The 72,089-nt window shown below is 35.4% G+C and overlaps 1 protein-coding gene and 1 long non-coding RNA gene across 2 annotated transcripts; both read left to right on the top strand.

The window, feature by feature from the left end:
* The first annotated feature begins 30,866 nt into the window (after nucleotides 1-30,866).
* On the top strand, nucleotides 30,867-32,026 carry LOC121975005. The gene is made up of 3 exons (XR_006110187.1): nucleotides 30,867-31,321; nucleotides 31,429-31,671; nucleotides 31,962-32,026. It is a non-coding gene; the product is annotated as an uncharacterized LOC121975005 (long non-coding RNA).
* A 4,325-nt stretch (nucleotides 32,027-36,351) lies between these two features.
* Nucleotides 36,352-56,387, top strand: LOC121975004. Its single transcript, XM_042526345.1, has 3 exons — nucleotides 36,352-36,487; nucleotides 40,802-42,106; nucleotides 55,998-56,387. The coding sequence occupies exons 2-3, from the start codon at nucleotides 41,093-41,095 to the stop codon at nucleotides 56,001-56,003; spliced, it is 1,020 nt and encodes a 339-aa protein (XP_042382279.1). The 5' UTR covers nucleotides 36,352-36,487; nucleotides 40,802-41,092; the 3' UTR covers nucleotides 56,004-56,387.
* Nucleotides 56,388-72,089: the final 15,702 nt, after the last annotated feature.

Below are 72,089 nucleotides of genomic sequence, written 5' to 3'. Positions count from 1 at the left end.
GATAAGTTGGGAGATAGTACCATTTATATGGTGTGTTGTTGATTATAAAAGGAAACTGTGCCCTATTTATTTAGGTTGATGATGTCCCCTTCAGGAGCTCATAAGGATTATCATGTAAACCCTATAGGTGGACTTACTCTGACATGATAATAAAGTTGAGTGGTACTACTCTTGGAGTCAGATGTTAATTAAGTGAGTTTTCAGTAACTCATTTAATTAACGGGCATATATACGATATCTTAAACATAGGGAGATTAACGTACTTATGATAAATAGGAGCCCATATTGTAATATGGGATTGGTGCGGTAGTTCAATAATAACCCTTTAGTAGTATGAGTTGTTATTGATGAACTTGAGTTAAGTGTTCGGGTCGAACACAGGAAGCTCAAGTCCATCAGGAGGCCAAAACCAATTCCTCCTCTCGGTCTCTATTGTAGCCTCTGTATATAAAGTCTCGCATCCACCCTTCCATAACCAGGTTTAATTTAACTTGGTTTGGTTTAACTTAACTTGGTTTGGTTTAACTTAACTTGGTTTGATTTAACTTAACTTTGTTTCGTTTAACTTAACTTGGTTTGGTTTTGTTGGAATGTATACTAAAAGACTAGATTTTTGTATAAACATTTATTTAGAAATAAGAATCGTATTGGTCAAATATATACATTTATATGCTAAATGTAGTTGTTCAATTAATTTATATTGTATATAACATGGTGTGTGGAGTCACACATAGAAGATCATGTTATCAGTTCCTTATAAATTATAAACAGTAGCTCATGACTAAAATGGATAGGAACAAACCATTGGAATAGTCGTACTGTAATTTGATATTAGTTTATCTTGACTATAAAATTACACTAGTACACTCTGAGTGTATTGAGTAGGACCATTTGAGGTAGTTTCTTTTTATACTGACTATATAAAAGAATAATACCTCTATTATTATGGAAGTGTGTACTCTTAATCATGATATAATAACAAGCACATATACTTAATACTTATTTCTTTAATTTATCAAAGGATGAAATTTAGCTCGTTAAATCAATAGGCCCGATAAGTTGGGAAATGATATTATTTATATGGTGTGTTGTTGATTATAGAATGAAACTGTGTCCTAGTAATCTAAGTTGATGATATCCCCTTGAGGAGCTCATAAGGATTGTCATATAAACCCTGTAGGTGGACTTAGTTTGACATGACGATAAGGTTAAGTGGTACTACTCTTGGAGCTAGATATTAATTAAGTGAGTTGTTAATAATTCATTTAATTAGTGGGCATTCTATATCTTAAACACAGGGAGACTAACACACTCATGATAAGAAGGAGCCCATATAGTAATATGAGATTGGTACGGTAGTTCAATAATAACTCTTTAGTGGAATGAGATATTATTGATGAACTCGAGTTGGGTGTTCGGGGTGAACACGGGAAGCTTAAGTTCATCGGGAGACCAAAACCAATTCCTCCTCTCGGTCCCTGTCATAGCCTCTTAATTATAAAGTGTTATACCCACCCATACCCACGTTCTTACCCACCTTAAGGTGGTCGGCCAAGCTTAGCTTGGAGCCCAAGCTAGGGTCGATGGCCGGCCCTAGCTTGAACCCAAGCTTAGGTGGCCAGCCACAATAAAATTAAAAGGATTTTATTTTTTAAAATCTTTCCTTATGTGGAGCCATGGTTTTAAAAGAGAGTTTAAAATTTAAATCTTTCCTTTTATAGCTTTCTATAAAAGATTAAGAGAAAGGTTTGATATCTTTTCTTATTTGTAGTTAAAAGATTTTAATTTTTGATAAAACTTTCCTTTTTTGTAACCATCCTCATGGTTTTAAAAGAGAGTTTTAAAATTTAAATCTTTCCTTTTAAAGCTTTCTACAAAGATTAAGAGAAAGGTTTGATATCTTTCCTTATTTGTAGTTAAAAGGAATATTTTAATTTTTGATAAAACTTTCCTTTTTGTAACCATCCTTATGATTTTAAAAGAGAGTTTTAAAATTTAAATCTTTCCTTTTATAGCTTTCTATAAAAGATTAAGAGAAAGATTTGATATCTTTCCTTATTTGTAGTTAAAAGGAAGATTTTAATTTTAGAGAAAACTTTCCTTTTTGTAATCATCCACATATTTTAATAGAGAGATTTTAGTTTATAAAAGTTTCCTTTTATAACCAACCATGAAGGAAATTTTTAAAGAGAAATTTTTATCCCAAGAAATTTATCAGCGGCTGGCAACCAGTGTTAGCCGTTACAACCAGGGCGACGCGAGAGAAAGGGAAACTTTCGGCGCTGCTCAGCCAGAAATGGAGGAAGAGATGGGGAAACGAAAGCTTGGCCGACGCTAGAGAGTGAGGGAGGATCTAGGGCTCGGGGAGGAAGAAGGAGAAGAGGAAGAGATCGGTGAGGCTTAAATCGCGAGGGAGTGCGGCGATTTGCGGCACTGGTTAGGGCATGAATGAGGGGAGAAGGAAACGACGGAGAAAAATGAAAGAAAGAAAAATAAAAACAAAAAGGAAAAGAAATCAAAAATTTCCTCGCTTAAATGGGGTAACCTAAACAGGCTTTCCCGGGACCCATAATTGATCCCCGTAACCTATACCATACGGTCTCTGAAAAATTATAAAAAAATTTCTAAAAATTATAGAAAATTCCCTTATCATTATTTGCCAGTTTTGGTATTTTACATAGTATTTATTTCTTTAATTTATCAAAAGGTGAGATTTATTCATTAAATCAATAGGCCCGATAAGTTGGGAAATAATATTATTTATATGGCATGTTGTTGATTATAAAAGGAAATTGTGTCCTAGTTATCTAGGTTGATGATGTCCCCATGAGGAGCTCATAAGGATTATCATGTAAACCCTGCAGATGGACTTAGTCCGACATGACAATAAAGTTGAGTGGTACTAGTCTTGGAGCTAGATATTAATTAAGTGAGATGTTAGTAACTCATTTAATTAATGGACATTCGATATCTTAAACACAGGGAGATTAATGCACTCATTATAAGAAGGAGCCCATAATGTAATATGAGATTGGTGTGGTAGTTCAATAATAACTCTTTAGTGGTATGAGTTATTATTGATGAACTTGAGTTGGGTGTTCGGGTCAAACACAGGAAGCTCAAGCTCATCAGGAGGCTAAAACCAATTCCTCCTCTCGGTCCCTACTGTAGCCTCTATAAAGACTCGCATTCACCCATTTGATTTTCCTTCCTACCCAAGTGAGGTGTCGGCCACATCCTTGCTTGGTGCCTAAGCAAGGGGTCGGCCAAGCCTTGCTTGGTGCCCAAGATGTGGGACGGCCAAGCCATGCTTGGTGCCCAAGCATGGGGTCGGTCATAATAGAAGAGAAAAGGAATTTTTATTTAAAACAAAATTTTGTTAAAATCTTTCCTTTTATAGCTTTCTACAAAGGATTAAAAGAGAGATTTTAATTTTGTTAAAATCTTTCCTTTTTGTAGTTATCTATAATGGTTTAAAAGAAAAATTTTAATTTTGTTAAAAATTTTCCTTTTTTGTAACCAACCATTATAGGAATAAAAGGAAGATTTTGTTTAAAACAAAGTTTTGTTATAATATTTCCTTTTATAGTTATTTGCAATGGTTTAAAAGAGAGATTTTAATTTTGTTAAAATCTTTCCTTTTTTGTAACCATCCACAATAGCAAATAAAAGAAAATTTTTATTTAAAACTTTCCTTTTAAGCCGCTAGCAAAGATTATAAAAGAGGAGGAGGTGCTCCCTAAAAACATAACTTAAGCTCTCTCTCTTTTATTCTCTTATGTGGTCGGCCCTCTTCTATTGTTTTCTTTCTCTTGAGGCCAGCGACACCTTGCTTCAATCTTTGTGGCCGGCGGTGCTTGGAGGAGAAGAAGAAAAGGTTCGGGTGCTTTGTCTTGGTAGATCCTCTCCCACACGACGTCCGAGAGGAGGAGAGGAATACAGCAAAAGATCAAGAGGTCTTTGTCTACGAAGAAAGGTACAACTAGTTCTTTATTCCGTAGTGAAACTAGTTTAGTTTTTCTTTATATGGATCCTGAAATACCAACACAAGAGGCTATCAATTTTGTGCTTCAATTGAGTTCTCTGTAGTTAAACCTAGGGTTTACTGTAAGGAGTTTAAATATTCAATTTCTTTGAAAGGCTTTGTCTAGGAAGTGGTGCATGATCCCATAACCAAGAAGGTCGAGTGTCTCACCAACGACCTAGAAGCCAATCCTTGAAATAAATATTTAATCAACTTCTGTAATATGGTTTAACTTCTTAAGAACACATGAGTTGAACTTGGATTAATAATGTTAAGTCTTGTTTGCAATCTAAGTTTAACTTCTGAAGAACACATGAGTTGCTAGGAAAAATTATGTATGCGTACAAATTTTTGTACAGGGGAAACAAAATGGAATTCCAAGTAATACCCAACAGCTTCCTACCCAAGAAAGGGGTCGACCACATCCTTACTTGGTGTCCAAGCAAGGGGTCGGCAAAGCCTTGCTTGGTTCCCAAGCAAGGGGTCGGCCAAGCCTTGCTTGGTGCCCAAGCAAGGGGTTGGCCACAATAAAAGAAAAAAAAAAAGGAAAAAAAGGAGTTATGAAAGGGAAATTTTTTCTCTCAACAAAATTCTAAAAAATCTATTAATTTTTCTCCTTTTTTATCTGGCGCCAAGGGTTATAAAAGGAGAGGATGTTGTGCCACAAAAACATCAAGTGATAAGTTTTGTTTTTCTCCACAACCCTCTCCTTTTCTTTCCACTAGGGTCGGCGCCCAAATCCTCTCTCCCTTTCTTTCCTCTAGAGCTGGCGCCCCACATCCCTTTCTTCCTCCCTTTCTTACCTCTAGGGTTGGCACCCCATCTCCCTTTTGGTGGCCGGGGCTTGAAGGAGAAGAAAAAGAAGAGAAGAAGCACGAAGGTGGCCGGGGGTTTGGAGGAAAAGAAGAAGAAGGAGCCGCCCCTTTTTGCTTTGCATTCTTTGGTGGTAGGCGGCTTGGAAAGGAAGAAGAGATTCGAGTGTTTTGTCTTGGTAGATAGTCGCTCACACGACGTCCAAGAAGAGGAGAGGAATACGGTAGAAGATCAAGAGATCTTTAGCTACGAAGAAAGGTACAACTAGTTCTTTAATTCCGCTGCATATCTAGTTTTGTTTTCTTCGTGTCAATTTTGGATATCAATTTTGAAAATCAACGCAAGAGGCCAGCGATCTTATATTTCAATCAAGGTGTGCTTTGATCATTCAAGAACTTGCTTGATTGATCGAACACATCTTTGATCGAACATGTGGGTTGCTAGGAAAAGTTCTGTTCTTGTACATTGTGTTGGTTGCTACTCGGAATACCGTTCTAGTTCCCCTGTACAAAAATTTTGTACAAGCATAGAACTATCCTAGCTACCCATGTGCTCTACTGAAGTTAAATTTGGATTGCAAACAATGCTTAACATTATTAATCAAAATTGTCCTTCAGAAGTTAAACTTGGATTGGAAACGATACTTAACATTTTTACTCCAAGTTTAACCGATATGATCTTCCTAAGTTAAACTATATTACAGAAGTCAATCAAATATCTATTTCAAAGATCGGCTTCCAGGTTAAACATGGCGAGGCACTAGGCCTTCTTGGGTATGGGATCATCCACCACTTCCTAGACAAAGGATGAACTAGTTATGATGCGGAAACTAATAACTAGTTATACCTTTTGTAGCTTATAGACCTCTTGATCTTCTATTGTATTCCTCTCCTTCTCTTGGACATCGTGTGAGCGATGATCTTCCAAGATGAAATCCACCCAAGCTTCTTCCTTTGCTTCCAAGTTTCGACCACCAACTAACCTCCAAGGGATACTGTGTAACACCCGCCCTCCCTGCTACTAAAAGGGACGGGGCTACTTACTTACTTAACCATTCCAGGATACAAGCATATTTAAAATTTCTTTCTAATATCATAAAGCAGCGGAAATGTCATGAAGTTATACTGGAATGTAACATAAATACAAATGGTTCATGTCAACATAACAAAATATCATAGCATGTCTTATTTGTCTTAGCCGAGCCACTGCCACACACACCTCCTTGCCTCTCCTGGAGCTCCCTTAAGTTATCCATCCCTTGCCTTTATCTGTGGTACAAGGAAGTAAGCTATGAGCACACAGGCTCAGTAAGATCCTTTCCTACTCACAAAAACCGTATCTCAAAGCATAATCATATAAGCATATCATCAATGAAGACATAATCATCTAACAATATGTAATGTGAGCATAGTTCCTTATCATAACATATCATTATCAACCATGATTCTAACATATCATAAATAAAGAGATCATGTGAGGTGAATCATAAGAAACATAACATATCATCAGATCATATGAATCATAAAAGAAACATGTCATATGTGAATGGGTGCATTATGCAAAATGTTCTTTTTAAAACATATGTCATGTCGAGTGCAAGATGTCTTTAAACATATCTTTTAATACTTAAACATAATATCATCATCATGAGGGCCCGGCTTGTACCACCTACATACATAAATGCGCACAATCCCTAGGACAGGGTAGCTAGCCCCGAACCTACTAGGGATCTAGACCCGTTCATAGTCCGTCGGCCTAGGGGCGTACTAAGGAGCCCATCCCTTTTTACTAGACCCGTTCATAGTCCATCGGTCTAGGGGCGCTTATGGAGCTCACCCTTGGTACAAGCCATACAAAGTAAAGTACATGTCATGTATATCATATCATCATAACTGTCATATCATATCATCATAGATGTCATACTCTTGTCTTAACATGAAGAGTGCTCTTAATCCCAATCTTAAGGGAAGCAACTCTTTGCCATTTTCTTATCATATCATAAGGCATACATTCTTGGGCACATAGCCATCATATAAAATCATTATCATGCTTGGTTCATGAGCTTACATAAATGAACATGCCACATATTTGAAATCATACATGCTTGGGTGCATTGTCATCATAAGAATCATTTCATGCACAATTCTTAAACATACATAAATAGACATGTTACTTGTCTTTTCATAAAGCATGCATACTTAAGCATAAAACATATCATAAGAGTCATCATCATGCATAATTCATGAGCATCCTTAATTAAGTATATAAATCATCGTAGGCAACCATAATCATACATGGAAAACATTTACTAACATCTCCTAGTTCGTATTCTAGTATGTGAGACACCTAGCAAAGTCATAATTGGGTCTCTAACCCTAGTTTCATATGGTGGTCGAGAGTCACCATGCTTGGTTTTTAAGTTACAATGACATATCAGCATGTGAACCTTAAATCAAATTCATGTCATAAACTATAAAGAATATCATGAGCATAAGTAGTAGGTTCTAAGCTTCCTAGGCCTTTTAACTTAATTGTGGCCGAACCTGTAAAAGCATGAAACTAAGTTCTACATAAGCATAAAAATACCAAGCTACCTTCATATCATATCATAAGGGAATCCATGAGCTTGCTAAGTTAAGTTTAAACTTTCTTGAACCCTAGATTATAGTTATGGCCGAAAGTTCATAAGAAGGGAAATAACTTCTAAGCAACATACAACATGAATACCTAGCCAATTTCATAACATATCATAAAGAAGTCTATGAGCATACTAATTTAGGTTTTGAGCTTCATAAACCCTAAAACCTCATCATGGTCGAAACTTCATCAAGCAAGAAATAAACTTCTAAGCAACATATAAACATGAATACCTAGCTAATTTCATAACATATCATAAAGGAATCTATGAGCATATTAAATTAGGTTTTGAGCTTCATGAACCCTAAAACCTCATCATGGCCGAAACTTCATCAAGCAAGAAATAAACTTCTAAGCAACATATAAACATGAATACCTAGCTAATTTCATAACATATCATAAGGAAGTCTATGAGCATGCTAACTTAGGTTTTGAGCTTTATGAAACCCTAAAACTCTATCATGGTCGAAACTTCATAAACCAAGAAATAAACTTCTAAGCAACATATACACATGAATACTTAGCTAATTCCATAACATATCATAAAGAAGTCTATGAGCATACTAAGTTAGGTTTGGAGCTTCATGAACCCTAAAACCCCATCATGGCCTAAACTTCCTCAAGCAAGAAATAAACTTCTAAGCAACATATAAACATGAATACTTAACTAATTCCATAACATATCATAAAGAAGTCTATGAGCATGCTAAAGTTGGTTTTGAGCTTTATGAAACCCTAAAACTCCATCATGGCCGAAACATCATAAAACAAGAAATAAATTTCTAAGCAACATATGAACATGAATACCTAGCTAATTTCATAACATATCATAAGGAAGTCTATGAGCATACTAACTTAGGTTTGGAGCTTCATGAACCCTATAAATTCATCATGGCCGAAACATCATAAAACAAGAAATAAACTTCTAAGCAACATATGAACATGAATACCTAGTTAATTTCATAACATATCATAAGGAAGTCTATGAGCATACTAACTTAGGTTTGGAGCTTCATGAACCCTAAAAATTCATCATGGCCGAAACATCATAAAACAAGAAATAAACTTCTAAGCAACATATGAACATGAATACCTAGTTAATTTCATAACATATCATAAGGAAATCTATGAGCATACTAACTTAGGTTTGGAGCTTCATGAACCCTAAAAATTCATCATGGCCGAAACATCATAAAACAAGAAGTAAACTTCTAAGCAACATATGAACATGAATATCTAGTTAATTTCATAACATATCATAAGGAAGTCTATGAGCATACTAACTTAGGTTTGGAGCTTCATGAACCCTAAAAATTCGTCATGGCCGAAACATCATAAAACAAGAAGTAAACTTCTAAGCAACATATGAGCATGAATACCTAGTTAATTTCATAACATATCATAAGGAAGTCTATGAGCATACTAACTTAGGTTTGGAGCTTCATGAACCCTAAAAATTCATCATGGTCGAACCTTATTAAGAAGAAGGTCAATAAACATATTAAGGAAAAGATCAAGCTTAAACAACATCCAACATAAATCTTAAACTAAATTCATATCCTAACATAATAAGATCCATGAGCATGGTTTCTTCTCTTTTTATTTTTATTTTCAAGCGTTCTAATCTTTCGTAAGCGACTTGTACCACAGGTGAGGGAATACTTACATCCTTGTTTGATTTACTTAGGGGGAAAATCTTGCTTGTGGAGCCTTCCTAGAGAGGAGTCCTCCTTTGTTTTTGGATTTCGGCAAGGAGAGGTGAGGAGAGGCTCTTGGTCATGGTGAGGAGGAGGGGGAGGGAGGAAGAGGAGAAAATGAATTTTCTTCCTTAATTTCCCCTTTTATTCATCATGAGAGGAGGAAGGGAAAATGTACTTTTCCTTCTTATTTCTTTTACTTCTCCTTAATGAAAAGAGGAAGCAAGAATCCTCTTTTCTTTTGAGAGGAAGAGGGCAACTCTAACTTCTCCTTCTCAATGGAAAAACTCTTTTCTTACTCTTAACTATATTGTCACCTCTCTCTTTAACAATAACTTCTCTTGGTCTATTGGTTAACACATACATATATCTAGTAAGAGATCCAAGGTTCAAAACCCTGGTCATCTCTTTTTGGTTCTATTTTATTTTATTATTTTTGCAAATTTTACACATAAGGCTTATTTTTATTCATGATAAAAAAAATAATATCTAAAATCTTGCTAAGTACTCTATGGGTGTTACATACTGGACAAGAGAGCTTCCTTCTCTTCTTCTTCTCCTTCAAGCAACCGGCCACCAAGAGATCACCACACTTGATGTCGCCGGCCTCCAAGGAAGAAAACAAAAGGAGAAGAGAAAAGGAATAGGGCCAGCCACCAATGGATTGGAAGAGAAGAATAGAAGATGTGTTATCTCATGAGGCACCCCCTCCATCTCTTTTATAATCCTTGGTCTTGGTAAAAAAGGAAAGTTTTAAACATAATTAAAACTTCCTTATTTTCCTTGCCAATGACTAAAAAGGAAAGTTTTAAAACAAAAAATTAAAACTTCCTTTTAATGCTTGTCATGGTCGGCCCTACACATGTGCTCCAAACAAGGAAAGTTTTAAACATAAAATTAAAACTTCCTTATTTGTTTTCGATAAGAAATTTTTAATAAAAAATTTCTCTTTTAAATCCCTTGTTGGTTATAAAAGAAAAATTTTATAAATTAAAATATCTCTTTTAAATACATGTGGATGGTTACAAAAAGGAAAATTTTATCAAAAATTAAAATCTTTCTTTTAACTACAAATAAAGAAAGATATCAAACATCTCTCTTAATCCTTTGTAGAAAACTATAAAAGCAAAGATTTTAAAATTTAAAAACTCTCTTTTAAAACCATGACTTCCACAAAAGGAAAGATTTTAAATTTTAAAATACCCTTTTATATTTTATGTGGTCGGCCATCTAGCTTGGGCTCCAAGCTTGGCCGGCCACAACTTGGCTCTATCCTTTGGAATGGTCGGCCCTAGCTTGGGCTCCAAGCTTGGCTTGGCCGGCCACAACAAGATAGGTAAGCTTGGCTTTAAGTGGGCATAAAGCTTTATAAATAAGAGGCTACAACAAGGACCGAGAGAATAAATTAGTTTTGGTCTCCCGATAAGCTTGAGCTTCCCGTGTTCGCCCTGAACACCCAACTCAAGTTCATCAATAATAACTCATACCACTAAAGAGTTATTATTGCACTATCACACCAATCCTATATTACAATATGGGCTCCTTCTTATCATGAGTGTGTTAGTCTCCCTGTGTTTAAGATATTGAATGTCCACTAATTAAATGATTATAACAACCCAATTTTCCCTATTTCGAGTTCTAAATGTCCTTAAAAATATTTGGAAGTGATTTTAAAATGTTCTAGAGATTTTTAGGAATTTTTAGAGTATTTTTATGTAATTTTTGGAGGTCGTTTGGTATTTTTACTAAACGAAAGAAATTCTGAAAAAAAAATGTTCAAGTCGAGATTCGAACCGTGGACCTCGGACTCGAACCAAACCTTAACCGAACCCGGCCAACCAGCTGTTCCGCGGCTATTTCATGAAAAGATAGGAAACGAAATATAATTAAGTTATAGTAAAGGACAGAAATAAACCTAGGTATTAAAGGATAAGTTAAGGAGAGGAAATTTTCTCTCGATTAAACCTCTTCTCCTCTGCTTCTCGCGTGCGACGGCGCCGATTCTGCCCGAGCGAAGAAATATGAAGCCCTAGCTTCGTCTCCGGCGGCTGGCGAAGGCCTTCTTCCGGTGAACCTTGCGGATCCGAGCTCCTCTCATCGAAGAGAATGCATGAGCACGAAAGAGAAGTCGAAGTCTTCATCTCCCCGAAGCCCTAGCTGCTTTATTCGGTTGTAAGTGCAAGAACAGCGATGTAAGTTGCTATTCACCTGCAGTAGGATAGTTCCGAGGTTCATTCATTGTTCTTTTCCTTGTTCCCGAAAGCTTTGGGACAGATTGTAGGTGTTTTGTGCTTTTGATCGGATTCTATGCTACTTAGTTTCATGCTTTGTGATAACAATGGAATAAATGTCTCCCTTGATGTTGGTAATGCTGGCTAAGTTCCGTTGGATATTTTCAGGATGCTTATAATGAAATAAGCTTTACCTAAGTTTTTAATTCCAGCAGATTCAAGCATACCATCATCTTCATGTATCAATTTCTTTTATAAGTAATAGTATTTTACTCTCCTTATGACATGCTTTGCTGGAAACGATTCAGAATCTGTAGATATGTTGAGTGCATGCTTTAGTGTATTATGTGTTAAATTATGATAGCAGCAGTAACTTTTCCTTAGGCCATGCTCGGTTAGGAACAAATCAGCACGAGTAGATTTCCCTTGCCATTAGATGAGCATGAACAGACCTTAAGCTTAGGTTTGGATTTCCTTGATGATTTTACCTTAAGCTTGTTGATTGTATCTTTCATGCCATTTATGAAGTTATTGTTCCTTGCTGTTTATAAGCATGAGAAATTAGTAGCTTTATAAAGTATAGATTTTGAACAAACAGAACAAGCTTTACATAGGTTCTAAATACCAGCAAGTTTTAATTTGTTTTGCGCTGAGAAAGGGGCGCGAACAACCCCATTTCTTTTGTGTTGTAGCAAGCACGGACAGCTCTAATAGAGCCTAAAACAGTCTTTGCCTCTTTGCATTTCTGCAGGGCACGAACAACTCCTGTGGAGCTTATTCCAGCTAGTTTCTTTGCATTTCTACAGGCCGAACAACCCATTTGGGGCTTAGAATAATGCACTCTTTTAGTATATGCAGTAGACGTGAAAGTTATATGTAGCAGAATAGTTTTATTTCATTAAGAATGCACTTTTCTTTTAAATTGCAATAGGCGTTAATCACATATATAGCATTGCAGTTTAAGTCTTTTAACAGTAGCTTTTATTTGTTATCACATGTGTGTGTATAGCCCTTCCATGCTATTACTGAACAACAGTAGCTTTGTTTGTTATCATGTGAACATGGACAGTCTTAACAATAGCTTCGTTTGAACACCAGTAGCCTTAACAGTCTTCATTGCTATTAGTTGAACATCAGTAGTATTCATTTGCTATTAATTGAGCATGTACAAATTTCATTGTTATTAGTTGAACATGAGTAGCTATAAGTAAAAAAAGACCAAGGTCTTGATAGAATCCCTAAATTTTAAGTATTGGGATCAGCAGCACATCAAGTGCTCAAAGAAATGCCAAGGCATTTTATAATAAGAACATAAAAAGAAAATAAGTATTTTATTTTGAAGAAAGGCTAGTACCCGACTTCCAAGGTTGTCGTTAAACAAATCCAGGTGACCAATTCCAAGGTCTTGGCCCTGGTAAGACCAAGGTCTTTACCCTCGTAGGATTTGTGATTAGCTACCACAGTCTCTATTAGGGAGCGCGCTTTGGTACTAAGCCTGGGCCCAAGAAAGAAGTTGATTATTATTTTTAAGTATTAAAGTATAAGTTTTTAACCAAGAAGAACTTTATTATTGTTTTGAAGTAATAAAGTATAAGATTTGGAACAAATGAAACAAGTTTCACATATGCTTAGAATCAGTAAATTTAGTTCTTTTGAATTCTAGCATGCAGTATTAGTTTTATTTGTTTCCTAATTAGTTTATTGAGCATGATTAGCTATTAGAATTACATGAGTAGATTCCTTAACTTTTCTTTGCTATTAGTTTGACATGAGCAGTTATGTTTATGCTTTACTTTCTTTTAGAGCATATAGTTTCTGGTTCTTTCTGTATACATGCATATTCGTGTTTTTGTGAGTTAGATAGTGCTTACTAAGCAAATTTTGCTTATAGATTGCATTTCCTCTTACTGTAGATAAAGGAAAGGAAAGGATATAGCAAGGGAGGCGACAAGGTGGTGCGGATGGTGTGTGATGCCAGGACTGTGGGAGAGAACTGGGAAGTTTTGCGTATTCGTGTTTAGTGGATAAGAAGTAATTGAGTTGTACTCTATGGTTGATGTCATTGAGACTGTATTTTATATTCTATGTTCCTATTGAGTTTATTCGTGTTTTAGTTTGCATGCTGTGATGAGTTTCTATGTAATAGATAGATATTATAGTTTTTGTCACTTATTAAACTGCGTGGGTGTTTGATATATATTCCAGCCGCCTATGGCTGTGTATACTGTGTATGTATTAATGTTTATGGTCACCGGTACAGGGGAGACTCTGTCGAAATTTTTCGGTAGGGATTCCTCGTGGTTTCGATCACACCGGTTAAGTAGAGTTAATAGTTAAGTAACGGTCATCCTTAGAGAGTAGTATAGTATAGTAAGAAGGGTGGTCGTTACAATGAGTTACTAACAACTCACTTAATTAATATCTAGCTCCAAGAGTAGTACCTCTCAACTTTATTATCATGTCAGACTAAGTCCACCTGCAGGGTTTACATGACAATCCTTATAAGCTCCTCAAGGGGACATCACCAACCTAGATTACTAGGACACAATTTCATTCTATAATCAACAACACACCATATAAATAATATCACTTTCTAACTTATCAAGCCTATTGATTTAATGAACTAAATCTCACCCTTTGATAAATTAAAGAAATAAATATTAAGTATACGTGTTTGTTATTATATCGTGATTAAGAGTACGCACTTCCATAATAACAGAGGTTTTGTTCTTTTATATAGTCAGTATAAAAGGAAACTACCTCAAATGGTCCTGCTCAATACACTCATAGTGTACTAGTGTAATTTTATAGTCAAGATAAATTAATACCAAATTACACTACAACCACTCCAATGGTTTGTCTCATTCCATCTTGGTTGTGAGCTACTATTTATAATTTATAAGGAACTGATAACATGATCTTCTATGTGACACCACGCACCATGTTATCTACAATATAAATTAAATGGGCAACTACTAACATAAATGTAGACATTTGACCAATGTGATTCTTATTTCAAAATAAATATTTATACAAAAAGCTAGACTTTTAGTAAACACTTTAACATAATATTTTTTTGTACGGAAAATTTAAATAGAACGAAATTTCCAGCACCAACAATTGATATCAGAGCAGGTTTTCTACCTTTGAGTGTTTGGTTTTCAGTTAAATTATGCACTGTTCATATATAATTTAAGCAGGATAATAGTAGGATATGCAAAATAGATTAACTCTGTGGTTGCAGGCATCCTAGTTCCAACTATTATTGTGTTTGTATGTGATTTGAACCCTCGGGCATATCGAGGGTATTTTGTGTGTGCATGATTGTAATTATTAAATATAGCCAGAGCTGATTACATAAGAAGAGAAGTTTATTTTACATTTTGTTCGATCTAGATTACATATACATTCCTTCGCGAAATATAGAATTGATAAATATATTTTTTTTTTATTTTTTATTGTTGCGGCTTGCTATGCATGGTGCTACCTTGAGGACCGGAGGCACAGTGAAGAAGGAAGAAAGATAGACGCGATGACATAAACCCTAGAGCCAGCAGCTAGGTTTTCTCCTCCTCACCTGGCTAGGGTTGGTGGCATACGGAGGACAGCGATGGATGAGGCCATATTAGTTGAAAATTTATTTTCATATTTATTGCCTTGATATGCTGTGTTTGTGTGCTTGTGTGCATGTGTGATGTGTGTGCATATTAAAATTCCTTGATTTTAAATAACTAAGTGGGAGAGAAATTATTTAAATAAATTTCACGGTCTCCATTATTGGTTTGTAAGTGATGCATACAAACTTGCGCGTTGGCTTTAAGTGCTTTCCTCCATATCAGATGAGTTTGTTTGCGGATCACTAGATCAAATTTCCTCTATGGATGGTTATAGGAAATTATTTAGGTTTCTATGATCTTCTCCATCTGAAGGGGCATAATTCTAATTAATGGACTAAGTATCAAGTAATGGTATACACTTAGGTGCATTTAATAGTATCCTCCCCATCAGAATCACTGCTATTATTTGTGTGACCGAAGACAAACCAACTATTAATTTTATTTGTCATAAAGTTAGGTTGACAAGATAATAAAATTAATGGGTAAAACCTCCTCTTACAAATGTTTGAATTGTTGGATTTTTCGGACCGTAAAAACCACTTTTTGCGTTGCAGAAACCCCGAAATTCCCATGCCACGGATCCGTGCGAAGATTAAAATTTTGTAAAACTTCGAGTATGAGTTTTCTAACCTAGATCTAAACTAGATCTACAAAGGAGAAGAGCTTTACTCTTGATGCAAAGCCCTTTGCATAATCCTGCTCGTCCAAAGTTCGTCGGATCTCGAGAGTGTCAAAGTAGACACTCCTCTATGTGTATCCACACAAGCAAGAGATGGAGAGACCAAACAAAAGGTGTGCTAGCACCTTTTTAGGGTTCGGCCAAGGGAGGAGAGGGAGAGAAGAGAAGAGCTAGAGGAAGAAGATGACTTGAATGAAAAATCAATTCAAGCTTGTAACTCCACAAAAGTGGTCGGCCACCTTTCAAAAAGGTTTATATACTCCATGGAATTTCAAGAGTCAAAAACTCTTGATCTCCCTCATGAGGTGGCACACACATGTGCTAGCCTTGATGATGTGGCACATCACCATTAGCCACTTAATGCCAACTCACCAATGAGGTGGCAAATGGTCAAGTCAAACTTGACCCTTTATCTTCCTCTCAAGTCAAGTCAAACTTGACCACTTCTCTCCCTTGGTTGATCTAATCTAACCATTGGTTCAAGTCAATTTTAATTTAATGAATCTCTATTCATTGAATTAAATTAATTAAATGAGTCTAAGTCCAAATTAGACTCACTTAACACATGAACCAAATTGAGTCCAACTCAATTATCCTACTTTGAATTACTCTTAATCCACTTTGGTTCATCACATGAACCTAATCCTTTAGGTTCATCAAATGAACCTAATCTCCATCTAATTGCCCTTTGTGTGTGACCATATAGGTTCTTGTAACGTTGGAAATACTCCTAAACCCATTTAGAAGCATAAGTAATGAGCGGTATCTAGCAACACATCATTACTACCCAAGTTACAAGAATATTGAGATCCAACATCACCTTGTGACTACTAATTGTGACTCCTCACAATATATGTCAAGTGTCCTTCTATCCTTGACATCTAAATTGATCAATGTGAGGCATAGACCATGTCATACTCTAATCAATCTAAATCTTGAATCCCAAGTAAGGAAGAGAGGGAGAGAAAAAGAATAGAGTCGTTAGCCATGAAGGCACCTCTACCCCCTCTTTTATAATCCTTGGTCTTAGCAAATAAGGAATTTTAAATAAAAACTTCCTTAATTCTTTTGCCATGAAAAAGAAAATTTAATTAATTAAAATTAAATTCCGTTTCTCATATATCATGGTCGGCCACTATAAACTCCAAAACAAGGAGAGTTTTAATTAACACATGAATTAAAACTTCCTAATTTGTTTCGGAAAATTTATAAAAAAGTTCTCCAATAATTTTTCCCTTCATGATGGTTTGTAAAAGAAAATTTTATAAATTAAAATCTTTCTTTTAAACATGTGGATGATTTCCAAAAAGGAATGTTATCTCTAAAAATTAAAATCTCCTTTCAATCTACAAATAAGGAAAGATATCAAATCTTTTCTTAATCTTTTGTAGAAACTTATAAAAGAAATATTTAATTTTTAAACTCTCTTTTAAATCATGAACATGGTTAAAAAAGGAAAGTTTTCTCAAAATTAAAATCTACCTTTCAATCTACAAATAAGGAAAGATTTCAAATCTTTTCTTAATCTTTTGTAGAAAGCTATAAAAGGAAAGATTTAAATTTCAAACTCTCTTTTAAAACCATGATATCCACATAAGAAATAATTTTAATAAAAATCCCTTTTTAATATGATGTGGTCGGCCACACCAAGCTTGGGTTCAAGCTAGGGCCGGCCACACCAACTCAACTCATCCTATTTACTTGGTCGACCCAAGCTTAGGTTCCAAGCTTGCTTGGTCGACCCCAATAGGATGGGTATAAAGGTGAGTAAGAAGTGGGTATGTGGTGGGTATAAATCTCTATATACAAGAGGCTACGATAGGGACCGAGAGGAGGAATTGGTTTTGGTCTCCCGATGAAATTAAGCTTCCCGTGTTCGCCCCGAACACACAACTTAATTTCATCAATAATAATTCATACCACTAAAGAATTATTATTGAACTATTACACCAATCCCAAATTATATTTTGGGGTCCTTCTTATTATGAGTGTGTTAGTCTCCCTGTGTTTAAGATAATGAATGTCCACTAATTAAATGAGTTACTGACAACTCACTTAATTAATATCTTAGTCCAAGAGTAGTACCACTCAACCTTATCGTCACGTTGGACTAAGCCCACCTGCAGGGTTTAACATGACAATCCTTATGAGCTCCTCTTGGGGTCATTCTCAACGTAAATTACTAGGACACAGTTTCCTTCTATAATCAACAACACACACTATAAGTAATATCATTTCTTAACTTATCGGGCTTATTGATTTATCGAGCTAAATCTCACCCATTGATAAGTCAAAGAAATAAATGTTAAATATATGTGTTTGTTATTATATTAGAATTAAGAGCACACACTTCCATAATAACTAAGGTCTAGCTCTTTTATCAAGTCAGTATAAAAAGAACTTACCTAAAATGGTCCTACTCAATACACTTAGAGTGTACTAGTATAATTTATTAGTCAAGATAAACTAATTCCTAATTACACTACGACTATTCCAATGTTTTGTTCCTTTCCATCTTAGTCGTGAGCAACTGTTTATAATTTATAAAGAACTGATAACATGATCTTCTGTGTGTGACACCACACACCATGTTATCTACAATATAAATTAATTGAACAACTACACGTAACAAATAAATGTAGGTATTTGACCATTTTGATTCTTTATTTCTAAATAAATGTTTATACAAAAGCTAGGCTTTTAGTATACACTCTAACAGTTGGTAGGTTAATTGTGTATACATTATTTCTCCTAATGCCCTTAAGAATAATTTCAGGGGTATCAACATTTTTAATTGTACACCCAGATTTGGTAAAGTTAACTAAGTAACCACTATCACATAATTGGCTGATGTCGAGTAAATTAAAGTTAAAGTTTTCAACGAATAATACTTTTCGAATAATAAAGTCTGAATTGAGTTCGATGTTACCTCTTCCGATTATCTTAAGTTTACCGTCGTTGCCGAATGCAACTGAGCCTAGATTCTTTAACTTGAGCTTTGTGAACTTCAATCTATCTCCAGTCATATGTCTAGAGCATCCACTATCCAACATCCATTGATCCAATTCCTACACAAAAAGTATCTGAATTGGAATCATTTTGATGAAATGATAGTTTGATTGAAGTTAGCTCCCTAATAAGTGATTGTGAAATAATTTATTGATTTAATCTAATTAGATTTAATTAGGTTTTGGTTAAGTTAGTTAACTTGGTTAAGGTAATTTGAGAATATTTTAAAATAATTTTTAAATAAGCTTTTAAAAGGTTTTTAAAACATTTTTCAAAAGTTTTTTTTTAAATCAGTTTTTAAAACATTCATAAATAAGTTTTTTAAAAGATTTTTGAATAAGTTTTTAAAAAGATTTTTTAAATAAGTTTTTAAACTATTTTTAAATTAAATTTTTTAAAAGATTTTAAAATAAGTTTTTCAAAGATTTTTAAAATAAATTTTTAAAATAAGTTTTTAAAATATTTTAAAATAAGTTTTTAAAAGATTTTTAAAATAAGTTTCCAAACGATTAAAATAAGTTTTTAAAAGATTTTTAAAATAAGTTTTTAAAAGATTTTTAAAATAAGTTTCCAAACGATTAAAATAAGTTTTTAAAAGATTTTTAAAATAAGTTTTTAAAAGATTTTTAAAATAAGTTTTTAAAAGATTTTTAAAATTAGTTTTAAAAGATTAAAATAAGTTTTCAAAAGATTTTTAAAATAAGTTTTTAAAAGATTTTTAAAATAAGTTTTTAAAACATTTTTAAAATAAGTTTTTAAAAGATTTTTTAAAATAAGTTTTTAAAAGGTTTTAAAAAATAAGTTTTTAAAAGGTTTTAAAATAAATTTTTAAAAGATTTTTTAAAATAAGTTTTTAAAACATTTTTATAATAAGTTTTTAAAAGGTTTTAAAATAAGTTTTTAAAAGTTTTTTTAAAAACATTTTTAAAATAAGTTTTTAAAAGATTTTTAAAATAAGTTTTATTTGAGTCTTTTTATAGGATTTTTCACATCGGTAAAGTTATTGTTAATTTGATTTGATTAATTTAATTTGATTTTATTAATTAGATTTTATTAATTTGCTTTAGTTAATTTAATTTTATTAATTTGATTTGATTAATTTGATTTTATATTATTTAATTTAACTTGATTAATTTAATTTGATTTTATTAATTTGATTTGATTAGTTTAATTTTATTAATTTTAATTTGATTTTATTAATTCTTAGTCATCTTACCCGATCGAAATTACAAATCAGAGAATCTTATAATTTTGTGAGATGAATTAGGTTTAATTATAGGATTTGGTTTAACTTTGTGTTAAATTCAGGTTTAGCTTTGAGCTCAATAAATAGACATTTTTCGGATAAACTTCTGGGCTATGGTGAGTCACTTGGACATCATTAAAGTAATCATGCCTTCGAGGTTTTCCAAATAGTCCTATCCACTGAACTTAATACTAAACCTTGGTTTAACTGGTTAGGATCCATAAAGGGTAGCTTCGGTTAGTTCCACTTAGCCAAATGCACCAGGTCAAAGACATATCTTCCTAGACATGCATAGACTAAGTTTTCCCTAACGTACTATCATCCAAAACTTCACCAGTACCACAGGTCAAGTTAAACTTGTTCCCTTTCTAACTAGTTCTAATTACCCTGCTGGGTAGTTTGGTTTGGGTTACCCTGCCGGGTAGGTTAGGTTTTGGAGGTGCCAACTATTCTGGAGCCTCCACCTAAATTATTGATAATTTTATATATTTTTATTTAATTTATAGATTAGATTTAAGTTCTTAATTATATTTAATTATGTTCTTTTAATGATTTATTTGTTTATTAATACAGTTTTTCTTTTGGCTCCCTTAGATCATAGCCTCGATATGGTCTATCAAGGTAATGTACTTGATCATTGGGAACTCAATATTGACCAAGTCCAACTTGATTGACCAAGTTGGACTTGGGTACCCATGCTTGGACCACCTTTCTTTTTGTTTTATGTACTAGTGATAAATACGATCTATACTTCTTTTTAGGCTTGAATCCAATTTCGAATCTGTTGTATACGACCTTTTGTTTTCCAAGAATCAGGTCAAGATTCTTGGAACCCAAAGTGAACTGTTCCAACGCGGTTTTCAAATCCTTGACTTGAATTTTCAGGTTGGAATTCTCTTCCTCAAGCTTTTGGACTTGAGTTGAGGTTCAAGTCTGAACGGATTCAGACAAGGATTTGGAATTGGTCACTTCGTTAAGGGTTGTTACCTCTTTCAGAAGTGACTTGATCTGAATGTTGGATTTTGCTAATTTACGTAATAAATAATTGATCAAATTATTTAATCGCGGAATACTTACAGTGGGGTCAGGCCCTTCGGAAACGGATATGAATCCGTGGCTTCTCTCGGACTCGGCTTCCGATTCGTCCTCACTTCCGAATTCGTTGGTGTAGTCCCGGGCTGTCAACGCGAGAAAACTCGTCTGTTCGAGTTCTTCATCGTCGGACTCTTCTGAGGATGACTCGTCCCAGGTTACCTTTAGGGCCTTCTTCCTTCTCGATGTCTTCGGATCCTTTTGGTTTGGACAGTTCGCCTTGATGTGCCCCTTCTGATTGCATCCATAGCACGTTACCTCGAATTTCACCTTTGAGCTTGGTTGGGCTTCTTTGGACTGGATGACTTTTCTGATATCCTTTTTGTTGAACCCTTTCTTTTTTCTGTATAATTTCTTCACCAGGTTGACGAGCTCGGTTGTGATTTCGTCGTCGTCGTCCGAAACTGATTCTTCTTCTTCTGACTCTGGTTTGGTTCTGTGCTTTGATTTAGTCTCGCGCGCTCTACCTGTACCTGCAACCAAAGCCAAACCTTTCTCGGCCGGACGTGAGTTAACCTGTTCATGTAATTCAAACTCGGCAAATAACTCATCTAATTTTATGGAAGAAAGGTCCTTAGAAACCTTGTAAGCATCTACCATGGATGCCCACAAGGTGTTCCTTGGAAAAGCGCTTAAGGCATACCTCAAAATATCCCAATTCTCTACCTTCTATCCAATTGCGTGTAGACCGTTGAGTAGGTCTTGTATCCGGGCGTGTAGTTGGGTAGCCGTCTCGCCTTCTTGCAACTTAATATTATACAATTTATTGAATAATAAATCCCATTTACTGACCTTGGTATCAAAGGTTCCTTGGTGCAGCTCGATCATCTTCTCCCACAATTCCTTAGCGCTTGAAAAAGGGCCGACGCAGTTCAGCTCCTCCTTCGTTAATCTGCATTGGAGGGTGCGGGTTGCCTTTCCGTTGGGCTCTACCTTTTTCATGAGTGTCGATTCCCAGTCCTCATACAGTAGTGGCTTGCCAGTGGCATCAATCGGTAGTTGGAGCCCGATTTTGACAAGCATCCAGACTTCAAAATGAGTCTGGAGATACGCCTCTATTCGACCCTTCCAATATCTGAAATCGTCTCCGGAGAAGAGCGGGGGGCGAACAGTGCTAAAGTCTTCTTGGAAAGCCATTTAGATCTAGCACTGGAAAAGACAAGAGAAACAATGTCCCAGGACTTGATCCTGGATTAGCAGTGCAGTATGAAAATAATAAAAATGAACTCGAGTGGTGTTGCACCGACTTCGAGCAAAAACGATTCGAATAGTTAAAGAATTGGAATGTAGCAACTATACTAATTCAAATTGACTCCGAAAAATTGAAAGCACCACGAAAAAAATTTCTTGATTAGTGGTTGCACCAAATCAAAGCTACCCCGCTCTGATACCAATTGTTGGATCGAGATTGTGCTAGAGGGGAGTGAATAGCACTCGTGACTTTTGCTCAGCGCTTGATGCTTCCGGACTTTCTGCTGGACGCCCGCTCCCCCACCCGCCCAGTCTTCCACCTGGTTCACGACACCAGGACTTTTCACCTAGGGTTACCACCCCGTAGGACTTTTGCCTGAAGCCCTCGACCCGCCAAGACTTTCCACATAGGGTTACCACCCCTTATAACCTAGGGTTACCACCCCCTAAGGTTTTCCTCCTGCCTAACCGCAGCTAGGACTTTTGCCTAAGTACACTTAGGACTTTCCTGCAAGCTCATTCAAACTGTTAGATCATAAAGCAACTTAACTTTGAATCCTTTGTCATTATCAAAACTTGGGTTCGATCGTCGGATGCTTCCCAACACCAAGTTCAGAATGTACGCCGTCGTTTCTAGAGCATATCCCCAAAATGAATTTGGTAATTCTGAATAACTCATCATTGATCTAACCATTTCTATAAGAGTCATATTCCTTCATTCCGCCACACCATTCTGTTGGGATGTACCAGGTGCAGACAATTGGGATTGAATCCCGGCCTCTGATAAGTAACTCCTAAACTCTCCTAAGAGGTACTCTCCACCACGATCAGACCATAGTGTCTTGATACTTTTACCATGATGTTTCTCCACATCAGCCTTGTACTCTTTGAACTTATCCAAGCACTCAGACTTACGGCGCATCAAGTAAATATACCCATATCTCGAATAGTCATCTATGAAAGAGATAAAATATTCAAAATCATCTCTTGCCTGGATAGTCATAGGCCCACACAAATCAGAAAGAACAAATTCCAACACTTCTTTGGCTCTAGACCCCTTTGCCTTAAAACGTCTCTTGATCATTTTTCCTTCCAAGCAAGACTCACAGGTCAGAAAGTTTTTCACTACCAATGAACCGAAAGGTCCATCGGCTATTAACCTTTGAATCCTACTCAAGTTAATATGACCCAACCCTATATGCCAAAGATATGTTTGGTTCATTACCGAAGGTTGCTTTCTCTTATTAGAATTAGAAGATATGTTATTAATTTCCATTTGTTGCATCGTTGGAGTTATTGGATTAAGAGTATACAAATTACGAACCAATGCACCAGAACAGATAATCATCCTATTTTTCTTGATAACCACTTTGTCATCAAAAGAAATAGAATATCCATCCATAAATAATTTAGAAACTAAAATCAAGTTCTTTCTAAACATGGTACGTAAAGATAATTTTTCAAAATCAAAGTTTTATTCCTATCAAAAGATAAATAAACATCTCCCACTGCAATAGCCGTCACTCTCGTAGCATTACCCATGTAGACGGTGATCTCCCCTTCATGTAGTCGTTTGGTTTCCTGGAACCCCTGCAATGTAGACATGATCAGTGACTCTCGTATCTACACACTAAGTGCTGGTAGATAACATAACTAAACATGTTTCAACAACTAATGAATAAGATATACATTTATTGTTCTCCTTTCTGCGAGGGCAGTCCACCTTCCAATGTCCAGACTACTTGTATGTGAAGCACTTGCCTTTCGGCTTCTTCACACCTGCCTGCGACCAAGTCCCTAGAGGTCGAATCACTTTCTTTGCCGAACCAACTTGTTTCTTCTTCTTCTTTCTGCCTTTCAGCTTAGAAGTAGAAACATTTTCAGCAATGTGAACTTGAGAACTTTGACAAAATAGCCCTTCTGCCACTTGGAGTTCTGTCAGAAGTTCCGCCAACGAATAAACCCTTTTGTTCATATTGTAGTTCAGGCAGAACTGCTCAAAACTCTTGGGCAGCGTTTGGAGAATGATATCGACCTGGGTTTCCCCATCGATTTCAGCTACAAGGACTTCCATCTCATTCAAATGAGCCATCATCTTGAGGATATGATCCCTTATGGGCGGCCCCTCAGTCATGGTGGTCGTCATTAAGTTTCTCATGACCTCTTGCTTGGCAGCCTGATTCTGGTGTCCGAAGAGTTCCTTGAGATTGAGTATCATGTCATAGGTAGTGGGTAGAGTCTGATGCTGATGTTGCAGTACATTTGACATAGAAGCTAAAATGTAACACCGCGCCATCTCATCTATCTTGACTCATCTCCTATGTCTCTCTATCTCCTCTTCACTAGAATCCTTATCAAGCATGCTAGGACAGACCTCAAGAAGTACGAACTTACATTCTTCAGCAGTTAAGACAATATCCAAGTTTCGTTTCCAATCAATATAATTTGGACCAGTAAGTTCGTTTTCTTTTAAAATAGCAGCAAGAGGATTGAAAGCCATTTTGAAATCCTGAAAATCACAAAATAAAATATTTGGTCAAAACTTTAGAATTTAAAATAATATTGATTCTTTAAACAATATAATTTAAATTCACCAACACCTCAAAACACCGTGAATTTCGTATGTCATGATAGTGTGGACATATATTAATTCAAACATTTGTAAGAGGAGGTTTTACCCATTAATTTTATTATCTTGTCAATCTAACTTTATGACAAATAAAATTAATAGTTGATTCATCTTCGGTCACACAAATAATAGTAGTGACTCCGATAGGGAGGATACTATTAATGCGCCTAAGTATATACATTTATTTGATACTTAGTCCATTAATTAGGATTGTTCCCCTTCAGATGGAGAAGATCACACATACCTAACTAATTTCCTATAATCATCTATAGAGGAAGTTTGATCTAGTGATCCACAAACAAACTCATCTGATATGGAGGAAGGCACTTAAAGCCAATGCGCAAGTTTGAATGCATCACTTACAAACCAGTAATAGAGGCCGTGAAATTTATTTAAATAATTTCTCTCCTACTTAGTTATTTAAATTGAGGAATTTTAACATGCACACACAACACAACACACATCATAACACATAAAATAACATATAAATGCAATAAATATGAAAATAAAATTTACAACTATTATGGCTTCATCCAACGTTGTCCTCCAATATGTCGCCAATGGATTGCCGCCCTCCAATATGCCGCCAATGGATCAAGTCGTCGCGTCTATCTCGCTTCCTTCTCCGCCGCGCCTCCGGTCCTCAAAATAGCACCACGCATAGCAAGGATACAAGCTGCAACAAAAGGAATAAAATTTACATTTATCGATCATATATTCCACAAAGGAATTTACATGTAATTTAAATCAAACAGAATGTAAAAATAATAATAATAATAATAATAATACGGTAATCAACCGTATTTAATTATTACAATCATGCATACACAACAACCTCGACATGCCCGAGGGTTCAAATCACACACAAACACACAAAGTCATAATAGTTGGACTTTGGACGTCTACAACCATAGAGTTAATCTTTCTTGCACATTCTACTATTATCCGGTCTAAATTTATGTATGAGTAGTGCATAATTTAACTGAAAACCAATCACACAGAGGCAGAAAACTCACTTTGATACCACTTTAAGGCGCTGGAATTCCGTTCTGTTTAAATTTCCCTGTACAAAAATTGTACAAGTACAAAACTATTCCTAGCAACCCGCATGTTTGATCAGACATGTGTTTGATCAATCAAGCAAGTTCTTGAATTATCAAAGTACACCTTGATTGAAGTATAAGATCGCTGGCCTCTTGTGCTGGTATTCCAAAAAATGATACAAAGAAAACTAACTAATTACGCAGCGGAATTAAGAACTAGTTGTATCTTTCTTCGTAGCTAAAGACCTCTTGATCTTCTACCATATTCCTCTCCTCTTCTTGGACGTCGTGTGGGTGATGATCTACCAAGATAAAACCACACTCCTTCTCTTCTCGGTTTCCAAACCGCCGACTACAAAAGGAGCTCTTAGGATGAGGCACCTTCTCTTCTTCTTCCTCTTCTCCAAGTCACCACCCACCAAGGAGTAGAATAGGTGGACGCAGACCTTAGCAAGGAGGGGGTCGCCAACCTTAGCAAGGAGAGGGGCCGCCGGCTCTGAGCAAGGGAGAAGGGGAGGGGCGCCGACCCTAAACAAAGAGGAGGGGAGGGGTGCCAGCCCTAGGTGAGGAGGAAAGGGAGGGGCACCAGTCACAAGGAGGAGAAGAGAGAAAATTAGGTTTTAGGAGCCACCACCTACTCCTTTTTATAGGCTTGCCGTCGGTTACAAAGAAAGAAAAATAACAGAATTCTGTTAAGAAAAAATCTCCCTTTCTATAACTTTGTTGCTGGCCTAAACCAAGTTAAATCAAACCAAGTTATGGATGGGTGGATGCGAGGCTTTATATAGAAGCTACAACAGGGACCTAGAGGAGGAATTGGTTTAGGCCTCCTGATGGGCTTGGGCTTCCTGTGTTCGGCCCGAACACCCAACCCAAATCCATCAATAGTAACATATACCACTAAAGGGTTATTATTACCGCACCAATCTCATATTACAATATAGACTCCTTCTTATCATGAGTGCGTTAATCTTTCCGTGTTTAAGATATCGTATGTTCATTAATTAATTGAGTTACTGACAACCCAATTAATTAACATATGATTCCAAGAGTAGTATCACTCAACTTTATTATCATGCCGGACTAAGTCCACCTACAGGGTTTACATGATAATCTTTATGAGTTCCTCAAGGGGACATCATCAACCTAAATAATTAGGATACAGATTCCTTCTATAATCAACAACACACCATATAAATAATACTATCTCCCAACTCATCGGGCTTATTGATTTAACGAATAAATCTTACCCATTGATAAGTTAAAGAATTAAATACTAAGTATACGTGTTTGTTATTATATAGAGATTAAGAGGATGTACATCCATAATAACAGAGGTTATGTTCTTTTATGTAGTCAGTATAAATCGAACAACCTCAAATGGTCCTGCTCAATACACACATGGTGTACATACCAAATTACACTATAACCGTTCCAATAGTTTATCCCAATCCATCTTGGTTGTGAGTTACTATTTATAATTTATAAGGAACCGATAACATGATCTTCTGTGTGGCACCACACACCATGTTATCTACAATATAAATTAAATGGACAACTGCATTGACATATATATAAATATAAAATGCAAACATTTGACCAAAGTGATTCTTATTTCAAAATATTTCAAAACAGATGTTCATACTGTTGGATTACGGCGACCGGCTAGATGGGGGGTTGAATAGCCTGAAAAATTAAACGCAAAACCTTTCTCGAACTTTCTTAGACTAACACTTCCATAAATTAGCTAAGCAGAAAATAACAAAAAGAAGAGGCACCAGATTTGACTTGGTTACAACCGGGAAGGTTGTTAATCTAAGGAAGATGATCGCACTAAAAACTCCTTCAGGCGGAGAAGCCTCTTACAACGATGAATAGCAGAAATAAAGAAGCTAACTAGAAACTAAGCGTACAAGTGTTGGAAGTGAATTGCTTGAGTTGTTGAAAAGCTTCTGGACCAAGGATGTATTTATAGCCTTGGTCAGGGGCCCTGGGGGAATAAAATTTTATCCCCCAACGTTTGATTGCGATTGACGCGATCTGGTCAAAAAGTCAACTCCGAGCGCCTGGAAGGGTTCCGGGCGCCCCGGACGGTTACGGGCACCCCGGTTAGGAAAGTCAACCTGTTGACTTTTTTAAGCCCGAGTCTTCTGCTCTGGCTCCATTCTCCTTAGACCGAGTCTTTCGCTCGCTTGGGTGATCTCTATCATCCGGAATAGGGCTCACCCGAACCCAACTTCCGGTCTTCTCGAGCAGGCTTCCACTCCGGCTTCTCGTCCCTCGAAATCGCTGCGTGCTTCCTTCTCGTCCGCCAGCGTACTCATCCGCGGTCTTCATCCCTCGGTCGCACCCCGTGCCGACCTTCTCGCTAGCTGCGTCTCTTGCTCCTCGAGCAGTCTTTCGCTCCGACTTCTCATCCCTCGGAACCACCGCACGCTTCCTTCTCGTCGGTCGATGTACTCTTCCACAGCGCCTCGTCCCTCGGATGCACCGCGTGCCGTCCTTCTCGCTAGCTGCGTCTTCTGCTCGACTACTTGTGCTCCTAAGCTCCTACACACTTAGACACAAGGTTAAAAACACACATGACCTAACTTAACTTGTTGATCACACTAAAACAACCTTGGGTTCCAACAATCTCCCCCTCTTTAATATGAGCAACCCAAGTTAAGTTAGGGAAAATGACATAAAAAATAAACTAACTAATTTTGCAATAAAGTACAAAAAGATAGAAAATTTAAATTTTGGTCTACCTCCCCCTAAACTTATATTTTTCCTTCTCCCCCTTTGATTACATAAAAAATGGGGTTTCAAAAAAGTCTAAGAGTTAAAAAAATTTCTAACTTTCCTAACAAAGATTCTAAGTTGAATAAATTCTAAGTTAGAGAATTTGTAATATTTTTTAGCAAAAATGTTTTAAGTTAAAAAAAACTTTAAGTAAGAGATTTTTTTTTAAAAAATTCTGACTTAAGAAATTTTGCAAAAAAAATATTTTTGAAAAATTTTCTAAGTAAAGATTTAAGCATAAATTTCTAATTTCATAAAGACTTTTAACTTTTAAGTAAAAGTTTTACGCATAAAGAAAATTTCTAAGAAAAAAATTTGAAATTTTTTTAAAAAAATGTTTAACAACTTTTTAAAGCATTATTAAATTTCCACCTTAATGCTTTTATTTCAATATTTTAGCTTCCAGGTCGTGGCAAGGCACTAGGCCTTTTTGGTTATTTGAGCAACAACCACTTCCTTAGACAAAGCCTAAAAAAATTTTAATGTCTAATTTTCTTACTAAAAGCTCTAAATCTAATTAGTTCAAGTTCAAGTCAGACAGGACTTGGGAACCCAATATAGGTTCCAACCTACTGGATTGACTAGGAATTTCTTAGGGACATTTTTCTTAGAAATATTTCTAATATGTCCCTTATGATATCGAAAATACCAATTTAAATTGTTGTATTTTCTAAAATATATTTTATTTGATCATGCATGATTTTTTAGACTATCTATTTGCATTTTTCAAATTATTATTTTCTAATTTTAATTTTTTATTTTCTAATTTTGATTTGTCTAAATCTTCTAGAGGGCAAGATTTAGCTAGTATTACTTTTAAATTTTTATTTTTTTTTTCTAATTTGCAGCAATCTTTTGTTAATAATTTAACGAATTTAAAAAGTTTATCAGGAGGAAGAGATCATACCCGACTTACCTTGTTTGGGTATGGAGATGATCTGGTAGAATTATACTCATACATAATCCAAATATCTGGTTAAATTATATATATAGCTAATTTTTTTTATATTTAATCTTTTAATTTTTTATGTTTAATCTTTTTTCATATTGTTTGATTAAGAATTTGGTAAATATACGTACCTTCATCGAGATAATTCAATTTTTTTTTTAAAAAATAATTATAGGTGGTAATAAGGTATTTGGATAGGGTATGAATATACAATCCTTCGATAGGTATGAGGATGAGGATGAGGATGAGGATGAAGATGAATATAATAAATAGGGATAGAAATGGAGGATATGAAATCTGACTTAAATCTGACCCATTGTCATCCCCAGTCAAGGCAACCTCTTCAATCATTAGTTGCACACATCCATCTTCGTTCACTTGCTAGCTTATTAGGGAAGCACTAAGAGGAGTGTCACGAGACTCGAGGCTTTATATCGAATTGGATTCCTTGCTTTATTTTTCTTATATGACTACTCATATTATTTTTATTGTGATTATCTTACAAAATTGGTAAGAGTTATTTATAATAACTCTAATAGAAAAAAAATAATAAAAGATGTGTTATTTCACTCCCCTCTAGTATTTAGGTAAGATCCTAACCTAGGAAAGCAAGCGCAACAAGAAAAGATTTCCACTTTATGCCCCCTTTTATATTGACGAGGGAGGTCCCAAGATCAAAAAATATGACTCTAATATCAAATATAAGATACGATAATTAAATAATAAGTGTTATTAAAAGAGTAATCTTATAAATTTTTTAAAAGAATTTTTATAATTTTTTAAAATTTAAATTGAATATATATTTTAAGTGGATGATTTTATCATGATAAAAGAAAATCTGTTTTCAATATGAGAGAAATCTGGGCGCGTTTGATTTGCACGTTTTTTAAAAATATGTATTTCAGAAAAATGGTATTTGATTTATATTTTTCATGTCCATTTTCTAAAAAAATAATTAATATTTTCAGAAAATAAAAATGAAACATCGTAAACCAAACCCACTCTTTCTATTTAAAAACCAAGGTTCATATTTTTCCCTTTCCATTTTGTTTTATTTTTGTAAAATACCAAAAAAGAAATATAATTATAAATGAATTTTCAGAAATTTTTAAAAATTTTTTGAAATTTTTTCGAAAATTATATGATATAAATTACAAGAATAAATATTAACCCTCGAAAAAACTATTTAGCTCACCCATTGAATAAGGAAAAGTTTTATATTTCTTTTCCTTTTTCTTTTTTTTTTTCTTCCGTTTCGCACCCGAACCCCTCTCCTCCCGATCCCTTCCTCCTCTCCTCTGCGCGGCGCCAACCGATCGCCTCCCTCAAACCGAAGGCGCTTCCTCTCCTCCCCTCGCGTACAAAACCGCCGGCGGAAGCTTCGAGTCCTTCCCATTTCCTCTTCCCCTTCTTCCGTGCCCTAGCCAGCCCCGACGCCACTGCCGCTCTCCCTTCTTCCCTTTGCGGCACTGCCGACCACCGGATCGAGTCGGTGTCATCCTTCCTCTTGTGTCGTGCCCTAGTTTTGGTCTCTCGCCGGCGCGTCTCTGCTCGGGTTGGTTTCGGACAGGAGCAAGCAGTGCCGAGCCCTTCTTCTCGCGACACTGCCGAAGCCGTCATCGCCGTGCCCTAGATCCATCGCGTTCTTGTTGCGATCCGTGCCTAGCAGAGGTCCTTAAGGTAGGTGATTTATCGAGTTGTGATTTGAGTTCTTGGTTTCTATTTTTGATCTGATCAGTGATCTTCTTGCTTGCTCTCATCTTGTTCCGTTCAATGATGGATTCCAGTAGGAAGGGTTGTTCGGTGGGCTTTCTTGGGTTCCAGCAGCAACGATCCTTGGTTGTGGATCAATGGATGAGGGCTGTAAGGTGAGGTTGAGTGCTGTGGATCAACAAGCACAGCATGTGAGATAGAGATATTGTGTCCTGTGGATTTGAAATTGTGTGCTGTGGGTTGCTCTTTGATCCAGCAGCTCACCTTGGTTTTGGCAGGACCTCCTTCCGGCAGTAATCTTTTTGGTTGAGCTTGAGGTATGATGTAGTAATTTTGATACATGATGTTGATGAATTAGGTTTATGTATTGAATTAGGGATAATTGAATTTAGATTAGAACATGTGGTATGATTAGGTTTAGCATTAATCTAATGGAATGATTAGGGTTAAGGCAATTAACCCTAATTAATCGTTAGATTTAAATTAGGTTGGCTTATGGTTATGTTGATTAGGGTTTTACCCTAATTTAGCCTTGAGGATTTAATTTAGCTATTCATTTGAAATTTTAGCTAAATAAAAGCTTATATATATATATTGTTTGACACAGGACTCTGATTCAAGACGGACTTCTTGACGTCAGATTGGTTCGATTGGATCTTCTATTTAAGGCGGGTACCTTGACTTATCTATTTTGATATGTGCTTAGTAATATTTAACGAGTAGTAATTTTATGTTCATTTTTCCATCGGTATGTCATTATCTATTACCTGAGCATGTTGTATTTATTTTTTGTTTTTGCATTCATGTTCCTTTGATTATTTATGTCTTTAAGGTAATGACATACCATGCCTTATTATGTTCAGGACCTAGATTTATTCTACCGTACTTGACCTGTGTACCTAGGATATTCTATTTGATCCATATACCTTTTGGTACACATTATATAGAGATGGATAGGATTAGGATATTTCCTTGCTTAGTGTCATGCACCATCTTGCATGATTGCATGCTGAGCGATTGACAGCTCCATTATTGTTGAACACATCGTCAGTTACATGGATCTGCACACACAATCACTCATGAGTTAGTGGTATATCAGGCAGGGTGTGTGGCATTTATGCTCTGTTAGGCTCCGTTGGTCCACTATTGGGTAGTGGGACGCAGCGTGGTAGCCGACAGACAGATTTGCTCTGTTTGGCTCCGTTGGTCCGCTCATGGGTAGTGTGACGCAGCGTGGTAGCCGGCAGGGATCCTTCCTCTGGATTGTCTCTATTAAAACTTAGTTAGTAACAATAAAATAAGATAAAATTTATTTAAATATACATGATAATATAATAGGGACGATGGAGACAAGTGACTCCATTAAAAGTCTATAACAGCAAAAATAAAGATTCGAATACTCCACTATTAATTTGACATGTCTTGGAAGATGATAAACCTACTTGGAAAGTACTATGAAGTTCATCAATTCCAAAGGATTGAAGTCAAAAGTGAGCATTAAATAACCACCAATTCCAATATGCTTTAATTTGCCATGTTTGGATAATTATAGCATATTTATGAATCTTTTAAGTTTCCTATGTGTGAGTCTTTTAAGTTTCCTATTGTCTTTATGAGTATTTTATGTTTTCAAGGAGTCTATATACTAGCATTTATGTTGCTTGAGTTCTTTGTGAGTCCTAGTAGAAATATGTGTACTATTGTAATGCTGGAATATGGAATAGATATCAAAATTTTGAGAGTTCTCTTTGATTGTGTGATACAATCTCCCTATGGTGTGATGCCTAGGAACCCTTAAGTGTGATACCTAAGTTTCTACATTTTTGTATACAATCTCCCTATAGTGTAATGCCTAGGAACCCTTAGGTGTGATACCTAAGTTTCTACAATCCCTTTACCACTTCATTTCAAATTTCTACTTCCCAAACCACCCAACCCTCAATCTCCGCTTGTGCTATATCAAGGGGATAGAGCCTAATGGCTAAGAAGGATATATGTAGTCGACCCCATCTAATAGGATAAGACTTGGTTGTTGTATTTCTTTGTCTCTTTACTTTTGTAAGTTAGATGGTGGTCCAATCATGATCGTGACACTCTAAACTTACAAAATGGCAATGAGACTTCTCTAACAGGTAGTTCGGGGTGTAAAAGAAATTAGATTCAATTTGAAGGGGTAAGTAGTAATTCAGAAATTATGTTATCTATCATTTTTTTTTAGTTTTAAATAATTTTCTAATTGTTTAGATACATAATAAGAAGAGAAATACACTTGAGACATCAAGATTGAAAGATCTTGTATATGTTAAATTCAATGTCAATCTTATAAAGATGAAAAGTAAAAGAGAAATAGGTGGAAATTTGCTTCTATCCTCCCAAGCTAGTAAAGCTAAAGGTTAGTTTGTTGATGGTGGTGATGAAGATGAGATCGAGCTGGGTTTGGAACTTACTTGGAGAATGGTGGCGGAGACCTCAGGAGCGGATGAATTGCTACAACCAAGTACGAGTGCAAGGAACATCCCTATTAGAGAATTTGTTGATAATTTAGATACATCGAAGGAGAATGAAGATGTTGATTTTAAGTCCGATGATAAGAGGATTATGGATGTAGTTGATAATGCATGTATAGATGATTTAGAATATTAGTTATGTTTAGCCTACTTCTTATTGGCTTGTTGTCATGTTGGATTTATACTTTGAATTTTAAGCTTAAGCCTTTGAAAGTAATGATATTACTTTTTTACTATTAATATGGTGATAATCTTTATTAATTATCTTGTTAGTTGCATTTATATATTCATGTGCACCTTATATACATTGTATTATATTGTATGAAGCTTATTTATACATAAACATCATTTAATTACATATATATTACATAAAGAATAATGACTATTTATAATATTATGTATAAAAAATAATTTAAAAAAATTTAACCACCGCCTACCACCATTTAAACACTGGTGAATGTCATAACTGGAGCTAATAATGAAGAACATGCAACTAAATGAAATGGTAGGTGATCACCAACGCCAACCGTCATTTTCAGCACTGACTGAATGTTATAACTGCATTGTTCATATGAACTGAATCAAGGAGCAAATAATGGAGAACATGCAATCAAATGAAAGGGTTAAAAAATTACTTGAAATTATAAAAAAGAGAAGGCCTCCACCAACCAGCCTATAATGGATCCTCTTCTTGAACTAGTTACTACTAGACATAACTAGGAAAGGATGTGATAGAAGTTGTTGTGACTACAGTGATACTCTTATTGATACTCCAATGTGGCTAAAGTTGGTACCTCATAGGAAGAGGAGTAAGAGAGAAATATGTGATCCTAATATAATTCAAGATATAGAGGACATAAAAGGATAATAAGAAAAAGTGGGGGAGGATGCTTGAAAGAAATATATATAAAAGAAGATGTGGGGGGAGATGTGAACAAAAAATAGTGATATGGATGAAATGCAAGAAGCGAGAGATACTATCTCACATTCTGAGGCGAACGATGATGCAGAGGCCCAGAAGAAGGAAGCAAGGATTGATGAACTTAACAAAATGAGATTGGAAGTTATTGTTGTAAGTTTACATCTACAAAAGAATATATTTTATTTTTTGCATTTTAGTTTCTAATTATGTGTGTGTTTTGTTTATTTATTGTATGCCAATTATCAGACCCCTACCCCAAGAAGATAAAAGAAGTTGAAGATGCGGTCTACTTGTTGAAAACATTGAAAAAACTAAAGAATGATTGTTACATCCTACTTATCAGTAAATTAGTTATTTTACAAGTTTAATATTATAGAACTTACAAATATTCATTAAATTGCATTTATTCATTATGGTAAAAAACTAAAGTATGTGAATTTACCTCCTTTGATTTGATTATGGTAAAAGTTGCATTTATTCATGGTATGGAAAAGTAGATTTTCCATCGGGTTCTTTACTTATGGCTATAGTTATCCACATACATATGGATATGCTTCTGTTGCACTCCCATATGGCATAGCAATGAACTATTAGCCAGTCCATGATATACTGATCAAGTACGTGTATCACAACTTATAGATATATTTTGCATATGTTTATGCTTAGATACCGTTTGTGATATAAAACAAGCAACACCAAGTGCAATCTTAGTTAGAACTCAGACAAGCTGAACATTTACCTTACCATCAGTTAGTGAACCAATAAGTTTGCATTTGTCTGTTTCTGCATCTGTCATTCTTTTCCTGTTTATTCTTGATCAGGGATTTTAATTTTTATGACTTCCTTTGATCTTTTTTTGGCATCTAAATCCAAGATAAAGAAAATTTGGAAGTATAAAGCTATTGGAATCTCATTTGAGTGCTAAATAACCAATACAGAGAAAATGAATGTTCATTCCATTAGTCATTGGTTTCTATGTTCTTAGAGAAAACTTAATACAAATACTTTCACCTTTCAGATGAAGGTCTTTTGGCTTAATGCAAATGAGATAATGTCTGATTTTTTTTCTATTTACTAGAATGCAGTGTCTTGATTATCTTCCAATTAAATGCAGTGTCTTGTTACAACAATTTTAAGATGCATAACCATTTTTTTGTTGAATTGTAAGGGAGTAGATTTGGACACTCTACAGGAAGTTAGGATATGAAACAAAATCTATTTAGAGGGCAAATGATTCAATGAGTACCATAGTTATGAATGAAACAACAATTGTCGAAGTAATAGATTCAAGTATTAGGCGGTTATTTCTTGCCTGTGCTTTTAAAGTGAAGCAGATACAAGCTATCCATGAATATGCGGAGTCACTATGAATTTTTAGTTGTGTATAGGTGTGGATATATGCAATGCTATTTTCTTTATTGTTTATTTCGGTAGTATATTACAGTTTCAGTCTCAATGTTGTTTTACTCTGGAAATTAGGATAGCCCTTCTTCCTCCAATCTTTTGCTTGCTGCATTTTGCCATTGGCATCCATCCTCTTTTTACAGAATTTTTATTTCTTGTTTAGGTATATAGAAACATGCAAAGAGTGATGGTCATGAAGACTATGGGCTACTTGCTAGTGAGAATGCTAGGAAGTATGTGATTGTAAAGGAACTTGATGAATCTACTGTTCTGAAGGATACAACAGTTCTTCATTTGGAGGTTCGATTTCAGAATGGACTTGAAATTGCAATAGTAGTTAACATACATCATCAAGTAGTAATCCACAAATTTCTATTCCATCTCGTTCATTTTTACAAGTAAGATTTGTTTAATTACTCTTTTTTAATTATTTGTTCCACACATCTACGGACTTATGACCAAATAATGAACTTGACGATCAATTAAAAGTAAGATTTTGATTTATTGATTTAGGCATTTAGCATGACATATTTTGGTGGATGGTAAATATTTTCTACAAACTTTTGTTCTCTTTTACACTTTCATGTAGATTGGATGTTCTATTTTAATCAAAAAAATTTTGATTCCACAAAAATAGTGACAAAAGGTGTGCTCCATAGTATGAATCCAAATACTATAGTAGGGAGATAAACACGGGAGCTTGAATTGTTTCAGTAATCTCTCATTCATTCATATCACAGTTGTATCATTTACAATAAAATGCAGTAAGATCAACAAGTACAAGTATACAAGTCACACCAATTTACGTTTACAATCCCTACTCAAGTCGTCTTGACTTTATGTTGGATGTTTGGTTTACCCAAATATTGAGATTCTAGGTAGATAAATCATTCAACTAGAAAATTTTAGAACTTGTCTCTCAAAATTGAGACTGAGATTTCTATTCTAAATTTGGTCATGTCAGTTTGTGTGAAGTCCGTCATAAAACCATATAGCAGACATCTCATATATTGTATTATAAAGAAGCCACAATCATTGCTATAAATAACACGATCAATTTAGTATTTTAAATAGGATAAAATTCAACATTAAAAGTGATTGTTTTTACTTCGCCTGTTGTTGGGACAATCAGCTGTAATAGAAGCTCAATTTTCCATGGGGTGGTAATATTTAATATCATGATGAAGAATTCAGATACCTATAAGCAAAAAATGGTCAAACCAACTTAATCATTGATTTAGATTTTCAAATAATGCGATAGTGATATTTCAAAAGATTGTATACTCGCCACTGCTTCAAAACCTAATGCTTGTTTATAATTATATCCAAGTGAATTATAATGATTGAATATCATTATTTTTGTGTCAATTGACAAAAAGTGAAAGTGCATTTTATCACAGTTAATAAGTATAAAAATATACCTAACTCTTTCCTCTACCAAGTCTGTTTTGATAGTCTGTGTAATGGCAGTCCTTTACAAACATTTTGATGCTAAATGCAACTGTGAAAATTAAGTCATAATTAACAAATTAATAGAATATAAAATATTATCAACTAAATTTAATTCCTTACAAGGAATCTGGATGAGCAACATACAAACTTAATTGTATGAGCTATCTGACGAAGAGACACCCCTAAACAACATCAAATAATAAGTATCAATTAACTCCCTGATTATAAAAACATTGCCTATTGTACTTAAGAAGAAAGAAGCCCTTTCCTCTCATACAAAATCCTAATAGGTCTGCAATGATAAATAATGATTTTTAAAAAATTTAATAAATATTTGTAATTTCTATAATATTAAACTTGTAAAATAAGTAATTTATTGATAAGCGGAATGTAACAATCATACGTTAGTTTTTTCAATGTTTTCAACAAGTAGGTCATATCTTCAACTTCTTTTTTCTTCTTGGGGTAGGGGTCTGATAATTGATATATAATAAATAAACAAAACACACATAATTAGAAACTGAAATATAAAAAATAAAATCTATTCTTCTGTAGATGTAAACTTACAACAATAAACTTCCAATCTCATTTTGTTAGGTTCATCAATACTTGCTTCCTTCTTCTAGGCCTTTGCATCATCGTTCGCCTAAGAATGTGAGATAGTATCTCTCGCTTCTTCCAATAAAACATGTCAGACATGTGTGGACATACAACATAGGTATAATCAACCAGATACTTCTAATAAAACATACCAGACACGTGTGTACACACAACATAGGTAGATCCAGAAAATGATCCATCAATCACATATATCTATATATATGAAAAGATCCAACACGTGTCTACTAACAATATATACAGTAAGTAACAACACCTATACACGTGTACACATTAAAATATGCATAATCAGCATGATAACCCCTATAGTACATATCATACAGTGTAAGAATATCCAAACATGAGACTGTATTGATAATAAATAGATCATCTCTAAGATCAAGCATGTAAGTATCAAACTCAGATAAAATATGAGTAAAGCAACCTAATCAGTCAACTAAATCCATGCACTAAGGTAAAATTACTGAGATCAAGGAAGAAATACCCACCTTTAACCATAGATTACCCTGAACTGTCTCCACGTCGGAATGCTCGTCTCGTGTCTGAATCCTGTAACACAAAATACATATTTATAGCTCATGCCACCATAGATCAAAAGCTAAACTAAATCATGATTAATTTCAATTAATACCTAATTTCTTGATTAAATTATATCTAACTCATCATTAACCCTAATCTAATCCATCCAAATGATTAGATTAGGTTTAGCCATAACATCATCCCTAATACTCACCAAATCCGGTGGTGGTTGATGGTGGCACACGATCGGACAGTGACTCACATTTGGAAAGATGGCCGGTGATGGTGAGCTGAGCTAATGGTGGTCACAAACCAACTGTGGTGGCCATCGAATTTCTGCAAGTGTCTGGTTGCACAGCTGCAATGGCCGAAACAGAAGAATGGCGACGCTATGGTAGCCGCAGACAACCGCCCGCGCCTGGCCGCTGTGGCTGCGGCGACCGGAGTAGAGGACAGGCGGCGACGACGGGCTCTCTGGGATGAGCACAGGCACAACAAAGAGGGTCGGCGACGTCGATGAAGAGGAAAATCGACGGAGTCTAGAGCACGACTCGATGAAGAATGAGAGCCGGTGGATCTATCGGTTGGGCTTTGCTGAAAGGGCGATGACGACTCTCACTCGGCTTCCAACGAGCGCCTAGTATCCGCGGCAAGGAGAGTGAAGGAGGCGGCCGACGTCGGTAAGGAGACGCGAAGATGGGAGGCGGCGGCGGTAGAATCGGAGAGTAAGAAGAGTTCGGGAGTTTTGGGAATTCGGCGAAGAAGGAAACGAAACGAAACGGAAAGGGAAAAATGAGAACCTTGGTTTTTAAATAGGTTTTTAAATAGAAAGGGTGCGTTTTGTTTACGATGTTCCATTTTCATTTTCTGAAAATATTAGTTATTTTTTAGAAAATGGACATGTAAAATGTAAAATGGAACACTATTTTTCAGAAATGCGTGTTTTTTTTACATTTTTTACATTTTCCATGTCCAATTTCTAAAAAAATAATTAATATTTTCAGAAAATGAAAATGGAACATCGTAAACCAAACACACCCTTTCTATTCAAAAACCTATTTAAAAACCAAGGTTCTCATTTTTCCCCTTCCGTTTCGTTTCCTTCTCCGCAGGGCTGCCCAAAGTTCTCTTATGTTCCTAGAGTAAACGAACATAATGTTCACAAACAAACTTGTACATGCCCCAGAGCATAACCGAGTGGGTCACAACATAGTAAATTTACAGAATTGAGTAAGGGTTGATTTCTGGCGAAGTCGGCATAAAATGCCCTCTCACGTGGTGGCCTACTCAATTTCCTGATTTACCTCTCTGCATATGGCTGTGGGCCGACCGTGTGGGGCGCCTGAGGTCCGCGTATTACCTTTTTGTAGAAACGAGCAAACTTGTACTTGGTTTGACATGATCTCATTTATGTAGGTGTGATGTCAAAAAATATATAGAATTAACAAGTTTGAATACTAGTGAGCTTATTCGTTAATATTCATGAAGAAGCTCGTGATTGGTTCATAAATAAATTCTATTCAAATACATAAAGAGTATAGTATTTATATATATATGGTATTATTTATTCCTTTTTCTTAATATCTTAGAAGTTTCATAGTTCCAAACTATGTATAATAGGTTAAAAATAAGAAAAGAATATAAATTTCATTTATTGGATTAATGTTTTAACTAAATGATAAGTTCAAGTTTGTTTCTAGTTAAGCTTTGGTGAAAGCTCGAGTTCAATAAGAATTTATACAAACAAACCTTAGCATGTCTTTTTAACCTTGATACGATAAATGAATAAGTTTTAACACAAGTACAGTGTCTCATTTGTTACCCTACTTGGTTTTTTCTTTCATTCTTTCTATTATAGGAAACATAGGTAAAACCATATGAAGCTCAATGAAAGAATTAATTTTTATGTTTCTCATGAAAAAACTGAATTTTATATTAACTTTGATATTACTATATTCTCTGTTGTTTGTCTCAATATTTCTTCCTCGTTTATTTAATATGCTCTCATGTTGCTCTCTCTTGTAGTTTTCCTTTCCATTTATTTCCGCACTGGAGGAGCTGTCAGTGGAGGTGCTGGTGTCTCGTGATGTGAATTTTGAAGTGGATTATCATTTGCTGCTTAAGATCTGAAGTTTTATCCACAATTTTGCCCTAAAGCATAAAGGAAGTTGAGCTGTGATGACGAGAGAAAGAGAAGATGCAACCTCATTGGATTAAACTGGTGAGAGTAGGGATTTTCTTTACTGTTGCTACTTCACTGAGTTATCTCCTCCTGCTTCAGCTTTGTTGCAGTTTGGAATAGTCTTTTAAATACACATGGCATCAGTCATGCTCTTGATGAGACACAAAGTTTTGGTAAATTCATCATTTACTTGTAAATTTTGGGTAAGAGCTTTTCAATCCTTTGGAAATGATCTCAGACAGATTTTGCCAGCCTCAACCGATACTATTTCTGTCAAGTTGCCACAGATCATCTCACCTAACCAAGGTAACTTGGAAAAGGATTTCCGAATTGAGCTTTTTGACACAGAGCTTTTGGGGGTTTCTTTAAGTCACATGGAATCTTCAAATCAAGTGGAAGGGGATCGAGAAACTAGGTCTTCTTCGATGGTGATCAATAATGAGCCTGTTTGTTCGTCTAGATTAGCTAAGACTTCATTGGATTTTGAGGAGATTGAGGAGTTAATGCTTCATAAGAGGTTGGTCTACAAGCTTGACAAAGGTTCTAAAGAATTTGAAGAATATAACTTACGCTTACATCGGAAGAAATCAATGAATAAGTGTCATGAGAGGGCAAATCAAACTGAGTTTAGGAAAGAACAAAAGGAGCTTCAAAAGAAGCAGAGCCAAAGGGTTGCAAAACCATCAAAGGTGTCAAAATATTTTGAACAAGAAGCAGAGAGTTCTCACGTTACAAACGATGAGGTTGTAAAATCTTCAATAACGGAGGGAAAGAGGGTGAGGACACCTACATTTAACCAACTCACTGATCCATATCATCTGCCATTTTGTTTGGATATATATGTTTCAAAAGGGTCTGTTCGTGCTTGCATTGTTCATAGATTAACAAGTAAGGTTGTTGCTGTAGCGCATTCCATTTCTAAAGACATGAAGTTTGAACTGAAATCTCGGAAGGATGCAATAGCTTGTGCTTCTGTTGGAGAAGTTTTGGCCCAGCGTGCAATTGAGGATGATATTCATAATGTGGTCTATACACCAAGAAAAGGGGAAAGTATTGAAGGGAAAATTCAGATTGTACTTCAGTCCATCATTGATCATGGTGTTGATGTGAAGGTGAAGCTGAAACTGAAGCAAAAGCGCCCTCTCAAGGTCAGTACTCAATGCAAGTTTAAGCACTATTATGTCATTATTTCTTATCCCTTTGAACAGGATAGACTATTAATCACTTACTACACATTGTAGATTTTCCTAATATATTCTTTTCCTTATGTTTATTCAGTCGTGGTCAGTAGGGAAAGAATGATTGTATATAGGATGCTGAGCTAAGGAAATCATAAAATGTTAAGGATGTCCGATATTGATTATAGGCTATCATGTTTTGCAGGAGCTAGACTTGCTGTGAAATTAGTTTTACTCACTGTGCGTGCCTTAGCAATACTGTTAGAGCAACATATACACAAAAAATTAACTAAATATATACCTGTGAAGAAATTCCACCACTACTATGCACAAAACTTAGACAATAACTTGGAGATAAAAAACTTTCATATAGTGAGCATAAAAATACAAAGTGGGTATAAGAGAGAAGTATATGATATAAGTAGCATATTTCGTAACAAAATTTAATAATCAGTAACTAGTCAAAGATTTCTTATCATAAATCTCTTGAATTCACTTTTAACGAATTCATCATTTCTCGTCTTTTCTCTTATATTCTCTTAGAAGTATTTTTTATTTAATTTATCAAGGAGTTCACATATATACATAAGGAGTTCACATATATACATAGTATAAAGGACATACGACTTGTAATCTCTGCCTATTAAAAGATGCATCGTATAAAGGGATGAATGATCCGCAATCCATCCAAAATGAAATGCATCATAAACATATATCAATATATAGAGTGAACAATCCACAATTCACAATTCACATGTATTGTATATACATGGGACGAATAACACATTATCCACCTAATATGAAATTCATCATATAAATATATAAAGCATGAATAACCGGTAACCCATCTATAGATGCACCTCACAAAAGAAAAGGTAAAAAATGAGAAAATCATTGCACATAAAATTGCCAAAGGTTACATAGACGTGTAAAGGGGCCAAGGGCGCTTTTAAGCATGGAGCTAATGCTTTATAACATAAATATTTTATTTTATTTATTTATATAATAAGTCTCACATCTCTTTCAAAGTGCAAAGTCAAAGCTCTATACTATGTCACATTTATTACCTTGTCAATTTAATATCAACAATAACACAGTCCCTTCATAGTGTAGAGCCAAAATTTTAAATGTTGTATCCATTATCTTATTAATTTAATATCAGTAACAACACAACCTTTTCAGAGCACGGAGTCGAAGCTCCACAATATAATTTATCTGTTACCTTATTAATTAGCATATTTAGTTATGTAATTTAATTTGTCATAGTTCTCAAAAGGGAACAAACAAAATAGGTATCAACTATGTATATAAAAGGGCAAGCTGTTTGAGACAAAATTATCAAGCAATACGAGTAGGGATGAGAACTTAAATAATTCTATTTCTAACAACTTCATAATTGTATCTACTTTCATAAATTTAATCATGCACACCGTGAATAAAATGAAACACACAACAAAAAAAACCAAATAAGAGCTTCCAGATGAATACTTTTTTATTCCACAATGCACTTCTGAGCCTAACCATAACTCAACTTGTGATATACAAAACAAATACAACTCCTTAAACATGCAATACAAAAGTGAAAAAACTCAATGTCATTAGGGCTTCATACCATCAAGTGGTAAGATCTAGCAAGGGTATCCATGACTTGAAGGGATGCAGCAAATTTCCTCAAAGCATGCATCAGTTCCATCCATTCTAACTTGCTCCTTTGGGAGAAATCTGAATTCAGTTTGCTGGAAGGGAACAGAGAAAGGCTACCCTAAATGATCGGGTTTAGATCTCGTGTTAACCTAAGGAAAGAAAGTGTCACCACTTCTGATCCACAAGGATCCTTGCCTTGTGCTCTTGCAGCAACCACAAGCACTGGTTCCAATGGTTGTTGGGTAAGACGGCAAGGTGGCAACAATAACAATCAGTGGCAAGAGAGGCGACTGATGGCGGCAGTGACGAATGGTGGCGGCAAGGCAAATGACAACACAATTGGACAGCAACGACAACAAGGTGGCAACAATAGGAATGCATGTGAGAGAGAGATGTCAAGTGTGGAAAACAATGGAATTTCAGATTTGGGGTTTGTAGTAATGAAAAGGAGGCAGTGCTGGTTGAGATGGAGAAGATGAAAACATGGGATTGGGAATGAGAGAAGAAGATTAGGTTTTAATTGATTCCTAAGAACAACTATTATAACATCCTACACCCCTAAAAAAATTTGGTCCTCCAAATTTGACTTGACCACTAGAAAAAAATGAGGGTATTGAACTCACATCCTTTTCTCTTCACTGTGTTATAATTCACTAATACATTCTTCAATTAACCTCTAAATTGAATCAAATCTGCGTTTAGATTGAAATAAACACTAAAACTTGAACCCCACTGGAAGTGAATACACTTCATACTGAAACAGATCTCAAAATTTATCAAATTTATTTGAAATCAAATAATATGAAAGAAACACTTTCCTTAAAATTATGCAAGCATCTTCTTTAAGGCACAAGAATCTCTGCTCTTCTAGTCTTCAAATTTCTCACAAAAGTTTTTTTTTTTTTTTGCCAAAATTAGCTCATATTAATACATTATTTGGATTCACTAGTCAAGACTCTGCATATCATCACGCCATCGGCTAACAATTTTAAATCTTGGCTTGTAACTGATATATCTCAATCGTCAAGTCACAAATCACAATTTAGCAACCCAACACCCATATTTAGGTGCATTCAAAACTTTTTAAAAACGCTTTAGCTTGCAACTTTTTCCAAGGTTACTTGACCTAAAATTGGTCCAAAATTATGATAGTTTTCAACTAATTTTTTTTTGAAGTCATACACCTTTATATCAACATAGTTTTAAATAATTTCTTCTAAATTCATCTAAGAATTTCAGCTTAGTTCTAGCAGCAATCCATGAAGAACTCAACAATATGTTAATAAATTTATCAAACTAAGTCGACTCCACAATAGTAAACAATTTACACCAACCTACATACTCTCATTAATGAAAATTATTTCTAGCAAAAAATTTTAGTTAGTGCTAAATCTTCAACTCATTTCACACCAGCAAATTTTAAATCTAATAGCTCCAAAATCAAATATTCCTATTTCACAAGTTTCCTTATACATGTTACAACAATAATGTATGAATTTTCACTTCAAAGTTCTGATCAGACCAACAAATCTACAGCTAGATAATTACTGAACTTATGCAAAAACAACTTATTTCCTTCTCACCATGAACAATTCAACTTAGAAATAGGCCAAATTTCTAGTTACAATCACAATTGAACTTATAACTTTGATCCTATGAGGCTTCATCTTATAATTACAGTCAGTAACATTATTAACATCTAGAAGCATTTCTCAAAGGAATCAACATCTTAGAGAGAACTATATTTCAGTTCCCTAAGGTCCAGGTTTTGATCCACCACTACACCTGGATAGCAGTGTATAGTGGTAAAGATAAATCAGATTGAAGAGTCAAGAAAAGAGTATAGTCATATCTATAGTTGTCAAAACTTATAATAGGGTTCTGGCTTAGATAATTTAAGAATCCAAGTATCTATTGCATAGGATTAGTAGCATCAAAATCAAAAGAGATATAAAAATGAGAAAAATATAACAAATTATTCCATTTTTATTTAATATAAAATTAGTTAATAATAAATATATCATAACCGAAGGGGAGTCTTGACGCAGTAGTAAAGCTGTTGCCGTGTAATTTGGTGGTCATCGATTCGAGTCATGGAAATATACTCTTGCAATGCAGGAGAAGGTTGCGTACAATAAACCCTTCTTTCAAACCTTGCATTGGAAGAAGCTTCGTGCTTCCAAAGAATTCAATCAAATTTTTATTGTAATCTAACTTATTTATTTATTTTTTTGGAAATACCTACTTTTCTCTAAACTTCTTGATCTTTTTGGGATGTCAATTTCTTAGAAAACGTCAAATGCGTCATTTCCATGCTAGTCTAAATTTGGCTATCCATATCCGTATCAATCGAAGCGTTTTACCCTCAATAAAGGTACACAAAAAAAAATAACATGAGGTGACAATCTTCTATTCCTAAAAATCATAGTCCACATAATATCAAGTTTTACATTTGGTAACACCATTGCTACACATGTGGCTTGGTTTGATGCATGCAAAGTATAGATACAAGCAAGAGTAAATTCCATATATACAAGGTTATTACTAGTGCATAAAGTTTTTATGGAAGTAAAAAATGTATCTTTGTTTCAAAATACAGGTTTTGATCACCTAAATAGCCAATCACTCTAATATAGTGTTAAAGCGTATCAAAGCATGAGTGTTGATTTTCACATCCTATCCATGGCAGTAATATTTTCTTATCAATTTCAAGTTTTAGGTTTGCGCCAACCAAGTAAAGTAAACATATCCATCCATATGGGGGAATATTAACATTTAGGATTAATTCCTTTTCTTATATCCTGAGTTTATAGGATAAGTGTTTTGCCAAATTTACAAACATCTATGTGATATGAGAATGTCATCAATAAAAGTTGTAAAATAATGAAAAACTTTAATTATTAGACATATTCAAATCATCAATTTCAAATATATATTATATAAAAAGATTTATGTACAGTATGTTTGGAAGGAATATATACACAATGGATTTCAAACATTATAAGTTAGACTGCTATACTTCCCTGAGAACTTGAATATAGTGTTAAAATATGCAAGAGTTTCACACCATAGGTTGGATAAGAATAAACATTATAAGAATATCGATTGTCTTAGATTTGTAATATAGAACATAGCAATGCTAGTAAAGAGGTAATAGATATGATGATTAGGAGAATAATTAATATTTTATATTTACAAGAGATAAAATGAGGAGAGAAGACAAAGATGATAGAACTCATATTTTAAGTCATGGAAGTAAAACAAAAAATAGAGCATGTATTATTGTATATATTTATTAAAAGATTAAGTAGTAAGATTAGATACGAAGGGAGATAGAATTATAACTTTTAAGATAGTGGTGATGAAAGAAACTATTAATATAATTAGCATATATGCAACTCAAGTAGGATTACATGAATACACCAAATATAGGTTTGGGAAGGATCTAGATGAGGTAGTACAAAAATTTTATCAAACAAAATGATTTTAGTAGATCTAAATGGGCATGTAGGAGTAAGAAATGAAAAAAATATAATGGCAGTTATGGTTTTGGAATAAAAAATAAAGAAGGAAAAACTATATTGAACATTTAAAAGTGGGAACAGTAAATCATAAATTGACTTTCTTATAATCAGAAAGAAGGATAGAAAGATTTGTAAATATTTCAAGGTCATCTTTGTAGAAAACTTCACTACCTAACATAGGTTAGTAGTGTCAAATATGCGTCTCAAGTATAATATCAATAAGAACACATGCATAACTCTTAGAATCAAGTGGTGGAAGTCAGAGGATGAGAAACAAAGTATTTTGAAGGAGAGAGTAGAACTACAAGTATTAGGAGAAATACAAAATGGGATAAAATGATATTAATGTTGAAAATGGTGGCCAAGAGAGTAGTTAGTGAATCAAAAGGAAGATCTTGTCCAAATAAAATGCAATAAAGATGAATATAATAATGTACTAGTGAATGATGAAGAAATAAAAGAGCGATGGAAGTGATATTTTCATCAATTTTTTTAATGAAGTTTAGGTGACCAACTTAGCTTAGGTAATTTAAGTAGGTCAAAAAAGTATATAAATTAAAATTTTTATCATAGAATTCAAACTTCAGAACTAGAATATGCTTTGAATGAGATACAAAATGGAAAAGTAGTAGTACGATCAGATGATATTTGTGATAGAGGTATGGAAGTCTTGGAAAAGTAGGATATTCAATGACTTACGAAGTTATTCAATTTGATATTAAAAAAGAAAAAGTGTTTGATAAGTGGAGGGTAAATATTGTAGTCTCCTTATATAAAAACAAAGGAGACATATAAAATTGTGCAAATTATAGGGGGCATTAAGCTAATGAGTCATAATATGAAATTTTGAAAAAGAGTAATAAAAAAAACTAAGAAAGGTGACCACACTGGCCGAATATTAATTTGGATTTATGCTTAGAAGGTCGAAATAGAAGTTATGCATCTTCTTAAATAGCTAATTGAAAAGTATTAGGAATAGAAGCAAGACTTATATATAGGGGTATCAATTTGGTTGGGTCGGGTCGGGTTCGTGTCGGATTGATTTTTTTTATCCCAACCCGAATTCGACCCAAACCCGAATTCAACCCAAAACTCCTAAACCCGAACCCGAACCCGACTCGGATAACCCGAAAATATGATTTACAAAGATTTTTTTTTTGGCTATTTTTCTTATAATTCTTCGCTTTTATCTCAATACTCCATCATTATTATACTAACATTAATATTAATATACATAAAATGTTAAAAACATTTTAATTTTCAAAATAAAATTTGATTTAACCCAAAAAAAAAATCTACTAAACCCTATATTTGGATCAAGCCGAACCCAACCCGACCCAACCTGAAATTTTTCAACCCGAAAATGCTCCAACCCGAACCCGACCCGAACCCGACAATGCCCAACCCGAACTTGATTTTTTTCAGATCGACTCATGTTGGGTCGTTAGGTCGGGTTCATTTTTGACACCCCTACTTATATATATGATATTTGTCGACGTAGAACAAGATTATGACTGTCACGAGGAAAATTATGTGGAGAATTCTAAAAAAATAAAGTATTAACATAGCGTATATTGAAATAATTAAGAAAATATATGAGGATGTAATGACAAGAGTGAAGACTCTAAGATGATTAACTTAAGTGTTTCCTATAAAAATAAGATTACATTAAGGATCAACTCTAAATCCTTATCTTTTTACACTAATCATGAATGAACTTATTGGACATAATCCAAACACATTACCATGGTGGATGTTGTTTGTAGATGATATTGTTTTAGTGTATGAGACACGGAAAGGAGTAAATGCTAAGCTTGAATTTTAGTGGAAAATGATTTTAGGCTTAGTAAAGTAAAGACAGAATACATGAAATTTAAATTTAGTAATATTAGAAGTAATAAGACAATTGTTAGGACAAGAGTTGATGAGTTAGCTCTAAGTGAGAGCTTTAAGTATTTATGATCGTTTTTGCAAAAGGATGGAGGAGTTGAGAGATGTCTTACATTGAATCTAAGCAAGATGGTTGAAATGGAGGAGAGCGTCAGATGCTCTTTGTGATTATAAAGTACTTCTAAAACTTAAAGGGATATTATACAAAACGGTGATTAGATGTTTTTGTTATGTTATATGAAGTTGAATGTTTAGCTATAACTCAAGCACGCGAGTAAAATATGAGAGTTGCAGAGATGAGGATGTTAATGTGGATATGCAAACATATGAGGATGGATAGGATAAGAAATTAGAACATTATAGAGAAAGTTATGATTGCTTCTATCGAGGGAAAACTCCAAGAGACGCATTTAATATGGTACAACATGTATTTAGACACTAATAAATGCTCTAGTTACATAATGTGAAATTATGACAAATAAACATATTACGAGGAAAAGGAGGACCAAAGAAGACTTATTAGCAATGATAAAATAGAATAAAATTTATTTAAATATAGAGCTCAATGGCGTAGAAGGATCCATATAACCGATCCTATCATAAAGCTGGAGTGTTGTTGTTGCTGTATACATATAATATATACACTTACATATTAACCTTAATATTTAGTATGTATTTGATTATTTTCTATATTGTTATTGTTTAGGATCCTTAGTGGACAACATAATGATTCTTTCAATCAAAATTTTATTAACACTATAAATATTTATTATTTATATGTTGGTAGCGTGTGAATTAATTAATATAGAAACAATTTAAAAGTATATTTGATAAAAATTTGACAAAATATTCATTATGTAATACTGTAAGAATTATTGAAATAATATTCAATTAATAAATAATATCATCATGATTACTGTAATATAATCATAATTTTTATGTAACAAAGTTATTATTATTATTTGAATATTAAAAGTTTTTTTTATATATCATGAACATGTTAATATCAATAGTAATGTATTTTAATAAATAATTGTAGTAGAAGCAATGTAAATATTTTTTTTTTATCAATACAACTATGTTTTCTTCATAAATTGAGTGTCAATATAAAGTATATATTAATAGCTTGTAGTTAGTACTATATTGTACTTTTATATTTATGGCATTAGCGTAGGTCTATTCAAAGTGAATGAAATATCAATGAATTACACAATGTCAGAATGTGAAACTTCTCATATTCTTCATATAATTTTATAAACGATTGACAATAGTCATACTATTAAATTTTATATAATTATTGTTATCTATGATAACAGTAAGACTGAAAAACTCTGGGCATTGAATTCGCCATTGGTAGCCTCTATCCTGGAGTTTCTATATTGGAATTGTTTTGCATTTTCTTTCTGTTTTTTCAGTTTGCTTCTCAAACAATAGTTTTGTTTACTTAAATGTGTTGATAGAAATTTCCCTTCCAAAAAAAATGAGTGCAGTGTATATGGGAAAAAGGCAAAGAGGTTCTTATATACAGAGCGTAGTCAACAGATGTTTGTAGGAAAATTCAGTGACTTTTCTTTTCATTTTACATGTTTTTCTTGGAAATAAAAGTTGATCTTTTCTAGATGTGTTGATTGTCGATGATATTATGCCTTTTCAGGCTATATCTTTTTACATTATAACTAATGGTAAAACCTTCATTTTCATTGCATTTTGTGCGGTGTTCTATTATTAGGGGACTGAAGGTTGTGCATACATAACACAGATCAGCATTGTCAGCCAAAGTGTTTGTTAACTCTTTGATTGGTTATATCTAATCTAAACTCTTTGGAAAGTGCAATTTATATTTTAATATTTCAATATGCCTTCACATGCACAACTTGAACTAGAAGAATATGGTCAACCTATGAAATCTGAAGAGTAGAGTCGTGCATCCAAGGAGAAACTGCTAAATAAGTGAAAGAGTATGCCACTTTTCCCCTGCCTGTCATACTAGTGCTTAGTGTCACAATAATAATGAAATTCCTTAAGCTAGACTTGTTGACTCAGATTATTCTTGAGGATTAGATATTTTAGAGACTACATTTGAGGATTAGATATTTTAGAGACTACATTTGAGGATTAAAGTCCGTCCATGTTCCAAGACAGCCCTCTCATTGTTCTCCAAGTTGAAAGATTGTCATCGTAATTTTAGGACACTTAAATCTCTTTAGTTAAATATGGGATATGCCTAAATTAAATCTCTTAATTGTTTCTGGTATGTGAATGTGTTATTGTGTAGTGATATCATCATCACCAGCGTGTTTTTCCTAATTGTTTAGGGTTGGTTAATATGAATTTTTGCTTTCCATTGGAGTATCCTTAGGTCTCTCTGGCCATAACACTTTTCATTCTAATTAAACCAAAATTGCTAATTATAAGATCCATTGATCACATGTCAATGTCATCTCAATCCATTTTTTGCAAGATTCTAAAATTCGCTAGGCGTTAGTCGGACGGCATACCAGTGCCTAGCGCCTAGGCGGGGGCTAGGCGCCGTTAGGCAGATTCTTCGGTATCCCTTAATTTATGTGGATTGTGGACAATGTCATATGCAAATCTAAATGTTTTTCTTAAACAATTTCATAGCAATGGAGATCTAACTATGTATGCTGAAATAAATGCATTCTTTCCAATAGCAAAAAATGAAAAATTAGAAAAAAAACTAACATTTTTGTGCAAAGGAAATATAATAGACTCAGTAAATACAAGCAAAAGAAACAGTTGAACGGTAGAACATGCAGTAAGCCATCATAATCATATAGTAAACAAGAGAATATATATCCAACTTGAACTTTAAAACCTTGCTATAAGCTAAAACAATTTTAGTGGTGGAAAACATTAAGAAATAGTAGCAAGAGTTCAATTCAAGATTACATCATTATGAACCACTAAGCAAAATATAATTGTTGAATAACATAAGTCATGCCTTAACAAAATGAGTTCAAAATTACACAGCTAATAATATCTCATAGACTCGTATATATTCTACTTCTTCTTCTCTATAATTTTCAATAACTTGTTCTTTTTCTAACACAAACTCAATATCATTATTGTGATCCTCCTCTTCTTCGGATGCAAAATCATCTTCATGAAGTTCTCTCACTCTAGAGCTTCTTCGGGGTTGTAGATTTTCATCTGCTCCACTTGTTTCATCAACCATTTGTCAAGTGAGTCCAAAACCTAGTTCAACTTCATCATCTTCCCCACCATCCACAATCCAACCTTGTGTATTTGAAGCATCTTTTGCAAGAAGGACATTGACATTACTTTCTTTTTCTCTTTTTTGTTTGTTCAACAATCTAGCATTAAATTGGACAAATACTAGATTGTTCAACCTGTTGACATCAAACCTATTTCTTTTCTTTGTATGAATCTAAAGAAAAAGAGAGTAAATATTATAGTTAGGACATGAATATAAATGCTAAAATTTATAGCTACTTTAATTAAAGACTGAAAGTTTAAAACTTACTCCTTCAAATATATTCCAATTTCTTTCACACCTAGATGAACTTGTAGTTAATGAAAGTATCTTCAATGCCACTCTTGCAAATTGGGTGTGTTAGCACCGTGTATACTCCACCATGCATATGAATCAAATGTATCATCATTTTTTTCACATGCTTTTGCTGCCAATGTTTTTCTAAATAACCCAGTCTTATCTCTATATTTTGCAATTTCCTTGTTAATAATTGTATCTTGTAGATCTAACTCATTGGCATACCAAATTTTCATGCATTCAAAAATCCCCATCACGACCTCCTTATAAAGAGCAATAGAACTATCTTTATAGTAAAAATAGGGATTCAACAAAAAGACAGTGATATGTAATGATGTATCAAGTCTATTCTTCATTTTTGACTCAATAATGACTATGATAGACTGATAATTTGATTCCATGTTGTTTATGACCACCTTGATATCTTCTTTAGCTTGAAGAAGCTCCCCATATAGAAACTCCATCGATGACTTTCTATCTTCATCTACCAATCGAAGAACTCTTATAATATTTTCAAATAAAGTGTCACACCATTCCAAAAACTCATGCTCATCATTGTAGAGTAAGCCAATTTTCCTTTGTTTGTTTTTGACCGTTTACATTTCTTCCACATATCACTTGTAAACATGATCTTAAACTAGTTTTTTTTTCAATCAAACTTTGCAACGTGAGGAAATTTAATGCAAACCTGGTAACTCTTGGTCTTCGTGAAACTTCTCATCAATGACAAAGTCTTATGGTGAGCATAGATGAAAATGGTAAAAGCCTTGGATTGCTCAATCACCTTTTTATACTGTGGAAGTTTGTCAATACTTTCAAGCATGAGATTAACAGTGTGAGCTGCACAACTCCAAAAGATCCCAGGTCGTTTTTCTCTCATCAATTTAGCTGCAGCTATATTGCTGGTGACATTGTCTGTTACAATCTAAACAATATTCTGAGCTCCTACTTGTTCAATACACTTGTCAACATACTCAAAAAAAAGTTCAGCTGTATATGCCTCATCTGAAGAATTCTTAGACTCTAAAAATGTAGTACCTTCCTTGCAATTAAAACACAAATTTAAGATGTTTCTTCTTTTTCTATCACTCCATGCATATGTCATGATCGAGCACTCATTTTTTGCTCGTTCTTCATGTTTCTTCAGCAATTGTTTTATTCTTTCAACTTCGGCTTTCAACAGTGGCTCCCTAAGTTGATATTGAGTTGGAGGCTTAAATACTGATCCAAATTGACCCACTGCCTCCATTAGTTGCTTGAAGTTATCATTATCAACAACATTGAATGAGATTCCATTTTCATAAACTCATCTCCCAATATATTGTTGAACTTATTGAGTTCTCTTTTTGAAAAGACCCTCATTTATATTTTTTTTGACCAAGCACTTTACTCCCACTTGAATTTATATTTTCTGGAGCAATTACTGATGCATATCTATCCATGGGGCCAAGTGGAAGAGGTTTTTTAATTTCATCCATCCCTTCAATTTCAAGACCTTCTTTGTCTAGAGAAATAACCGCCTCTTCTTTACAACTTTGCTCTTCCATTTTTTTGTTTTTCTTTCTATTCTTCCTTTGTAAAATAGTCCGTTTGCATTTATTTTTGTCTTTCTGAGATGCTTTTCGACAACCAGATACATTTCCAGTTATATTTCTAATGTGCTCCTTAATTCTGTAGACTTCCCCCGACATTATTTTTCCACATAACTTGCATTTAATTTTGTCGAGATTCTTAGGATCAATCAACATCCCAAACTCCTATTCGATGTCATTTGATTTTCTTCTAAAAATTTCAAATTCGGGTTGAGTGACGAATGCTGTCGAAGATGGATTGCTTGCCATTATGATAACCTGAAAAAATTATATATAACATAATAAAATTTAATTATACGACACAAAATATAGCATTAACACGTCTTAAGAATATTTTTTTATATATCTTAATCTAATTAATAAAATTTATTAGATATTTATCAAAAAAATTAAATTTTAAATATATTTTAAATATTTTTAAATCTGATTTATATAAATTAATAATATTTATTAGAATTTTTAAATTTTAATATAATTTTAATATTTTTAAATGTGATTAATATAAATTAATAATATATAAAATTTATAAATCTGATTTATATAAATTAATAATATTTATTAGGATTTTTTAAATTTTAAATATAATATTTATATCTGTTTTATAAATTAATAATATTTTTTTAAAAAAATAAATTGTAAATATATTATTTATATATTTAAATCTGATTATATAAATTAATTATGTTTATTAGAATTTTAAATATAATTTTTATATATTTAAATATGTTTTATATAAATTAATAATATTTTTTAAAAAATTAAACTTTAAATATATTTTTTATATATTTAAATCTGATTATATAAATTAATTATGTTTATTAGAATTTTAAATATAATTTTTATATATTTAAATCTGTTTTATATAAATTAATAATATTTATTAAAAAATTAAAATTTAAATATATTTAATTGGGATAATTTAATTAGACTTTATGAAACCCTATTATTGAAATTGTCTCGGTGCGGAGTTGTTTTATTTTATTAAATCCTAAAAACAAAATATGCACAGTACCTTAAAACACGCGACGACACGACCGCGATCGGATGCCTCATGGGAGGCATCCGGCGCTGCTGGAAGCGTCGCCGGATGCGTCTAGGGCGTCCGACGAAGGCCGGTGTTGCATTCAGTGGCTCCGGAAGCATCGTGGAAAGCTTCCGGTGCCACCGGAAGCATCACGAGATGTCGCTAGACGCGTCCTGCGATGCTTCCGGTGACTATGGATGCGTCTGGTGCCACTGGAGATGTGCCGTGACGACGACTTAACAGGAGAAACAAAAAAAAAAATTAACAGAAAGTCAGAAACAAAAAAAAAACATAAAACTTACTGGAGCGACGAAGTCTTAAGTAACAGCGATGAGAGAAGACTAAGCGGCTACGAGAGAAGGCGAAGAGCCTCTTCATGTAAACATGCAAACGAGCAAATTAGGTACAAACATATTAAAACTAAAATATCTGCACCTCAATGCCGAGGTCCGCCGAGAGCCGCCCGCTTGGGGGGTTTCTGGTGCGACCTTCTGCTGTACAGCGTCTAGGCGGCCGCCTAGGCCGTGTTTTTGAACACTGATTTTTTGGAACTACACCTAATGGCTCTTGGCTAGAAGGATATTTTTTCCATTCATCTTTACATGGTCATGTTATTGAATTTAGTTTAATTAATCAGTTGCTTTTATTTGTGCAGAAGTAACAAGAAGCTGCTCATCTTGAATCCAGATTACCTCTGAGATCCTTATGACAGGTGTGGATGACAAACTAGCTCCTACGGTATTGTTGCTGTATGACAATTATAATGAAACTAATTGCTATCAGTTGCCTACTGTAGAAGTTATGTTAGACGTAGAAAATCATGTTAGACGTAGAAAATCATAGCTAAGTTATCGAGCTGGTTCATCATGATGCACATTAGGTTATATTTGTGTTTCTGAGATTATGACTCAACTTTCTTCAGTTATTTACAAGGGATTTTCAACTGGCGCTAATGAGTATTTTGAATCTCATAGTTGCCGGGCATTGTAATGCTTCGTGTTTTTAAGATTTATTTTATTTTATTTCAATGTCACTGTTGATCTTTTATTCTTGTGCTAAAGCACTTCAAACCTGTAAAATTTTAGGAGTGACGGAAAGGTTCATTCCATATTTCAGCATGATTGTTAAGTAAGATACTATCAATAAAAGAGTTCAAAGTAAGATATTTCATGTTGATCCAATTTCTTTTCTTATTCTCTCAAGGCTGACTACTCCCATATTGGGTTTGTTGTTAGTGCTAATTGAATTATGGTGGATTTGGATTCATAGCAAGGCTGAACCGGTTGAATTTTCATGACCTATTGGTACAATCGAACAAAATAAGTTGTTTAGTTGAGGTGGTCCCTTTATTCCTCGTCTGCCATAGCAACAAACAATTCTCATTTTGAGTCATTTATACCTAGTTGTTATGCCCCCATCTTCTCTAGTCCTCTCATAATACATTGGTTCTCCCTTTATTTTTATATCTGCACTATTAGGTACCTACAAGGCTTAGATAATAGGGAACACAGTTTGACCCTTGAGCTAGTTTCCCCCTTGTGCTAGAAGAGGAATGACTCCAAATCCTACTTGAGCAGTATTAAGTGTGAAGATGGTTTGATATTGACATTGAAGTGCAATGAATGAATCTCATGTGGGTTAAAGTTAGATTGGACATTTAATAAAAAGGAAAGTTCGATAAGAATTGACAAATGGATGAAACTCAATTGGGTTGAGGTTAATTGGACATTTGAGATAAAAAAAAAAAGAAGAAAAATCAATGGGTGTGTTGACTAATCAATGAAGACCAAATGGACTGAGGTCGATTGGAATTTGACAAAGGAGAAGTTGTAGACAATGGCAGATAAGAAAATCTAACAGGAGTTGGACAAGTAAGACCCTAGATAAGGCCTTTTGGCAAAAGAAAATTCTCAATAGGTAAAGGTTGATCTCATATGTAACACATAAGAAGTTTTGATAGATTGAGATAAATTGTATACATAACACATGAAAGTTTCAGAGGTCAAATTTATTGACATATGAGTTATGAGAGACTATGTGTAACTTGTATTTTGACGTTTGGATAAATCTCTTAGATTGATTCTCCGTAATAACATGTGATTGTCAGGGATGGACCAGCTGGGTTAAAGCCGTAAGGAGAGAGATTGAATTTGGTGTTGGGGTCTTATAAGGTAGCACTCGGGAAGTGGTCGGAATTGTACAATGTTCAGGAAATTGGGGTCGGAGTTATTATTGGTATAGCCACCATCGATAATAGAATGTATATTTTGATGTATGGTAAATGGTTAAAGTTAGACATTATGTGTTTAATGGGTAAACTAAGTATGCATGTTTCTAAACATAAAAGCCCTAATGGGTCAGGAAGACCAGACATTAGGCATCAAGAAAACCTAGTGGGTCAGGATGATGACATACTAGGCAAGGAGTCTTAGTGTATGAGAAGGACCAGACACTAGGCAATACACTTGATGAGTCAACTGGACAAGACATCACGTAAGGAAAATCCTGGTGTGTCGATCAAACACTGAGCAAAAGATGAAGTCCAAACAAGTTTGGAGGACGAGATGTTTGGTAGGTAAGTCAAGATAAGCTCCTAGAGTGGAGTGTAGTAAGGTCGTGTCTCGGTTGGACAAACTTTAGGCGTTGATCTTTGTAGGTCCGGGTAGGTCGACTGGGGGGGGGGGGGGGAAATAACCTACACGAACAGTTAGAATTTCACTTGCTATCGATCTTAGCAAGGACACACTTAATTAATTAAAAATAATAAAAAAATATTAATTAAAGAAGAGCAGAGATTTACTTGGTTTGCGATCGGGGAGGTTGCTGATCTAAGACCATGAAAACTTTAATAAAATACCTCATTCGAAATAGGCAGAGTAGCCTCTTTACAAATGCTGAAAGTTCAAAACGACAAAAATAGAATTTGAAAACGAAAGTATAATTGTGTTATATTAGACTTTGAGCACTAGAGCTCTATTTATAGTCCATTGGTCAAAATTAGCAGTTGACTATGTGGAACCTCCCGGGCACTGGATCTAGTATGGGCGCTGGATCCGATCCAGGCACCTGGACTCAGTTGACTTGATCCACTCCACAATGATTTCTTTCCAACGGATCTTTGCTTCCTGGGCGCTTGGACCCAATCTGGGTGCTTGGACCCAATCCGAGCGCCGGGAGTCGATTGACGTGAACTCCATCCTCTTCACAAAATGATTTGCTGACGTGGTGGAACAGTTTGGACGCCTGGACTTGAACCGGGCGCTTGGAGTCCGGGCGCCTAGACCTGGTCTGGACGCTTGAAGTCCAGGCACCTAGATCTAGTCCGGACTCTTAGAGTCTAGGCAACTCAAAAGTTGACTCGTCCGGTCGCTTGGGTGATATTCCGAGCATCTAGAGTTGAGTTCACCTGAACCCAACTCTGGTATTCTCCTCGAGTAGTCTTCCTCCCCGCCTTTTTATCACTCGGAAGCGTCACGTGCGTCCTTCTCGTCCGTTGGTGTATGCTTCCATAACTTCTCATCCATCAGATGCACCGAACTCGTCGACTTGTTTTCAGTGCCAACCGTCTCGCTCGCTGCACCTTCCGCTTGACTTATTGTGTTTTTAACTCCCTACACACTTAAACACAATGGATCAAAACCACAGAGCCTAATTTAACTCGGTTGATCATATCAAAATCAATTTGAGGTACTTATAATCTCTCCCTTTTTGATGTATATCAACCCAAGTTATGTTAGAGTAAAATAAATAATAAAATAATTTATTCTAAAATAAATAAACTTACAATTTAGAATAAATAATAAATTTGCAATAAATACAAAGAAATATATTATACCTCCCCTTTAACTTAATCCCTAATTTTCTTCTTTGATTATATAAAAAAAAATTGTTAAGTAAAATACGAAAAAAGTTAGAAACATATTGAGAAATTTTTCTAGGGTTTTAAGCAGAGTAAACAAGAACATATCTTTTTACCGAAATCATTTTTCAAAGTAATTTTTTATCAATTAATTCTCTGTTTGTACAAAAATAATTTGAAAATATTTTTTAAGCTCCAAAAACTCGTGAAAATTTTGTCAATATTAAGCATTAAAAATTTTCACAAACAAAAGAATTTTCTTCAATTCAAAATAAATAATTTTTAAATATAATAGTTATTTTTTTAATATAAATACTTAAAATCAGATTTTGATTTCTAAAAGTCTTGATGATTTTTCTAAACATTCAAATTATAGCCGTCTTTAATTGAAAAGTCTGATTTAAGAAATTTTTCTAGGGTTTTAAACAGAGTAAATAAAAACAAATAATAAATTTACAATAAATACAAAGAAAAATATTATACCTCCCCCTTAACTTAATCCCTAATTTTCTTCTTTGATCATATAAAATAAAATTGTTAAGTAAAATATGAAAAAGTTAGAAACATATTGAGAAATTTTTCTAAGGTTTTAAGCAAGTAAACAAGAACATATCTTTTTACAGAAATCATTTTTCAAAGAAAGTAATTTTTTATCAATTAATTCTCTGTTTGTACAAAAAAAAAAAAAAAAAATTAAAAAATATTTTTTAAGCTCCAAAAACTCTTGAAAATTTTGTCAATATTAAGCATAAGTATTTGAACTTTCTTCTATTCAAAATAAATAATTTTTAAATATAATAGTTATTTTTAATATAAATACTTAAAATCAGATTTTGATTTCTAAAAGTCTCGTTGATTTTTCTAAACATTCAAATTATAGCAGTCTTCAATTGAAAAATCTGATTTAAGAATTTTTTCTAGGGTTTTAAAGAGAGTAAACAAGAACATATCTTTTTATAGAAATTATTTTTCAAAAAAAGTAATTTTTTACCAATTAATTTTCTGTTTGTATAATAATTTTTAAGCTCCAAAAACTCCTAAAAATTTTGTCAATATTAAGCATAAGTATTTGAACCATAAGAAAAATTTCACAAACAAAAGAATTTTCTTTAATTCAAAATAAATAATTTTTAAATATAATAGTTATTTTCGAATATAAATACTTAAAATTAGATTTTGATTTCTAAAAGTCTCGTTGATTTTTTTAAACATTCAAATTATAACACTCTTTAATTCAAATAAAAGTCGCAGATGAAGTGGAATCGAAAATACAGAGAAAATGCCACCGACACCTCCGTTGGTGATGGAAACCTCAGATCGTGGAAACGCCCTCTGATTTGTGCTCGATTAGGGAACGCGGAAGTCAAAATCACGGACAGGGAAAACATCGCCTATCGCGCTCTGATTCTCGAACACTGATCTATGGTTGCTCAGGACTCTCCATCGATGAAGAAAACTGGATCTCAGATCTAAATCAGGGAACGGAGCTTGCATTTGCGCCTTGAGATAAAGATGGCACGGTGAATAATAAGCCACTGTTCACCATGCCGAAGCTATGCTTATAAATCTCTATTTGAACTTGGTTTAACAGTGGCTAATCAAATGACTTGAGTCACATGGCTTAGGCTGGGTTTAGTTGGTTCGCATGGTTTTAGCTACTCTTCTTGGTTACATGAACCCAACTCCTCCTCAAATAGCTTGAATCCCTTGCTCAATAAACCCCATTGGCTTCCTACAAAATGAGACAAAAAATCATGAATATAGAACAATCAACGAAATCAACTTCAAATATTCCTGCTTTGTTAATCCACCTAACAAATTGATTTATAAAAACATTAGTTCCCAAAAATCATACAATATCCATCAAAATGATATGGCCAATAAACAAACTATTAAAATTCCCCATACTTATTCTTATATGTCTCATGCAAGTCAAGAAAACTAAAGAATCTAATTTAATGGTATCCCCTAGAAAAATTTTCTAGACATGATTAGAAACTAGAGAAGAAAACCATCTTAGTTTGTCAAGTTCCAAGAACTCAAGCATTCATGGACATCAACTTTTACTCTTGGTTAACAACATAATAATTTTCATTCATCATGCAAAAATTGAGAATGATAGCACACTAATCTCACAAGAATAAAATTTTTGGTGACTCTCATTCTAATTCAAAATATAGTTAATAGTAGATGACACTTAAGTTACTCATACTTTTTATACTACCATATGCTTGCTCATCTTCTACTCTCCACCATGATCATGAATAACAAATTACATTATGAAGGTTAATCATGAAAATAAATTAAGTGCAATTCGAAACATTAGTCTAAAGAAAAAATTAGAAAGAAAGATTTAGCTCAAATGCGAGTGGAAGATATGGATACAAAAGAATGCTATACAATGAATTCCTGCCTCTCTTCCCTACTTCTCTTATTCTTACTCACCTCCAATTGCATCTCCAATGGTTCAAATTTCAGTTTTTAGCATATTTCAATAAAGTTATTTTCCAGAACTCAATATAATGTAGGCTGATTTTATTCTTTTAATGTTTAAAAAAAATCTGAGCTTGATTCCGTTAGATATGAGCCTAGGGAAACACTTCATTCACTCTCAGTTAAATATACTTCCTTCACTTCACTTCAATAATTCTTAGCCTTTACAAAGTTTGGCACTAACCTCTGTACAATACAACTTAAACAAACACTGCACTTCCTCTCTTTATTCCAGTTCCCAAATCTTTTCTTCAAAGTCTTTTTCCAATTGTTCCCTTCATTCACACAATCATGAAGATATAATTCCTTCCAGTTTGCAATTTTATCTCACTATTGAATCTCAATTCATTTCAGATTCTTGTAAATCAACTTCCAAGTACAGATTTTACAATTATGCAATTCCTTCAATTTCTGCACTCTTGCTACCCACCGATCTCTCTTTAAGCCAAGCTTTACCATGCAAGTTCTATAATGATTTCTCATATCGCATTTCTTCAATTATAGCTTGAACAACATTAGTTCCAAATCAGAAGCACGGTCTAGCCATTGGATACAAAAATGCAGTTTCAATTTCTCATATCAGGCCTAATGTGCCAAAATTTCTCTCCATTTCATTTTTGATTTGGAAGTTTCCTGCAAAACTCTTACTACTAATATGCTAGTTAGAGTCCTAGAGTCAATCATTTGATGATTATTGTATGGACTCATTGTATCATATTCTTATATATATAAAAATATTTGTTTTTGGTTATTATGTTTACTTATATTGGTGCCAAATAACTAAGTATAATAGCGTCCTTGAGTAGAAGGTTCTTATCTATATCAATCGGTTAGTTGAATCGATAGTGAGATGATATAGGGAACACTACTCTTAATCATTCCTAGTCAAGTATTAGCATTCAAGGACAATGTTAATGCGACGAGACTAGCATGTAGGTCAACTCGATGACTTGATCTCACAAGTCATGGATATAGAGATATCAAGTTGACACATAGGTATGCATTGGATAATGTATACTGAATGACTCGCCATGAGAAAGTATCATGGATCGTTATATGTGTTAGTTAGAGCCCTAGAGTCAATCATTTGATGATTGTATTATGGACTTATTGTATCATATTCTTATATAAATAAAGACATTTGTGTTGGTTATTATACTTACTTGTATTGGTGCCAAATAAACTAAGTATAATAGCGTCCTTGAGTAGAAGGTTCTCACCTATATCAATCGGTTAGTTGAACCGATAGTGAGATGATATAGGGAACACCACTCTTAATCATTCCTAGTTGAGTATTAACATTCAGGGACAATGTTAATACGACGAGACTAGCATATAGGTCAACTCGATGACTTGATCTCACAAGTCATGGATATAGAGATATCAAGTTGACACATGGGTATGCATTGGAGAATGTATACTGAATGACCCGCCATGAGAAAGTATCATGAATCGTTATATGAGTGTCATATACTTTCTCATGTGACTATTAGTATGACTACTAGTCCTTGGACCTGAAGTCACCATGGATCCCTACATAAGGAGTTATGTACTTTGGTTTCGTCAAACGTCACCCGTAACTGGGTGGACTATAAAGGCGATTACTGGGTATGTAACGAATTATGCAGAGGGATGTGAGTGATGTAGATGGGATCTATCCCTCCTATATGACGGGAGCGACATTGATATTCTTGATAGAGTGAAACCACGAAGTGCATGACCATGCCCAAATGAGTCAATATGAGATATTGAGCTCATTTGATTTAGTGAGTCTACTTGAAGTTCAAGATTTAGATTGGTCAGAGGATGACACGGTCTATGCCTCACATTGATCAATCTAAATGTCTAGGATAGAAGGACACTTGTCATATATTGTGAGGAGTCACAATTAGTAGTCACAAGGTGATGTTGGATCTCAACATTCTTATAACTTGGGTAGTAATGATGTGTTGCTAGATACCGCTCATTACTTATGCTCCTAAATAGTTTAGGGGCATTGCCAACGTTATAAGAACCAATAGGGTCACACACTAAGGACAATTAGATGGAGATTAGGTTCATATGATGAACCAAGAGGATTAAATTCATTTGATGAATCAAATTGGATTAAGAGTAATCCTAATTGGGCTAATTGAATTGGACTCAAGTTGATTCATGTGTTCAATGAGTCTAATTTAGATTATGACTCATTGAATCAATTTAATTAAATGAATTAGATTCATTATATTAAATTGGCTTGAATTAAATGGTTGGATTAAATCAACCATGAGAGAGATTATGTCAAGTTTGACTTTACTTGAGAGGAAGAGGAAGATTCAAGTTTGACTTGACTTTATGCCACATCATTTGTGACTTGGCATTAAGTGGCCAATGATGAGGTGCCACATCATCATGTTTAGCACATGTGTGTGCCACCTCATGGAGGTTACAAACTCTTTAATGGCCACACTTAATGCAAAATGGGAGTTACACTTTTGTGAAAGTGCCCGGCCACTTTTGTGAAGGGAATGAATTCATTTTTCATTCAAGTGTCATTTACATCTTCTTCTTCCTCAAGTGCTCTCTCTTCTTGCTCTTCCTCTCCTCTCTTGGCCGAACACCATCTAGGTGCTAGCACACCTATTGTTTGGTCTTCTCCACCTAATTAGTTCGTGTGGATACTTCTAGAGAGTTGTCTACTTTGACAACTTGAGATCCTGCATCTCCTTGGACGAGCGGGATACGAAAAGGGCATGCATCGAAGGTATAAAGGATTTCCTCTTTATAAATCTAGTGTAGATCTAGATTAGAAACTCGTACTCGTAATTTTTGTTTTATTTCTATTTCGCACGGATCCGGTGGCTTGAGGCTTCGGGGTTTCCGCGACGCGAAAAAGCGGTTTTCGCGGGCCGAAAAATCCAATAGTAGTATCAGAGCCACGTGCAAAGACTTGTACGAGTTTAGTTTGATTTTTTTATGAAAAATATAGGTTCTGTGATATTCTGTAATTTTATGATTTTTAGAGTTTTTATGGGTATTTTTCTCGTAGAAGCGAAGCACAAGTGTTTCGACACTTGTAGGCTTCGACTACCGAGAAGATTTGTTCGAAACGGCAAGGTTTCGCTCCAAAACTTTTTGGGACAGCGGGCTAAGGCGCTGTTGGATCGCTTAGGGACACTCGCGATGGTTAGATCGCGGGTAGGGGCGCTGCCCCTGGCCCCGCAAGGGGATTCGTTTCGCGATTGTGCCTGGAAACTGCTAAACGGGACCGCCGGGAATTTTTACTAGTAAAAATTATAAATATTGGTATTAAAATTACAGAAAATTATGGAAATTACATAATTTAGAATTATGTAGAATTTGTGATAGTCATGGCCCAAAAAGACCCAATTGGATTAGTATATATTTGTGTTGTAATTCATAATATGGCTTGCGTGCCGTCATGTGATTGTGTGTGCTGTATTCTTGATATGCGACCTGCGCGTCGTGCCTTTCTACATTTATTCTTGTTGTAAATTAGTTTAGACTCGAATGTAACTCGAGTTTCAAAATTGTAATGTACCAAATTGAAGCCGTGGAAGGTCCACTCGAGACGGAGTTACGAGGAAGGCGCGAGCAACACAAGGTGGTCAAAGGGAGGAGCTTGAGAAGATGTTGACCCTAGGTTGACCATCCGATCTTCTCATTGACTTGAGAAGATCGTAGTAGGGTAATGACTAATCACAAATATATTTAATTAATTGCTTGTGTGTATGTGATGCATGATTAGTAATTAATTAGTGCCTAACGATTAGATTAGATCTAAATCGTGTACAAGATGCACCCTTTCGATTAGATTAGATCTATCGCGTATTTGATACACATCGACGATTATATTAGATCTAAATCGCGTCAACTCTAATGCCTACCGTGCCATGATACCTATCACTACCTCGATCACATGTGTTGTTGAATCTGCCAAAGCAGAGCAACACATATTATCTTGGTAGGGTACGGAGGGACAATCTTGGTCCCGCTTATCAACGCATGAGCGAGTACAAACTCAATTAGATTGAGTATTCCTAGTTAACTCGGTTGGATCGAGTACAACTATAGACATTCTTCAAACGGTTGGAAAGATAGGACATGAATCACATTTATATTAATTCTTGGGCGTATTAGCCAAATCTAACTAAAGTTTTAATATAACTGCAGATAATGATCCTATAAACAAGAGTTGCATAGAGATGTAATTGGTAAATCGTTACCTACCGATCATACTAAATCTTAGGTGTATTAGCCAAAGCTAACTCAAGGGTTAGTATGATGTGAATCTTGTCCCACATGAATTATAGAATTCAGTGGGAGCATCATTTAGTTAAAGGCCTAATTAAATGATTTAAAAGAATATGATATTTATTTTCTATATTTTTCTGTTGTAGATAACCATGACGTCGAATACGAACTCCTTCTCCCTGCGTTCTGTCCTTGAGAAGAACAAGCTCAACGGAGCAAATTTCCTGGACTGGTACAGGAACTTGAGAATGTTGGTGCAACCTTAGGTCAAGGTTGACCTGGTTGACCTGACTCGAGTTGACTTAACTCGAGTTGTATTTTGATGTTTGACTTAGGAAGATTGTTGGTGCAACCTTAGGTCAAGGTTGACCTAGTTGAGTTGCATGTTGATGTTTTGACAAGGATACAAGCTTGGGAGATTGTGGGTGCAACCGTAGGTCAAGGTTGACCTGATTCGGGAAAAGTCCAAGCAGGGAGCTTGGCACGCGAAAAGTCCAAGCAGGGAGCTTGGCACTGGAAAAGTCCAAGTGTGGAGACTTGGCACGGAGAAGTCCAAGCAGGGAGCTTGGCACGAGGGAAAGTCCTAACTGGGATGTTAGGCAGTTGGAAAGTCCTGGTGAGTGAAGCCAGGCAATGGGAAAGTCCTAACTGGGATGTTAGGCAGTTGGAAAGTCCTGGTGAGTGAAGCCAGGCAGTGAGAAAGTCCTAACTGGGATGTTAGGCAGTGTGGAAAGTCCTGGTGAGTGAAGCCAGGCAGTGGGAAAGTCCTAACGGGGATGTTAGGCAGTGTGGAAAGTCCTGGTGAGTGAAGCCAGGCAGTGGGAAAGTCCTAACTGGGATGTTAGGCAGTGTGGAAATCCTGGTGAGTGAAGCCAGGTGAAAGTCCTGGTGAGTGAAGCCGGGCAAGGGAAAATCCAGATGGATCAGGGATGATCGGACTTCTGGTGTTGGAAAGTCCAAGTAGGTCAAAGGGATTGACCGGATACTTGGCAGGGAGTTCTAGCAGGTCAAGGGAGTGACCAGATGCTAAGGATGAAGTACCAATAGGTCAAGGTTGACCGGATATTGGTTTGGAAGGCTTGGGACTTGGTTTGGGCAAAAAAACCAAGTCACTAGTTATCTGATCGGTCTGGTGACCGATCAAGAATCGATGCTGCTATCGATCGATCCGATCGGTGATCGATGGCCGCGAGAAGATGCCCGATCGGTCGTGGACCGATCAGAGCTTCTGATCGGTCGTGGCGACCGATCAGGAGACGACGTCGCGAAGGAAGAGCCAGCTGGGATCGGTCTGGGACCGATCCAGCGATGTCCTGATCGGTCCACGGACCGATCAGAGTGCATAGGCTTCTTCCCTGATCGTTGCCTGATCGGTCCACAGACCGATCAGGGTTCTAGCCGTTGCGACGCAACGGCTAGTTTCTTCGCTGTTTTCTTCGCAGGTATAAAGGGGTCGAGAGCTGCTGCTGCACATACTCTTCTTCCTCCTTCCTGTTGCTAAGTGCTGCTGTGCTTGAGTTTTGTTGAGCTCGTCCAAAGCTTCGCGTGAGCTTCACCGACTGGAACAGCTGCTGCTGTTAGAGTTTTTGAAGCTGCTGCTTCATCCGGACTCCAGTCGACGAGAAAGCAAGATTGGTAGAGTGCTTGTGTATTCTTATTGTATTTCTTGCTTACTCTTTGTTCTTGTACTCTTTGTTTGCTGTTGCAAACGTTTGTGGCGAGGTTTCTCCACCCACAAGGAGTATATTGTATTAGCCGGTTCTCCGGGGACTCATCCACCGACGGATTGACTGGACTCGTCCACCTTACGGACACGCCGAGGAGTAGGAGTATCATCTCCGAACCTCGTTACATCCTTGCGTTTGAGGTTTGCTTTCTTCTCCTTAGTTTCTTCCTTGTATTTCCGCTGCAACTAACCTAATCGTAGGAAGAAACGCGAAAGTTTGGGGTCGGCTATTCACACCCCCCTCTCTAGCCGTACAAAGGATCCTAACAAGTGGTATCAGAGCCCGGACTGCCAGAAGGTTTAACCACCGACTGTGCACAAGAGCTATGGTCTGATTGAACCATGTGAGTACAATATTGACCTCGAACAAAGAAAGTGGGGGCTCCTATGTTCGGATCAAGATGACCAGACACCAGGCAGGAAGTCCTAGTTGCGGCTAGGCAAGGAAAGTCCTAGTAGGTCGGGTGGACCGAGGGGCAGGAAGTCCTAGTTGCGGCTAGGCAAGGAAGTCCTAGTAGGTCGGGTAGACCGAGGGGCAGGAAGTCCTAGTAGGTCGGGTAGACCGAGGGGCAGGAAGACCTGGTGGGTCGAGGATCGGACGTGGGAAGCCTATGGTTCTTTGTTTGAGGGGGGGATTGTTGGGGTTGCAAGGTTGCAAACATAGTCCCATATTGGAAACACATGGGAAAGATCATGGGTTTATAAGAGAAAAGATATCTCCATTGGCATGAGGCCTTTTGGGGAGAGCCCAAGAGCAAAACCATGAGGGCTTAGGCCCAAAGTGGACAATATCATGTCATTGTGGAGATATCTAAATTCTTTTCGATCCTACAAGTGGTATAGAATTATTATTTACTCCTTGAAGAGTAAATTGTGCCATATTTGAAAAATATCGATTTTAATCTTATTTGGCACAATCTTAGAAAACCTAGAGAAATACCATAATTGGGATTTTGGTTTTCTCTTAGGGACATATGGGCAATCTAGGGTTAGATTTTAAGTTAGCTAAGGCTAAGGATACTTAGATAGGGAATTTAGGTATATTTATTTATGCTAAATCTTGCCATGATTGTTTGCCCTCACATGTCATGACATCATATTTAGTTTTATTATCATTTGAAATGCCATGATAATGCTTAGGCTAGTTTTTATGTCATGTTTATTTAAGTTTCAAACTTTATGCCATGACATCATGACATTGGCACATGTTTTTACTTACGATATCATTTATGCCATGTCATCATCTCTTGCATTATGATCAATGAAATTGATTTAAGGACAAACATATGATTTGATATTGAGATCAAATTGGTGTTTAGAAAATGCATGAGAACTTAGCCTAAGTTGACCTTAACCCATATCTCACATCAAATTGACTTGAATGTGGTTTGATACACCTTAGATGTGTGTGGGATATTAGGATCATGAGTTAGGATCAAGGTGCATAGTCCTTGTACCTAGATGAGCCTAATTCAAGAAATGGGGATCATAGGGAAAGCTTGTGTACAAGTCATGTACATCTAGCCCTAAGATTATGGTCCTAAATTCAAATGGTTTTAAAAGCATTTTAAAATTGATTTGAAAAACCTTGATGAAGCTTTCCTAGTGATAGCATTCATCATTGAACATTGTGATACAAAATTGACTTAACTTTGAACTATTTCAAAGTTTTCGAATTTTGTATCAAGATTTGAAAATGGAAACTATTTTCATATAAAACTATTGTTCCATGATAGTGTATGTTATGAGGAATGTATCCTCAAAATTTCATAATTTTTCGAATTTTCTGGAATTTTCTAGGAGTTTCTGAATTTCGGGAAGGAAATTTCAGAAATCTGCCTATCAGAGTCTGGATCGGTCTGGGGACCGATCCAGGTAAGTCCTGATCGGTCTGTGGACCGATCCAGTGAAGCATGGATCGGTCTGCAGACCGATCCAGTAAGATCCAGGAGCTTGGTGCGATCTGGCGAAGGCCTGATCGGTCTGGTGACCGATCAGTGACGATCCAGAGAGCGTGGATCGGTCTGGGGACCGATCCATGGGGTTTCTGATCCGTGCCAGTTTCTGATTTTCAGCTGTTGGTCTGAAATTTCAGCTGGAAGTTGGGTTTTGTGGATTTCTAAAGGTTTGAAACTCTCAAAGACATTGTTGGTGCAATGGTCAAGGGGGAGTTGACCTTTAGGGGGAGTTTTACCTAATTGTCAAGGGGAGTTGACTTTTAGGGGGAGTTTTTACTCCTCAAGACTCTTTGAGGATTAGTGATATGGGATTATCACTAAGTTGATTGTTGAGTTTAGTATCAAGGGGAAAATTAAGAGTTTCAATGAAAGGTATGGGACTTTCATTAGGAAGAAACTCTTGACCTTGATACCCTCCTTTTTCTTTTTGATGTGTGTCAAAAAGGGGAGAGTGTTCATTGGAGAATTATTGGAGAACCCAAGTTAGGTTATCGGGTTAACCTAAGCTAGGGGAAGAATGTCAAGGAATGTTCGAGGAAGAACATTGGATTTCTTTTTGATGTGTGTCAAAAAGGGGGAGAATTATTAGAGAACCCAAGTTAGGTTATCGGGTTAACCTAAGGGGAGAATGTCCAGAGAATGTTCAAGGAAAGAACATTGGACATTGGAAGATGGTTGGAAAACCTAAGTTAGGTTATCGGGTTAACCTAACTTGATTATGGTTTTGTCAAACATCAAAAAGGGGGAGATTGTTGGTGCAACCTTAGGTCAAGGTTGACCTGGTTGACCTGACTCGAGTTGACTTAACTCGAGTTGTATTTTGATGTTTGACTTAGGAAGATTGTTGGTGCAACCTTAGGTCAAGGTTGACCTAGTTGAGTTGCATGTTGATGTTTTGACAAGGATACAAGCTTGGGAGATTGTGGGTGCAACCGTAGGTCAAGGTTGACCTGATTCGGGAAAAGTCCAAGCAGGGAGCTTGGCACGCGAAAAGTCCAAGCAGGGAGCTTGGCACGAGGGAAAGTCCTAACTGGGATGTTAGGCAGTTGGAAAGTCCTGGTGAGTGAAGCCAGGCAATGGGAAAGTCCTAACTGGGATGTTAGGCAGTTGGAAAGTCCTGGTGAGTGAAGCCAGGCAGTGAGAAAGTCCTAACTGGGATGTTAGGCAGTGTGGAAAGTCCTGGTGGGGGAAGCAGGGGAAAAGTCCTAACGGGATGTTAGGCGTGTGGAAAGTCCCGTGAGTGAAGCCGGGGGAAAGTCCTAACTGGATGTTAGGCGGTGTGAAACCTGGTGAGTGAAGCCGGTGAAAGTCCCGTGAGTGAAGCCGGCAAGGAAAATCCAGATGGATCGGGGATGATCGGACCGGTGTTGGAAAGTCCAAGTAGGTCAGGATTGACCGGATACTTGGTGGAGAGTTCTAGCAGTCAAGGGAGTGACCGGATGCTAAGGATGAAGTACCAATAGGTCAAGGTTGACCGGATATTGGTTTGGAAGGCTTGGGACTTGGTTTGGGCAAAACCAAGTCACTAGTTATCTGACGATGCGTGACCGATCAAGAATCGATCGATGTGCTCTTGATCGGTGTCGATCGACCGATCGAAGGTGATCGAGTCGCGAGAAGATGCCTGATCGGTCGGACCGATCAGAGCTTCTGACGATCCGTGGCGACCGATCGTGAGACGACGCGAAGGAAGAGACGCAAGGTTACGTACGGCCGATCGGGGGACCGATCAGCGAGGCCTGATCGGTCCACGCACCGATCGGACCAACATAGCTTCTTCCCGATCGGTCCGCACCGATCAGATCTTCGATCGGTCCACGGATCGATCAGGGTTCTAGCCGTTGCGACGCAACGGCTAGTTTCTTCGCTGTTTTCTTCGCAGGTATAAAGGGGTCGAGAGCTGCTGCTGCACATACTCTTCTTCCTCCTTCCTGTTGCTAAGTGCTGCTGTGCTTGAGTTTTGTTGAGCTCGTCCAAAGCTTCGCGTGAGCTTCACCGACTGGAACAGCTGCTGCTGTTAGAGTTTTTGAAGCTGCTGCTTCATCCGGACTCCAGTCGACGAGAAAGCAAGATTGGTAGAGTGCTTGTGTATTCTTATTGTATTTCTTGCTTACTCTTTGTTCTTGTACTCTTTGTTTGCTGTTGCAAACGTTTGTGGCGAGGTTTCTCCACCCACAAGGAGTATATTGTATTAGCCGGTTCTCCGGGGACTCATCCACCGACGGATTGACTGGACTCGTCCACCTTACGGACACGCCGAGGAGTAGGAGTATCATCTCCGAACCTCGTTACATCCTTGCGTTTGAGGTTTGCTTTCTTCTCCTTAGTTTCTTCCTTGTATTTCCGCTGCAACTAACCTAATCGTAGGAAGAAACGCGAAAGTTTGGGGTCGGCTATTCACACCCCCCTCTCTAGCCGTACAAAGGATCCTAACAGAGAATAGTTCTCACCCAGGAA

The sequence above is a fragment of the Zingiber officinale genome, chromosome 4B, assembly GCF_018446385.1.
Source record: "Zingiber officinale cultivar Zhangliang chromosome 4B, Zo_v1.1, whole genome shotgun sequence".
Lineage (NCBI taxonomy): Eukaryota > Viridiplantae > Streptophyta > Magnoliopsida > Zingiberales > Zingiberaceae > Zingiber > Zingiber officinale.
The sequence above is the reverse complement of the archived record's forward strand: the minus strand, read 5'-3'. Positions and strand labels throughout refer to the sequence as shown.

Excerpts from the sequence above, each read along its gene's own strand:
- LOC121975004 (XM_042526345.1), top strand. The coding sequence starts at position 41,093 with ATGGCATCAGTCATGCTCTTGATGAGACACAAAGTTTTGGTAAATTCA.